Below are 72,089 nucleotides of genomic sequence, written 5' to 3' on the forward strand. Positions count from 1 at the left end.
ATTTGCATGTAAAAAGCTATACCATGTAAATTAAGACAAAAAAAATCTGGAATGACAATATTTACATCAGACAATGTAGACTTCAAAATGAAGTAACAAAAGACAAAGAAGGACATTACATAATAATAAAAGGATCAGTCCAACAAGAGGATGTAAAAATCGTAACAATCTTTGTATCCAACATAAGAGCACCTAAGTATATAAAACAAATACTAACAGACCTAAAGGAAGAAATTAACTGAACATAATCATAGTAGGGACATTAGTAGCACACTTGCATCCAGACAAAAAATAAATAAGGAAGCAGAGGTGTTGAGTGACACATTAAACCACATTAATTTAACAGATATGTACAGAATATCCTACTCCAAAGCAAAAGAATACACATTTTTCTCAAGTGCACATGGAATATTCTCCAAAATTGATCAAATATTAAGACACAAAACAAGCCTCAACAAATTTAAGAAAATTGATGATGTTGTATCAATCATCTCAGACTACAGTGGTATGAAACTAGAACTCAGTTGCAAGAAAAGAATTAAAAAATAAAACCCCACATGGGAGTTAAATAAAATGCTCCTAAGTAATCAGTGGATCAAGGAAAAGATTAAAGATGAAATTAAACAATATGTGTAGACAAATAAAACAGAAAGTCAATGGTTCAAAATATGTGGGATGCCACAAAAGCAGTTCTAAGAAGGAAGTTTATAGCAACACAGGCCTACCTCAAGAAACAAGAATAAGCTCAATTAAACAAGCTCACTGTACAACTGAAGGAACTAAAAAGATCACCAAAGCCCTAAATTAGTAGGAAGAGGGAAATAAAAATAATCAGAATGGAAATATTTAAAATATAGACAAAGAAAACAATAGAAAAAAATCAATGAAACCAAGAGCCTTTTTGATAAGATAAACAAAATAGACAAAAAGACAAAAAGCCAGACTTATCAAGACAAAAAGAGAGAGGATACAAATAAGATCAGAAACAAGAAAAGAATAGTTACAACTGACATAAAAATTCAAATAATTATTAGAGAATTCCATGGAAAATTATATACTAATAAATTAGACAATCTAGAAGAAATGGATAAATTCCTAGAAATATACAATCCTCCAAGAATGGTCCAGGAAGAAACAGAAAATCTGAACACAGTGATTAGTAATAATGAAATTGGAGGTTAATCAAAAAGTTCTCAACAAATATCTAGGACCAGATGGCTTCACAGGTGAATTATACCAAACATTTAAACATGAGATACCACTAATTCTTCTTAAAGTCTTCTAGAAAATAGAAGAGGAAGGAATACTTCCAAACTCATTCTATAAGGCCAGCATCACTCTAATACCAAAAACCAAGAGACACTACAATAAAAGAAAACTACATAACAAATATACCTTATGAACTTAGATGCAAAAATCTACAAGATATTAGCAAACCAATTTCAAAAATACATCAACAACATCTATCACAACCAAGTGGGGTTTATTCCAGGGATGCAAAGGTGGTACAATTCATAAGTCAGTCAATGTGATATACCATATTAACAAAAGGACTTAAACTGTATGACTGTCTAAATAGATGCTATAAAAGTATGTGACAAAATTGAACATCATGCTACAACTCTCAACAAAACTGGTATAGAGGGTTGAGGCAGAGCCAACGTGGTGGCGTGAGTAGGACAGTGGGAATATCCTCCCAAATACATATATATTTTTGAAAATACAACAAATACAACTAATCCTAAAAGAGAGACCAGAAGACACAGGACAACACCCAGATCACAACTACACCAGCGAGAACCCAGCGCCTGGTGAAAGGGGTAAGATACAAGCCCCGACCCGGCGGGACCAAAGCACACCTACCCCGACCTCCTGTCGGGAGATGAATAGGCAGAACGGGAGGGAGATGGAGCCCAGGACTGCTGAACACCCAGCCCCAGCCATCCGGGCCAGAGCGCAGACACAGTGCATGCGTGGGGTCCTGGATACTAGAGTAACAGGGCAGCAAGACCTCTGAGCGGGTGCCGAAGCTGATGCCCCTGTGACAAAGAAAAGCGGGGGCTTTTTGAAAGTCTTAAAAGGACAGGGACATAACAGCTAGACAGAAACAACACAGGTCTCAGTCCAGCAGCTGGAAATCACAGGGAAAACCAGGCGCACTAAACCCCTGGGCAACAGCTCTGAGACCCCTCACGGAGGTAAACAGCCAAACAGCCCCAAACCTCGTCCATTACCCCTCCGGGCGCTGCGAAAGCAGAGAAGCAGCTTAAGGCAAAACGGCCACAGAAAGGGAAATTCCTCCATTCCGGCCAGGCAAGACACAAAAACCCAGTCTACACGCAATTACCCAACACAAGCCACTAGGGGTCACAGTTGTCCCAGTAAAGAAAGGCCAGTAGCAAGTGAAAAGTTTGGCCCTCCCAGCTGACAGTCAATAGTACCTGTCAACATGAAAAGGCAAAAAAATATGATCCAGACAAGACTAACCCAGACAGCTTCGGCATCTGCTACATCTTCCACTGAGAAGGAACCTGGGGAGATAGATTTAGCCAGTCTTCCTGAAAAAGAATTCAAAACAAAAGTCATAACCATGCTGATGGACTTGCAGAGAAATACGCAAGAACTAAGGAAGGAGAATACAGAAATAAAACAAGCTCTGGAAGGACTTCAAAACAGAATGGATGAAATGCAAGAAACCACTAATGGACTAGAAAACAGAGAACAGGAATGCAGAGAAGCTGATGTAGAGAGAGATAAAAGGATATCCAGGAATGAAAGAATTTTAAGAGAGCTGAGTGACCAATCGAAAAGGAATAATATATGCATTATAGGAATACCAGAAGGAGAAGAGACAGAAGAAGGGATAGAAAGTGTCTTTGAAGGAATAATTGCTGAAAACTTCCAGAAACTAGGTGAAGATATGGCCTCTCAGACCGCAGAGGTACACAGAACTCCCATGACAAGGGATCCAAGGAGGGCAACATCAAGACACATAATAATTAAAATGGCAAAGATCAAAGACAAGGACAAAGTATTAAAGGCAGAGAGAGAGAAAAAAAAGGTTACCTTCATAGGAAAACCCATAAGGCTATCATCAGATTTCTCAACAGAAACCCTACAGGCCAGAAGAGAATGGCACGATATACTTAATGCAATGAAACAGAAGGGACTCGAACCAAGGCTACTGTATCCAGCACGAATATCATTTAAACATGAAGGAGGGATTAAACAATTCCCAGACAAGCAAAAGTTGAGAGAATTTGCCTCCCACAAACCACCTCTTCAGGGCATCCTACAGGGACTGCTCTAGATGGGAGCATTCCTAAAAAGAGCACAGAACAAAACACCCAACATATGAAGAAGGGAGGAGGAGGAATAAGAAGGGAGAGAAATAAAGAATCATCAGACCACGTTTATAATAGCTCAACAAGCGAGTTAAGTTAGATAGTAAGACAGTAAGGAAGCTAACCCTGAACTTTTGATAACCACAAACTTAAAGCCTGCAATGGCAATAAAGTCATACCTTTCAATAATCACCCTAAATGTAAATGGACTGAATGCACCAATCAAAAGACACAGAGTAATAGAATGGATAAAAAAGCAAGATCCATCCATATGATGCTTACAAGAGACTCACCTCAAACCCAAAGACATGCACAGACTTAAAGTCACGGGTTGGAAAAAGATATTTCATGCAAACAACAAAGAGAAGAAAACAGGTGTTGCAATTCTGGTATCAGACAAAACAGACTTCAAAATAAAGAAAGTAACAAAAGATAAAGAAGGACATTACATAATGATAAAGGGCTCAGTCCATCAAGAGGATATAACCATTATAAATACATATGTACCCAATACAGGAGCACCAACATACCTGAAACAAATATTAACAGAACTAAAGGAGGAAATAGAATGCAATGCATTCTTTCTAGGAGAATTCAACATACCACTCACTAGAAAGGACATATCCACCAGACAGAAAATAAGTAAGGACACAGAGGCACTGAACAACACACTAGAACAGATGGACCTAATAGACATCTACAGAACTCTACATCCAAAAGCAACAGGACACACCTTCTTCTCAAGTGCACATGGAACATTCTCCAGAATAGACCACATACTAGGCCACAAAAAAAGCCTCAGTAAATTCCAAAAGATTGAAATCCTACCAACCACCTTTTCAGACAACAAGGGCATAAAACTAGAAATGAACTGTACAAAGAAAGCAAAAAGACTCACAAACACATGGAGGCTTAACAACACGCTCCTAAATAATCAGTGGATCAATGAGCAAATCAAAATGGAGTTCCAGCAATATATGGAAATAAATGACAACAACAACACTAAGCCCCAACTTCTGTGGGACACAGCAGAAGCAGTCTTAAGAGGAAAGTATATAGTAATCCAAGCATATTTAAGAAAGGAAGAACAATCCCAAATGAATGGTCTAATGTCACAATTATCGAAATTGGAAAAAGAAGAACAAATGAGGCCTAAGGTCAGCAGAAGGAGGGACATAATAAAGATCAGAGAAGAAATAAATAAAATTGAGAAGAATAAAACAATAGAAAAAAATCAATGAAACCAAGAGCTGGTTCTTCGAGAAAATAAACAAAATAGATAAGCCTCTAGCCAGACTTATTACGAAGAAAAGAGAGTCAACACAAATCAACAGTATCAGAAACAAGAAAGGAAAAATCACGACGGACCCCACAGAAATACAAAGAATTATTAGAGACTACTATGAAAACCTATATGCTAACAAGCTGGGAAACCTAGGAGAAATGGACAACTTCCTAGAAAAATACAACCTTCCAAGACTGACCCAGAAAGAAACAGAAAATCTAAACAGACCAATTACCAGCAACGAAATTGAAGCGGTAATCAAAAAACTACCAAAGAACAAAACTCCCGGGACAGATGGATTTACCTCGGAATTTTATCAGACCTACAGGGAAGACATAATACCCATTCTCCTTAAAGTTTTCCAAAAAATAGAAGAGGAGGGAATACTCCCAAACTCATTCTATGAAGCTAACATCACCCTAAAACCAAAACCAGGTAAAGACCCCACCAAAAAAGAAAACTACAGACCAATATCCCTGATGAACGTAGATGCAAAAATACTCAACAAAATATTAGCAAACAGAATTCAAAAATACATTGAAAGGATCATACACCATGACCAAGTGGGATTCTTCCCAGGGATGCAAGGATGGTACAACATTCGAAAGTCCATCAACATCATCCACCACATCAACAAAAAGAAAGACAAAAACCACAAGATCATCTCCATAGATGCTGAAAAAGCATTTGACAAAGTTCAACATCCATTCATGATAAAAACTCTAAGCAAAATGGGAATAGACGGCAAGTACCTCAACATAATAAAGGCCATCTATGATAAACCCACAGCCAACATTATATTGAACAGCGAGAAGCTGAAAGCATTTCCTCTGAGATCGGGAACTAGACAGGGATGCCCACTCTCCCCACTGTTATTTAACATAGTACTGGAGGTCATAGCCACATCAATCAGACAAAACAAAAACATACAAGGAATCCAGATTGGTAAAGAAGAAGTTAAACTGTCACTATTTGCAGATGACATGATACTGTACATAAAAAACCCTAAAGACTCCACCCCAAAACTACTAGAACTGATATCGGAATACAGCAAAGTTGCAGGATACAAAATCAACACACAGAAATCTGTGGCTTTCCTATACACTAACAATTTACCAACAGAAAGAGAAATCAGGAAAACAACTCCATTCTCAATTGCATCAAAAACAATAAAATACCTATGAATAAACCTAACCAAAGAAGTGATATACTTATACTCTGAAAACTACAAGTCACTCTTAAGAGAAATTAAAGGGGACACTAACAGATGGAAACACATCCCATGCTCATGGCTAGGAAGAATTAATATCGTCAAAATGACCATTCTGCCCAAAGCAATATTCACATTTGATGCAATCCCTATGAAAGTAACAGCAACATTCTTCAATGAACTGAAATAAATAATTCAAAAATTCGTGTGGAACCACCAAAGACCCCGAATAGCCAAAGCAATCCTGAGTAAGAAGAATAAGTAGGGGGGATCTCACTCCCCAACTTCAAGCTCTCTTATAAAGCCATAGTAATCAAGACAATTTGGTACTGGGACAAGAACAGAGCCACAGAACAATGGAACAGACTAGACAATCCAGACATTAACCCAGACATATATGGTCAATTAATATTTGATAAAGGAGCCATGGACATACAATGGCGAAATGACAGTCTCTTCAACAGAAGGTGCTGGCAAAACTGGACAGCAACATGTAGGAGAGTGAAACTGCACCATTGTCTAACCCCATATACAAAAGTAAACTCAAAATGAATCAAATACCTGAATGTAAGTCATGAAACCATTAAACTCTTGGAAGAAACATAGGCAAAAACCTCTTAGACATAAACAAGAGTGACCTCTTTTTGAACATATCTCCCCGGGCCAGGAAAACAACAGCAAAAATGAACAAGTAGGACTATATTAAGCTGAAAAGCTTCTGTACAGCAAAATACACCATCAATAGAACAAAAAGGAACCCTACACTATGGGAGGATATATTTGAAAATGACACAGCCAATGAAGGCTTGACGTCCAGGATATACAAAGAGCTCACACGCCTCAACAACCAAAAAACAAATAACCCAATTAAAAAATGGGCAGACGAACTGAACACACGGTTCCCCAAAAAAGAAATACAGATGGCCAACAGACACATGAAAAGATGCTTCACATCGCTAATTATCAGAGAAATGCAAATTAAAACTACAATGAGGTATCACCTCACACCAGTAAGGATGGCTGCCATCCAAAAGACAAACAACAACAAATGTTGGCGAGGCTGTGGAGAAAGGGGAACCCTCCTACACTGCTGGTGGTAATGTAAATTAGTTCAACCATTGTGGAAAGCAGTATGGAGGTACATCAAAATGCTCAAAACAGCCATACCATTTGACCCAGGAATTGCACTCCTAGGAATTTACCCTAAGAGTGCAGCAATCAAGTATGAGAAAGACCAATGCACCCCTATGTTTATCGCAGCACTACTTACAATAGCCAAGAATTGGAAGCAACCTAAATGTCCATCGATAGATGAATGGATAAAGAAGAGGTGGTAAATATACACAATGGAATACTACTCAGCCATAAGAAAAGGGCAAATCCAACCATTTGCAGCAACATGGATGGAGCTGGAGGATATTATGCTCAGTGAAACAAGCCAAGCGGAGAAAGAGAAATACCAAATGATCTCACTCATCTGTGGAATATAAGAACAAAGGAAAAACTGAAGGAAGAAGACAGCAGCAGAATCACAGGACTCAAGAATGGACTAACAGGTACCAAAGGGAAAGGGACTGGGATGATGGGTGGGTAGGGAGGGATAAGCGGGGGGAGAAAAAGGGGGGTATTACAATTAGCATGCATAGGGGGGTGGGAGAAAGGGGAGGGCTGTACAACACAGAGAAGACAAGTAGTCATTCTAGAACATTTTGCTATGCTGATGGACAGTGACTGTAAAGGGGTTTATAGGGGGGACCTGGTATAGGGGTGAGCTTAGTAAACAAAGTATTCTTCATATAAGTGTAGATTAATGATAAAAAAAAAAAAAGCTGTTCCTGTGTGGTGACCTCCAATCAGTTCTACACAATGATATAAAGGGCATATAAAAGTGTAGGCAAAGGGTCTGTTTGTGTTTACACAGAGGATCAAAGCCTAATTTGGCTACCCCGAAAATGAACTAAGATATGATATGAAGAAAAACTTCCAACATCAGCACTCTCTGGAAGAGTCATACCAGAAGATGATCATCAAAAAACCCCAGCAAAGGTCCATGCACTGCTACAGCTGTAGATGCACTCATCCCACCAGTTCCTGGACTTGCCATGGGAATGAAGGAGATATCTAAGCTGGCCTGTGCATACAGTAAAACAACAAATTTGACTGGATCTATACTGTTGGAACTCAACCAAAAATTAGGAGAAGTGCAAGTTCTAGTGCTCCAAAATATTACAACTACAGACTATCTACTGTTAAAAGAACATATGGGATGTGAACAGTTCCCAGGAATGGGTTGTTTTAACTTGTCTGATTTCTCTCAGACTGTTCAAGTTCAGTTGGACAATATCCACCATATCATAGATAAGTTTTCACAAATGCCAAAGGTGCCTAACTGGTTTTCTTGGTTTCACTGGAGATGGCTGGTATTTATAGATCTGCTTTGGTTATGTAACTGTATTCCTATTATGTTAATGTGTGTGTGCAATTTAATTAGTAGTTTAAAACCTATACATGCTTAAGTTACTCTACAAAAGATATGTCAAAGAAATAATCTTCCCATGTTTTCCTCCATCTGCTACTTCTATAGCTTTTCTTCTTCCTTCCTAATTACAACCATTAAATAGAATTCGTGCCTCATATAGAATTTACCGAGTATCATAATTCCTCCAAGGGGTAAAGATACCTCAAGACAAATGCTGGGCATAGAAGCCACAGGGCATAAATAAACAAAGAAGTAAAAAGCTAACCTTTTCGAACAATATGGCTTATCTCTCACTTACCAACTTTACATTTCCCTGTATGGCCCTGGAAGATAACTGGTTAGCCAGAGACGGGTAAGATTCCTCAAGGGAAGAACAACCTAAGACAGGCACAGTCACAGGGGGGCCATCAGGTGAGAAATTGGGGCCAACAGAGGTGAGGCTTAGAACCTGACCCCCCTGTTTTGAGAGAAATCTTCTGCATCTGTGGATGTTTTATTGCCCTTGTCTAGCTTGGATTAACACATAGTCTATAGGCACATGCCTGATCATCTACATTTGCTCTCTTACAACACTAACCTAAGTTTTCTACCTTTATCTTGCATCTACCTACCACTTCAGCATTTTATTAAAAATAATAATAATAATAATAATAATAAAGGGAGAAATGTGGTATCCACATATAAATCAAGTATAAAAATCAGACGAATATTCATATTTGACCTGATTGTTTATAGTTCATAATGCGTGATCAAAACCAAAAGTTTCTGTGATGACTGCCCTTGTACTGTTCACCATGTAAGAACTTATTCACTATGTAAGAATTTGTTCACCATGTAAGAACTTGTTCGTTTTGCTTCAGAAGATTGGAGACTGATGAGAATTAGGCTTGGGGTGGATAATGATTGTGCATTGAGCATTGAGTCCCCTATACAGAATTTTATTGTTGTTAACAACCATTTGATCAATAAAAATGAAAGATGCAAAAAGAAAAAATCATCAAAAGGATCATTCATCATAAGCAAGTGGGGTTATTCCAGGGATGCAAGGATGGCACAGTACAAAAAAATCAGTCAGTGTGATACACAGATGTGTGGAAGTTGAGGTTCCTATGGCCAGGATCCTCACTGAACTTAAACCACCTGATGATGTAACTGGCCCATTGCTAGGCTACTACTTACACACCTTTAGGCAATAAGCTATTATTGCACTGTATGGAGAGTTCGGCCCAGTGCTCTGGGCGGAGGCAGAGACGCTAGTGCTCGACCTGCTGCCAGGAGAACAAGCCAGGTAATAAACCCTTTCACCCCAATGAACGTTTTGCTGTCAGTTTCTTTGGTCACGTTGAATCCATAGTGAACTTGCCTGGCTGAAACCCATTGGCAAGATAGCAGAATTAACAAAAAGGATAAAAAACATATGATCATCTCAATAGATTCTGTGGATAAAGTGAAGGTTCCTATGGCTAGAATCCTCACCTGAACCTAAACTATTTGATGATGTAACTGGCCTGGTGCTAGGCTTCTGCTTCCATACCCATAGGCAATTAGATTTATTGACTGAGTCACTATATAAAAGCTCTGCCCAATGCTCTGGGCATAGGCAGAGATGAAGGAGAATTACAGACCTGCAAACTGTTGGATGCAGACATAATTCTAGTGCTCGACCTGTTGCTGGGAGAACAAGCCAGGCAATAAACCCTTTCACCCAGAAACATTCCATTAACATTCCTCAGTCTCACTGAACCTATAGTGAACTTGCCCAGGGCTGAAACCAATTGGTAAGACAGTTGCTGAACAGCATTTGACAAAATTCAATAACCATTCGTGATAAAAACTCTCAACAAAATGGGTATATAGGGAAGGTACCTTAACATATTCAAGGTCATATACAACGAACTCACAGCTGACATCATACTCAATGGTGAAAAGATGAGAGCTTTTCCTCCCCGATCAGGGACAAGATAAGGATTGTCCGCTTTCCCCACTTTTATTCAACATAGTACTGGAGGTCTGAGCCATGGCAGTGAGACAAGATAGATAAGCATCCAAATTGATAAGGAAGAAACAAAACTGTCACTATTGGCAGATGACATGATACTGTATGTAGAAAACCCTGAACACTCCACAAAAAACTATTAGAACTAATAACTGGATTCAGCAAAGTTGCAGGATACCAAGTTAATATGCTGAAATAAGTTACATTCCTATATACTAACAATGAACTAGCAGAAGGAGAAATCAGGGAAACAGTTCCATTTAAAATTGTACCAAAAAGAATAAAATACATAGAAATAAACGTAACCAAGGAGGTGAAAGGCCTGTACTCTGACAATTGTAAGACACTGATGTGAGAAATCAAAGAAGACACAAATAAGTGAAAATCTATCCCATGCTTATCAGTAGGAAGAATTAATATTGTCAAATGGGCCATCCTGCCCAAAGCAATTTGCAGATTCAATGCAAGCCCTCTCAAGATACCAATGGCATTTTTCAATGAAGCAGAACAAATCATGCTAAAATTCATATGGAAACACAAACAACCCAGAATAGCCAAAGCAATCTTGAGAAAGAAAAACAAAGCTGTGGGGATTACTCTTCCTGACTTCAAGCTATACTACAAAGTTGCAGTAATCAAAACACTATGGTAATGGCACAAGAACTGACACATAGATCAATGGAACAGAATGGAGAGCTCAGAGATAAACCCAGGCTTATATGGTCATTTAATATGATAAAGGAGACATGAATATACAATGGGAAAAGATAATCTCTTCAATAACTGGTGTTGGGAAAACTGGATAGCTACACCTAAGAGAATGAAACTGGATTACTAACTCCATACACAAAAGTAGACCCAAAATACATTAAAGACCTTAATGTAAGATATGAAATCATAAAACTCTTAGAAGAAAACATAGGCAAAAATCACTTGAATATAAGCACAAGCAACTTTTTTTCTTATTACATCTTCCCAAGCAAGGGAAACAAAATAAAAAATGAACAAGTTGAACTACACCAAACAAAAATCTTCTGTACAGTAAAGGACACAAACAATAGAACAAAAAGGCAGCCTAGAGTATGGAAGAAGATATTCATAAAGGATTTATATGATAAAGTGTTAACATCCAAAATATATAAAGAACTAATAGGACTCAGCACCAAAAAAACAAATAACTCAATTAAAAAATGAGCAGAGGACCTGAACAGACATTTTCCCAAAGAAGAAGAAAAACAGGTACATGAAAAGATGCTCCACATCACTAATCATCAGGGAAATGCAAATGAAAACCATGATGATGTATCACCACACACCAATTAGAGTGATCACTATCCAAAAGACAAGAAATAACAAGTGTTCGTGAGGGTGTTAAGAAAAGGGAACTTTTCTACACTGCTGGTGGGAATGTAAATTGGTGGAGCCATTGTGAAAGCAGTATGGAGTTTCCTCAAAAATATTAAAAATAGAAATACCATACAACTCAGTGATTCCTCTTGTAGGACTATATCTGAAGAAAACAAAATCCATGATTCAAAAAATACATACACCCCTATGTCTGGAGAAAGGACATCACTTAAAGATGGCACAACAGGTGCAGAGGTTTTGAGCTGGCAATGGGCTTGGGTGACCAAGGAATAGCAAGACATCCACTCACAGAGAGAAAAATGGGTAGGAAACATAGTGACACATTCTGAGAGCAATGGAATGGTAAGGAAGGCTTAGGAGAGGGTTGCAATCTGCTTATATGCTCTGCAACCAAACTGCTTCTGTTTTCCTCTTCTTACCTGCTAATTTGACCCATTTCTGTTAGAACAGAAAGTCGGGGATTCTTGGGCATTTTGAAACAAATGATGACGAACCAGGGACCATTTCCCAATGGATCCTATATCTTTATAGCTTCCAATTCAGCCACAAAAGGAGCTGACTGGAACTAAGGCGTCACTGGTTCACTTGCTTGAGGTAGGAAGAGGTTGAAGACAGCTACATTAACTAGAGGTGGATAGTGTCCTTATTGTTTTGTTCATCTAAAATTCATGTTTGCTTCTTGACATAACTGCCCACACATTCTTTTTAATACAATTTTTATTTACTTTACAAGTACAGGTGAAAATTGGAAATGTAACTCCTTTTAGCATATATACATAATTTCAGGCAGAAAATGTTACATCATACAGAATTAGAGCTTAAAGTGGTAAAATTAGTCAAATCACATTTTTTTGTTTTTTCATTATTTCTGTTCTTACTTCCCATGGATTTGATTTTCTTCAATTTCCTCCTAAAAGTGTAATCTATAACAACCCTCCTTAAACAGATATTTCTTAAAGCTACCCTCCACAGGAGGAGACTGAGGCTAAATATTAGAATTATATATGATTTATTGTGGAGATGATTTCAGCCTAAATATTAGGGTTATGTATGATTTATTATGGAGATGATTCCACTTTGGGAGAAGGGATTCATAACTAAAGTTATCCAGGAGAGACTGGGAAAGTTCTTCCATGTCCTCTAAACTACAAGTAAATATTATTATTATTTTTTAAATCAGTGTCCTAACTGTAAATATTTTGAAGATAATAAATTTTTGGCCAAATAAACCTCATTTGGGTCAAGACTTTGTTATTTGATCATATACATGTAGGACTATATATATATACGTGTGTACATACATATTCTTTTTCTCAGAATAGTACTGATCTTAAGTGTAAAGAATTATCTTTTATTATGGTGAAAGAAATATGTTTGATATAAATTTTTCTTATATAAAATTGTCATTTAATTCTTCTTTTATTTAGTAGATGATGGTATCACTTGCTAATGTAAAAAATGTCATTTTTTTCTCTCAATTTTCAGCCCTCATTTATTTTTGCATTCAATCAAGTGTTTCTAGTATGTGGTAATCATTTATAAAGCTTTGTAAATTTGCCAAAAAGTTATCATTTAGACAATGGAAATTTAATAATATTAATGGTCTTTAGTAAAGGCAATTGCTTGATGACTTACATTCTAAGTTAGAATTTTAAGTCTTAAGTAGTAAGTAGGATCTCAAACTGGAAGATTAGCATCAATATCTTCAAATTATCTGACTCACTAGTTATTTGCATGTGGAAGCAGAAAATCATTACCAAGTGTTCAAGTCCCCAAGATTTATTTTAATTAGTTGTGGCAATATTACAGTTTAATGAGCTATTTTGACATAGTAGAAGTAGTGTCCTAATATTTCTCTGAATGTAAAATATTTTTGTAAAATTTGTGTAATTTTTAATTCCCCACATTCACTTTTCAGTACTCAATATAAAATAGTCAAGATTATACATCCAGGCATAGGTAGCCATAACCTCAGTTAATACTTAAATTTACATTACTGGTACATTATTCATTCATTAAGATAATTTTTATATAATAATCTTGCATAATTGCATTGTACATTATAGCTTTTAAATATGTTAATTTAGCAGTATTTACAGAAAGACAATTATCTACAAAAGTGCAAATTGATTAAAGTTACAATATTAGGAACCCTAAAATTTTCCAAATATAATTCTACAAGGTGATAAATCTTCATAACTGAGCAGAACTGCCCTTTTGTCTGTATTAAATATATCTGGCACTTCTACCCTGATAAGAATATAAGACGTGTGACTATTACTAACTTATGAATTGTACAGTGAAAATATTCCCACACATGTAGTGATACAATTATTAGAATGAAAAGGACTTCATAATTTTTTGAGTAGGAAAAGTATTCTCTTTGTAATATTTCTTTGTATCTGATGATAGAAAATATTAAAAGAAAATTCTGATAAAATGAATGCATAAATTTAATTGGAACCTCTATTGGCATAAAAATAGCATTCAGTAAAGTAGAGCTATGATTCTGAAGAAGCAAAAATATATTTTGCATTACATTTTTATCAAATCTGTACAATTTCTGGCCTCTATAAAAACTATAAGGATATAGGGGCCTATTATTGTGGGCAACTTATTTGTTAAACTTGAATAGACAAAATGTACATACTTGATACAAATTGACTTTATGTGTTATGTTATGGTAAATTTTTATAAAGAAAATGAGAAAATATTGTTGAGGATTGTTACATAAAATCATATAGAAAGCTGAGCTTGAACTGAGTTTTAAGGAACTGTAATAGACTGGTGGGCAGATCCTGTGCACAGCAAGAAATCACAATCTGTGGATCATTTTGATTTAATATTTCACCAAGTACTGACTGATCCATATGCCTGTATGAATGGTGATGGCATTTATGGAGCCCTTGCCATGACCCAGGATTTGTATTATGAACCTTAAACACTTTATTAGGAGTTAAAATGAAACTCTGTCTAGGTTTTGAGCTTCAGTGGGTGCACAGAATTATTATTCAAAATAATAAAATTAAAATAAGCAAAAAAATACAAAATAGCAACAAGAAGAAAACAGCCACGTTCGATTTTATTGCTGTAGTTCATAATTTTTATTACTTTTACTTTGTTGGTGAATAAACTGAGAGCTAAAAGGCTATTATAAGAAATTGCAAATAAAATTTGCTTTCTAAGTTTGCTTTTATTTTATCTACATCCATGGACATCATCTAGTAGCATAGGAAATCAGAATAGGAAGAATGAAAAGGAAAAATTAAAGAAGAGAGAAAATGGTGAGGAAAAATATAGATAAATTTAGAAGAAATCATTGAAAATATTCCTAACAAACAGGACCTTTGTTACTTTGACGTAAAAGAGGAAAGTAAAAAAGATGTCTTATTTAAAACATAAAGGTAGAGAAAGATTCGTTTTAAAATTTTACTTCTAATTTTTTTTACCTTGATTTTATATTTCAAAAAAAATTTGGAACCTTTTGTTTTATTCCAATCTTTATCATTATTTATGTTTTCTCCTTTAATTTATCTGAAGTTAATGATGGGAAACCAAACATCAGCGATAGAGTTCATTCTTCTTGGGTTGACAAATGACGCCAAGCTTCAGGCTGTGCTTTTCCTTTTTCTGCTGCTAACTTATGTCTTGAGCATCATGGGAAATCTGACGATCATCTTTCTGACCCTGCTGGATTATCGCCTCCAGACTCCCATGTATTTCTTCCTCCGGAATTTTTCCATTTTGGAAATATCTTTTACCACAGTCTTTGTTCCCAAAATGCTAGTCAATATTGGAACTGGAGACAAGACTATCTCCTTTGCTGGTTGTTTCACTCAGTACTTCTTTGCCATCCTTCTGGGAGCAACTGAATTTTACCTCTTAGCTGCCATGTCTTATGACCGGTATGTTGCCCTTTGCAAACCCCTACATTATACAACTATCATGAGCAGGAGACTCTGCATTCAACTTGTCCTGTGTTCCTGGTTCTCTGGTTTTTTAGTTGTCACTGTGCCACATATACTGACTCTCCAGCTGCCTTTCTGCGCGTCCAACATCATCAATCATTATTGCTGTGACTATACTGTACTGTTGCATTTGTCCTGTTCAGACACACATTTCATAGAAGTGATGGAGTTTGTCCTTGCTGTGGTTACCCTTATCTTCACACTGGTGCTAGTGATTCTTTCATACACATACATTATCAGGACAATACTAAGAATCCCCTTTGTTCAGCAAAGAAAAAAGGCTTTTTCTACATGTTCCTCTCACATGACTGTGGTCTTACTTTCTTATGGAAGCTGTATTTTTATGTACGTAAATCCCTCTGTTAAGGATGCAGCAACTTTTAATAAAGGAGTGGCTGTTTTAAATACCTCAGTTGCTCCTTTATTGAACCCTTTCATCTATACCTTAAGGAACAAGCAAGTAAAAATAGCCTTCAAAGATATGGTCAGTAAGATAACAATTTTTTCAAGAAAGTGACACTATCTGAGGTTCATTATTAAAATAAATAATAAATAAATGCAAGACCATAAATGTGTGTGATTATAATTAAGAACTATTTTCTGCATTATATCAATATTCCTATCTGAAACTGTAGTAGAACTATTTATTTAAGATGATTTTATCATAACTTTACAGTCCTGTGAGTGTGTGTTTGTCCTCTAACACTTTAGTATTATTTTTATTTACCTCACTTATAAGGAAAAGATTTAGGGGAATTATAACTGAATTTTTCTTATCTATTGCCCTATGATCTTCAAACTCTATATCTGGCAACTGAATAATTAAATATATATCTGGAAGAAAATTACATTAGCTTGTTCATACTAGCTTAAATAATATATTAGTGAATTGATATAAAGTTGGTTATTTTCAAATTATAATATTCAGATCACCATTTGTGAGAATATGAAATAAAACTATATAAGCTTTATCCATGGTGTTAATGATTTTATAGGCTTAAATAATACTCTTTCTAAATTTCATACTAAGTTTTAAATGTTCATAATTTAATATCCTTAGGGAAACTGTCCATCACAGGAAAAAACAGACATTTCCTGAACAATTCTTGTGCATATCAATTTTTCTGAAGGCATGGGCCAGATTCATGCCAAGTGTAGTTTTAGAATTTAAAGGCTGTAGATATTTCTACTCTAATCTGATCAATATAGTGATGAAGGAAACTGAGTCAGTGAACTTCAGAAAATCCTAATAACCTTAGAGTGTGTAAACAATGTCCTAATAATGTCCCGCAGAGAAATTCATGTCCTAATATATGGAACATTGAATGCTATCTTATATGGCAAAAGGGACTTTGCAGATGTGATTAAATTAAGGGACTTGAGATAAATACTTTAGTATTTATTTGAATATTATCCTAAATACTCTGGTTTGGCCTTAAATAGAATGACAGGCATCCTCATAAGGGGGACGTACAAGGATATTTGAGTACCAGCAAGAGGTTGGTGTGATCAGAGGAACAATCACAAGCCAAGGAATGCAGGTGTTTTCTAAAAAGCCCGAAAAGGCTATGGAACAGATTCTCACCTAGAGCCTTAAAAGGATCCCGCCTTTTCTGCACCTTGACCTTAGCCAAATGGAACTTATTTCAGTCTTCTGGACTCCAGAAGTTTTATTTTAATAAGAAAATTAATTTAGGTTGTTACATTTATAAGTTATATATATAAACATATGTTTAACTTTTATGTATAAGTTTGTAGCAGTTTGTTACAGCAGCAATAGTAAGCTAAGACAGGGTGGGAAGATAATGAACTAAATAGAATGGCAGATCTCAAATCACTATCCGGTAAGAAAACACCAGACACAAAGGACCCACATACTATATAATTCCATATAATATGTAATTTCCAGAAAATACAAAGTATACTCTAAAGACAGAAAGCAGATGAATGGTTTCCCAGAGTCAGGGGCAAAGGAGAAGATGGTGTGTAAAGTGGCAACAGGGAAACTATGAGGATGGTGGCAGACTTCTGCATTAGGATTGTGGTGGTGGTTTCATGGGTATGTATTATGAAAACTCATAGAATCATACATTTTAAACAGCACAATGGGGTTTGTTAAGAGATGTTGAGAATAAAGCTTACTTCAAGATATATGAAGTGAAATTTAGAAGAAGACAAGAGGGAAAAACTGGTTACTTTGCTCAGAAATGCTTGGTGATTCAGTATAAAAATAAGTACAACACACCCAAATTAAGTATGATAGTTTGTGTGACCAACAGATATACTTGTCAGATTGCTTATGTCCTCTTAGAAGGGGGTAGGCTCGTTTGTGCAGCCTATGCTCATGAACTCCCCAAGTATGGGGTGAAGATCGGCGTGACAAATCATGCTGCAGCATATTGTACTGGGCCTGCTGCTGGTCCCCGGGCTCTTAATTGGTTTTCCAAGGGCACGATTCATGAAGGCCAAGCGGAGGTGACCAGAGAAGAATACAATGGGGAAAGCATTGATGGTCAGCTTCGTGCCTTCACCTGCTTTTTGGATGCAGGGCTTGCCAGAACTACTACCAGAAATGAAGTTTTGGGGGCCCTCAAGGGAGCTGTGGATGGTGGATTATGTGTCCCTCTCAGTACCAAACAATTCCCCAGTTATGATTCAGAAAGCAAGGAATTCATTGCCGGAGTACATCAGAAGCACACCATTGGACAGAACGTTGCATATTACATGCGTCAACTAATGCAAGAAGATGAAGATGCTTACAAGAAACAGTTCTCTCAATATGTAAAGACCAACGTAACCCCAGACATGGATAGATGGGTAAGAGAGCTCACACTGCCATATGAGAGAATTCAGTCTGTGAGAGGAAACCTAAGAAGGAAGTTAAAAAGAAGAGGTGGAACCATTCCCAAATGTCTCTTGCCCAGAAGAAAGATCAGGTAGCTTAGAAGAAGGTAAGCTCTCTTAGAGCTCAGGAATGGGCTGCTGAGAGCTAATAAACCAGATCACAATTTTCTAGGAGGTTTTTTCAGATAAAAACAATAATAATCTTACTGATCAAACATCAAGAAGAAAGAAAGAAAGAGTATAGGAGAAATTTGGTATCTTCTGAAAGACTGAACATACTAAAGGAAAATGATACAGAAAATGGAGCAATGTATGCATACTTGATAGCTAAGAATTGTGCAAAAAGTACAGAAAGTTTCAAGCCAAAGATTTAAGAAATCTGTTAATCCCTGACTTAATTAAAATTTTAAAAAAGTAAATAAACCAGCAAACCAACAAACCAACCAAAAACATCTAGGAACATCACAGTATAAGAGCTGACAATCTATATCAGGTAGGACAAAATGGTCAAGTAGGGGACAGTATGGGGGAGTCCCAGGACAGCCAAGGGAGTAGCAACTGAGTCCCATCATTCACATAGAATCTGAGTTGAATTCAGGCTGGGTTGCAGGCTTTGTTGCTGCTGTTTTGTTTTGTTTTCTTTTTCTTTGTTTGTTCTCAACTTTATTGAGTTACAGGTTTTGCACAATAAAGTGCAACCACTAAAGTTTATAAGAGGAGATTTGACATATGTGTACAGATATGAAACCACTACCATTATTGAGATAATGGACTTCAAATTTCCTGTAGGCACTCTGGAAATCCACCTCTGAATACTTTGTAATGTTTCAATTTGGCTAGGCTCAACTGTTTGCTAGGATTTCCCTTTCCTGTACGCTTCCTACTAGGGCAGACCACAAGAAAGATTATCTGGGATATTTGGAGTGGAAGTGAAGCAGAGCCATTGTGTAGCTGGCACACATTGTTGCTTATTTGCTAATTTTGTGTGTAGAGGCAGCTTCAAGGCTTATGATTATTCTATTTTCACCTGGATCTTTTTTTCAGCATCTCCAACTCCAGACCCAGGTATGTATGTTTAACTCCATCAGAAAGTGCCCTGGCTTCTGTAGGATACCAATGAAACCTACTTCAGAAGCAGTAAGAACTAACACACATTTCAGTTATTCCTCATGTGATTCTGTCCAAGATAGACACAGACTTGACATGCTTCACAAAAATGAACTCAAAGTGGATCATGGACATAAATGTACACTGCAAAACTCTAAAATTTCTCAAAGATAATACAGGAGAAAACCTAGATGGCTTTGGGTATGGTGATCATCTTTTAGATACAACACCAAAGGTGTGACCCCTGAAAGAAATAATGGAGAAGCTGGACTTGACTAATTAAAATTTTCTGCTCTGCAAAAGATACTGTCAAGAGAAGACAAGAGAAGACAAGCCACAGACTGGGAGAAAATATTTACAGAAGACACAACTGATAAAGGACTGTTTCCCCAATTGTACAAAAATACATAGAACTCAACAATATGAAAGGAAATAACCCAATTTTAAAAATGGACCAAATATCTTAGCAAACTTCTTACCACAATGGCATGCAGATAACCAATAAATACATGAAAAGATGATCTATATCTTATCATCAGAGAAATGCAAATTAGAACAGCAGTGAGAAACCACTATACAACATGAGAATGGCCAAAATCTGGAACTCTGACCCCAGCAAATACTGGTGGGGATGTGGTGCAGCAAGAACCCTCTTTAATTGCTGGTGGGAATGCAAAATGATGCAGTCACTTCAGAAGGTAGTTAGGTAGTTTCTTATAGAAGTAAACATTCTCTTACCGTATGATGCAGCAATTACCCATCTTGGTATTTATCCAAAGGATTTGAAAACTTATGTCCACATATAAACCTGGATACAGATGTTTATAGCAGCTTATTCATAATTGTCCAAACTTGGAAGCAACTAACACATCTTTTAGTAGGTGAAAGGATAAATAAACAGTGGTATATCCAGACAGTGGAATATTACTCAGTGCTATAAAGAAATGAGCTTTCAAACCATGAAAAGACATGGTGGGAACTTACGTTCATGTCACCAAGTGAAAGAAGCCAATCTGAAAAGTCTACGTATTGTATGATTCCACCAATAAGACATTCTGAAGAAGGAAAAAGTATAGAGACATTAAAAAAGATCAGTGGTGCCAGGAGTTGGGAGCAAAGAGTGATAAATAGGCAGGGAACAGATTATTTTTAGAGCTTTGAAAATACTCTATGTGGTACCATAGTGATGTTTATAGATAGATGATAGATTGAAAGATAAATAGGTATAGTTAGTTAGGTAGATAGGATAGATGCAGTTAGATAGGTAGACAGTTGTTATACATTTGCCTGAACTTACAGGTGTACATCACCAAGTTAACCATAATGTAACCTATGGACTTTGAGTCATTATGATGTGTCAGTGTAGGTAACCAATTTGTAACCAATACTCCACTTTGCTGGGAAATATTGTAAATGCGGAGGCTATGCATGTCTGAGGTTTGGGGGAATATGGGAAATCTTTGTATCTTCATTTCAATTTCATTGTGAACCTAAAACTGCTCTAAAAAATAAAGTCTTAAAAAGTTTGTCCCTTTCTGGGTGAATATCCAGGAATATTTGTCCTGATGGTGTTCTCATAACTATTAAGGAAAAGCTTAATAGACAAAGAATATAAAGGGTACATTTTTTCTTGTTTTTCATTTTCTCTACCTTTTAGGGCTTATTTTCTACCTGAGGATAAGGAAAGTCTGAAAGCCACTAAGGGTGGAGAGGTACAGGTGGGGCAGAGAACATCTATTAGATAAGACCATTAGATAGGCTCATTGGGTTATGAGTAAAGAAAATCTAATCTGAAATTCCAAAGAATATTAGCTTTTATATTCTTTTATGAATATAAAATTATATTAGCTATGGTTGGTTACAGGAAATCAAAATAAATGATTGGTGTTCATATCTTTCAGTTCTTTTGTTGGCTCTATTTTTTCCTTTTTTATACTCTCTTTAGGTGAGATAAACATGTTCTATTTAATGGGTTTTTTGAAAGACCCAAGTTTATTTTTTCATAACTCTAACTAAGACATAAATGAGTTTTCTCTAATATTTACAAAAATCTATTGAATTGAGCTTTACTGAACTGACTTTGGCCTCATGCCGAACACTGATTGAGTGCTTGTCTGTAGAGAGAAAGTGGTCATTTGGGAAGCCTGTGATAGAAGTGGCACCTTGGACTAATCAGGGAGTACAAGGCATTAACTGGCTGTTGTTTATGGACCCAGATATGGTTCATAAAAGTCACTCTATCAAAAATAAATACATAAATAAAATGATAGAGATAAAGATAGAGGTGAGAGAGAGAGAGATTGAATATCCTAGGCATACCACAACAATTATCTACTTTAAGGTAATTTGACTAGATACCAGGCCATATGGTAAAACCATAGGAAGCATCCTCCAAGCACATAACGCTCTATTACAGAGCTTTCTAGATTTTTAAATGGCATGTTACCTATGTACAATGACAAGACACTACAGTAAATTACAATTCCAGCCAGATGTAGCCAGCTTGAGAGTTCCTTGTTGCACTTTCCCATGCAGCCCCCAAACTGAAACCATTACTATCCTGGCATATCTGTAAACCACTCTTTACTGTAAATTTGTTGGGGAGAGCTGATACTGGATAGAACTTAGCTTTTGGAATCTAGCAGAAATGAATCTGAATTCTCTCTTGCTAACTAGCCTTATGACTCTTGTTAATTTACTGCAACTCTTAGAAGTTTATTTTTTTACAAGATAAAATCAGAATAATTTATGTTTTTAAAAAAAATCTGGTTAGTATACATAGACACCTGAGATGATTATCACCTCAAAATAGTAGTTCTTATTAATGATTCAAATAATATTAAATAATATTTTCCAGCCTAACTCATTACAGCAGGCTGTCTTTACAGATTTGGAAGGGAAGTCTTCTTCATAAATACAAGTGTTTGTAAATACTACCCCTGTGTAATTGTCCCTAGTATCACATGCAATAGTTTTAGAAACTGGGGTGTCCAGGGTTTAGAATTTTGTGGTACTGATTCCAATAAATGCAATGTCAAGGAGGAAGACTTTGCATAGAATTAATATAATTTTGCTTGTCCCTTTTCTCTTATAGTCAGAAATTACTGTCTTTGTTACTACTATAATATTTGAAAATGTAAGAAAGGAGCATGGATAACTTAATCAAATCTGTCAAATGTAAATTAGGACATAGTTGAAGAAAATTATGTAAATTGGAACATTAACCACGTTAAACACCTTCTGTCTTGTTTTTCCTAAGCTAATTTTTAAATAATATTTATTATATAAATTCATAAATGCACACTATAGAGAAAATAATGAATACCCATGAACTCACCTTTCTGCTTCAACTATTGTAAATTATGTTATTTTTATTTTTTATCTCTCTCCCTAATATTTTTGGAGCACATTTAAAAAATGAACAACAAATACCATATTTTTTTCATTGCTATTCATCAGGGAAATGCAAATCAAAACCACAATGATATATCACCTCACACCAATTATAATGGCCACTATCCAAATGGCAAGAAATAATAAATGCTGATGAGAATGCAGAGAAATGGGACCCTCCTACACTGTTGGTGGGAATGTAAATTGGTGCAACTGCTGTGGAAAGAAGTATGGAGGTTCCTCAAAAAACTAAAAGTAGAAATACTGTTTGATCCAGTAATTCCACTTGTTTGAATTTATTCAAAGAAAACAAAATCCCTGATTTGAAAAGATAAATGCACCCCTATGTTTATCATCACACTATTTGTAATATCCAGGATATGGAAGCAACCTAAGTGTCCATCAGTAGGTGATGGATAAAGAAGATGTGGTACATATACACAATGGACTATTATACAGTCATAAATAAAGAAATCCTGCCATTTGCAACAACATGGAGGGATCTAGAGGGTATTATGTTCAGTGAAATAAGCCAGATGGAGAAAGACAAATACCACATGATTTCACTTATTTGTGGACTATAAAAACAAAGCAAAACAGAAGGCACGTAACAACATTAGACTCATAGACACTGGGAAGTGACTAGTGGTTAGCAGAGTAGAGAGGCTGGGCCGAGAGGGAGGGAAGGGTGAGGGGGATAAAGGGGCACAGTAATTCACAATCACAATATAAATTGTTCACAGAGATGGTAGTACAGCATGGAGAATATAGTCAGTGATTCTGTAACATCTTTCTATGTTTATGGATAGCAACCACACTAAAGGGGGTGAGGATTTAATAATATGGTAAGTGTTGAACTACTGTGTTGTACATTTGAAGCCAACATAAGATTGTGCATCAATGATGCCTCAATAAAAAAGTCATATCATTTCGGTCCCTAAACACTCCATTATTTAATTCTAACAAATGAGGAATTTAAAAACATGAGTCCAATGACATCATTACACTACATATTTTTAAATTACTCAACTCCTTAAAAAATGTCACTTTGCAGTTTATTTAGATAAGCTAGTATCAATTTGAAGTTTTGTAATTGTAATTTCTTTTAAATCTAGAATAATGTCCCCTATTATCTTTTTTCCTTTGTTTTTGGCTTGTTGAAGTAGTCGGGTTTTTTCATAAAAAATATACACATTCTCAACTGGATAGCTTGGATCCTTATAGTGTTCTACATGCTCACCTACACCCTGTATTTCCTATATGATGACAGTTGCATATAGACTCTGATTTTTAAATAAACATAGAACTTCAATTTTTCCACAAGCTCTTTTAAACCAAACTTTTCTTACCTATGATCACACTTTTGTTACTAGCAGTTGGTATGATTAAATAAACTGATTTGATTTTCTGGTTTCTGTTATGACTATTTTTTATTCATAGTTAGATTATGTGTGCTTGTAAAGGACTTATGTGGTCTCATTTGTTGTTGTTTTCCTAATAAGATATGTTAAATATATCTAATAATATAAATGGTTTGTAATTAACATTTCCCTTTCATCCAGTAATTATTTTATTCTCTTAAAGCACCCTTAAACACTTCTCAAAATAAAGTAAGTGGTTATTACTATGTTATAGATAGAGAACCTAGTTCCAAGATGAATAAGGAAGAGCTGGTTAAGTGTCAATGTGATCTCTTTATGGTCTGTTTTATTCTTAAAGTTACCTAGATTTAGCATACACACGATTCAATATTTATTTAGTTATATAGAATGAACTATAACATAAACGTAACATACCATATATTTTTTAATTATATAAGCATAGAGGTTGTTTTTCAATTCTCAACAAAAATAACTTTTTAATCTCAGTGTCCCACTTTCGAATATCTTCATTTAAAACAATAAGAGCATGTGTATCAAGACATGAAAAGCCATGGAAAACAAAATGCCAAAGAAGCCACATTATATATTTATTATGAACTTATTAAGATTTTACAGAAAGTCAAATATAAGAACAAAATGTACTGCACATATATAGAAATAGTTAACAGTCCCCATGAACAGATATATAAAATTGATTAACCTTTCAAATGTTTGCCACATTTAAATGAAAAAATAGGAAAGGAAGGGGTCAAACTTGGAATGCTTATAATAAAGCAAAAAAAATAATGCTTCGTTATTCTGAAAGGGAAGGTATTACTGAGAAACAACAACTGATGTAAATATTACACTACAGAAAGAAGTGAAAGGACAAATATTATATATCAGGTAGTGCAACTGGAAAATTAGAACACAATCCAAGCACTTCTTTTGCAATTTTCCTCAATAATTAATTTCCCTCATATACTTCATTATGATTCTACTTGCGTAAAGACAGAACTCTTTGTAACAAGTTCTTAAACGCTTGCTTCACCTGCTGGTTCCTCAGAGTATAAATAAAAGGGTTCAGAAGTGGGGCAACAGAGGTATTGAGAACTGCAACTCCCTTCATTAAGGATATCCCCTGTTTGACCGAGGGTTTCATGTACATAAAGATGCAGCTGCCGTATGAGAGGGAGATGACAATCATGTGAGAGGAACAAGTGGAAAAAGCCTTTTTTCTCTGGTTGGCAGAAGGAATTTTTATAATTGTCAGAGCAATATATGTGTATGATAGGATTACCAATACCAAAGTGACCAGGAGAGTAACCAAGGCTAAGACGAAACTCATCATTTCCAGCAATTGTGTGTCTGTGCAGGATATTTTCAGGAGAGGAGCCGTATCACAGTAGAAATGATCGATGATGTTGGAGTCACAGAAATCCAGGTTTAAGCCTAAAATGAGTCCTGGAAAAATAATGAGGAAACCAGCGATCCAAGAGCTAAGGACCAGCTGGATACAGATTTTGGTGCTCATGATGTTGGTATAGTGCAGGGGCTTACAGATGGCAACATAACGGTCATAGGACATGACAGCCAGGAGGTAAAATTCAGATGCACCAAGAAGGAAGGCGAAAAATAGCTGAGCTGCACAGCAGTTATAGGAAATGGTTTTGTCCCCGGTTGCCATGGTAACAAGCAATTTGGGGATGCAGACTGTTGTATAAGAAATTTCTAAGAGTGAAAAATTTCGAAGAAAAAAATACATAGGTGTTTTGAGGTGAGAATCCAGTAAAGTGAGGGTAATAATAGTCAAGTTGCCTGAGATGCTTAGCAAGTAAGTGAAAAGCAGGAAGATAAATAGCACAATCTTCAATTCTGGGTCCTCTGTCAATCCTACTAAGATAAACACTGTCACTGTTGTATGATTTTTCATTGTTGCCTCTTGATCTTCTGCTCTGGTAAGAAATATTGAGAAAAAAGTTATGTCAAGGCACCAATGGTGACATAGGAAGATAACAATGTCAAAACATTAGTAATTGCTGTTGATCATACATACAAATTTAAAAAATGATTAGTGTAAGATAAACTCTAGCAAAAGCTGTTATTTTGCTTTTGAGAAAAGGCAAATATTTTCTACAAATCAAGTGAAATAAAAGAGTATCTTATGAATCATCTTTACACTCTAGTTATATTTATGGTAATGAGGTGAAAAGATGAACATGCATGTGAAAAACTGATTTCCTCTTTTGTCATTATGTAAGAGCTAAAATATCACATTACACTCAGTCTGATGACCACTAGGAAATGATTGTGCATATAAGAGAAGCAAGATGACATATAAATGCACATGATGGTTGAACTTAGAAATCCAGTTTAGACTTAAGGTAAATACTGGAAGTAATTCAATATAATAATGACCATTACTCTTCAGTTGTTTGGCTTTTTGCTACATCTACTCAGTTAATCAACACTGTCTCAGTCCTTCCTGATTTTTTATTTCTATGGTTCCTATTTCCACCTCTTCAATTCTTCTGTCACCCTTCACTTTTACCATTTCCAGTTCTGATACTAGATTTATCTGATTGCGTAGTAAAATCTGACTTAGAATTAAACACATTAAAATCTGCTTCTTCTGGTTATGATTCTGAAAACAGGAAGAGAATAATAAAATGAAATAAAAACTAAAGTGAATAAGGGTTCAGAGAGAGGGGGAACTGAAATGGGGAAGAAGAAGAGGAGGAAGACAAAAACAGTAGAAAAGAGAGAAGTAAGGGAAGGTGATAAAGAGAAAATCCTACCATTAAGATTGTATTTTTCTTCAGGTGAGACAATGATTCTATTTCACTCTTGGCTTCTTAGCTGCTGTACAGATTGTGATTTACACAGGAGAACAGAGGGAAACTTCAGTAAATTTTACTCTGATGATCAGTCACTGGGCAAGTGTTCAGACACATGCAAGTAATATTTGACTGACCTAAAACAATACAGTAAATCAAAAGCCAAGCTAATTTAAATGAACTTGACTTTGTGGTTGAGAATTTTATAAGCTCCCTTTAAGCTAAATGTCATGAAAGCTCGTAGGTATAAACATTTCATCCCTTGAGGGCATGTTTCTTTGATGGTTTCATTATCAGTTAGGCTTCTTCGATGACTTCCTTGTAGCAAGCACTTACTGAGCAATTTATATAGGTCCATGGAGAATGCATTGTTGTACACTGAGGAATCTAAGAAGTATAAGAAAATGCTTCTGACTACTGCAGTTTACCAATGTATAGAGGAGACAGGATACCTGACTGAATATAGCTGTGTATAGTGTGCCATAAACTTAGGAGTAAATGAAGCTCATTTTTACTGTGTGTCATTGGAGAGTAGGAGACAAGATTTCTTTGGGGCTTGAGGCAGTTGGAGGAGATTTATCAGAAAGGCTGGTAAAAGGGAGGATGGAACCTCAGCTAGGCATTGGAGACAGACTGGGAAGTAGAATAAGGCATTTTAGGTAGTATAATCAGTGTGAACAAAGATATATGAGAGTGAAAACTAATGAATTAATAAAAATTTATCAGAGAGAATACAAAAATAAAAGTTTTCTCTAGGGAATATTTAAAGCTCTGGAGATTCTGGCAATTAGTGCCAAAGTATAATAACATCTTCCTGGTATTTAGACACATTCTTCCAAACCTAAGGGATGATTTCTGAAGAAACTAATTATGTTATAATGGCCACAGTCACTTGGGTCAACAACAGACCTGTCATCCTTGCAAGTCAGACTTTTACCAAATCAGACCTACTTTTCCTTCTGTTCCCAGCTCCCTGCTTGTATAACTGGGACAGTGTGTTACAATATGTATAACAAGCCTATTACTTTTATGGGTATTTACATTAAAAACTGAAAGTTTCCCCCCCCTTCAAAACCGTGAGTAAATATTTAAAAATGGTGAGTTTTAGAAATCAGTTTCAGATTTTTCCATAATTAAAATCAAATCAGAATAATTTAAGTCTGTTAACATAAATGAAATACCCTTAGAGTTTTAAAGACATTTTAACAATATATGGATTTATAAATCAGTCTTCAAAATACACTAAGATCTATAAATTGTTACCCTTGAAGATATTTAAACCCAGTTACCCAGCATTCCTGAAAAACCCACAGCTAACATTATACTTAGTAGTGAAATCTAAAAGCCTTCCTCCAAATATCAGGAGAAAACAAAGATGTCCATTTATTTTAACTGTTATTCATCATTGTTATTCATCAGAACTTACAGTTCTGTCCAGAAAATCAGGCATAATAAATAAATAAATAAATAAATAAATAAATAAATAAATAAATAACATTTGAATTGGAAAGGACTTTCAATTCAATATAGAAAAATGGAATAGAATTTAAAGTTCTGAAATAACTCCATACATCTCTGGTTAATTAATTTTCAAATAGGGTACCAAGACCATTCAATGGGGAAGATGAAACTTCATTAGTCAGAATGAAAACACAAATTAAAACCACAGTGAATTACACTACAGCTCCTCTTAGAATGGCTAATAGAAAAATGTGGATGTGAAGAAATTGGAAACCTCATATATTGTTGGTTGAAATTTAATATGGTGCAGCCACTATGGAAACAGTTTGGCAGTTCCACTAAAAAAATTAAAAATAAAATTAGCATATGACCCAGTAACTCCATTCCTACATATTTACCCAAAGAACTGAAAACAGATACACAAATATTTGTACACTATTATTCATAGCAGCACTATTCACTATTCACAATAGCCAAAAGGTGGAAACATCTCAAATGCCCATCAACAAATGAATTGATAAACAAGATGTGATTTGAATGTGTAATGGAATATATTGTCCCACCAGAGAAAATGAAGAATTAATGCTTCAATATGGATGAACCTCAGTATCATTATGCTAAATGAAAGAAGCTAGGCAAAAGAGGTCACATATTAAGTGATTCTGTTATATGAAATATTCAAATAAGTAAATCCACAGATAGAAAACAGTTTGGAAAGGAAATGGGAATGACTGCTAAATGGATACAGAGCCTTTTTTGGGCTTGATCAAATGTTTTGGAACTTAATATACACAATGATTGCAAACATGGTGAAATATACTAAATGGCACAGAATTGCACACTTTAAAATGGTTAATCAAAAAAATATGTATTATCATAAAAATGTAGTAAAAATGTAAGGAAAAAGTATTAGAAAATTATAGTTAATGCAAATTTTGTTTTTTTTCTAGATTTTATGATTTTAATAGCTTTATTAAATATGATTTATGATTTTCCTCATTCTAAACAAAATTCATGTTTTCCCTAATTCTGTATTCAAAAATTTGCATTCATAATTTTGTAACTGTTTCCTTAAAAGAGGGCTCTATAATATGAGGAAACTTAAATATCCTCAACCTGCATTCATACTCGGAAGCAGGAGAAAGTTAAAATTAATCTGCATGTTTCTATATAAGAAACAAGCATTTCAGTGCAAAAGTTGTATAATCAGGCCTAGAAAGAAACTAGTTCTGATACAGTGGGAAGACAAGGACTTGCACTGTTGAGGAAAAAGGAAATGAAAGAGAGAATTTTCCTAACGTATATGAACTTGTTGAGAATTTAAGAGCATTTCTGTAGGCTGCCTGGAGATAAATACTGAAAAGATACAGAGCTATGCAATTAATTTAATGAAGAAACTAAGCCCAGTGGAAGCAAACATTGTTAAATGAACAGAATGTAGGCCAAGATGTGGGTCAGATGGAAAAAAAAATTACACTGTCAAAATAATGTAAATCAAAATTAAAATGATAATAAAAATTATTATGAAAAATATAAAAAAGGAAAAGAAATATGTGTAGAAGATCCAGGAGATATAAAAAAATCAAATGCTTAACTTCTACATTACATTACCAATAACTAATCTACAATTGAAAATATTATTTTAAAAAAGAGTAATGTGTGTTACAAGGGAAATAAACCCTATAACTTAATATACACTGGAAGTCTTGGGACTATGAGTTATGGTGGATGAAGGCTGGAGCAGGAAGTTACTAATTTACATTAAGAGAATTCTAAGATTTTTGATTTTTGAACTTTGTGTATGTACATCTTTAATGAAAACAAAATAATAAATGTACAAAAAACGACAACAACAAAACACCATTTTGTAGGACTTGAGAGCCAAAACTGTATATTTATGTCCATGGTATGTAACTTACTTCACAAAAATGTTTTATTAAGAGATTTACTTGAGTGTGAGAAGTCGGCATGGAAGTAGACTCACAAGAACAATAAACTCTCTTACAGAAAAATCAATTTTTGAGTGCAAAGAATGTCTCAAAATAATTTACAATACACTGATTTTTATCAAAAGTTATAAATATTCATGAAGTTAACAACTATTATTGTATGATTATATAGTGTCAGGATATGAACCAACTTTTTTTAGTAACAGTTACCCACTTAATCACTACAACCTTCAACATTACTAGAAAGAAAATAGTTCTTCTGTTGCTAGATCATGACAAACATTAAAAAATGAAGTGTATTTTAACAGAATTCTATAGAAAAATCTCAAAAATTCCCTTATGTTTACAATGAAGGGGATGTTTTGTATCAGAAGATACATAACAGAATTATTCAAGTATGTCTGGTAAGTGAGCCACATATCCAAAATAACAGTAGCAATGAGAATCATAAAAGGGCCTGACAGTACTGTTTGGTACACTAAAAAGATTGATAAAGTTTTCTTTTTCTTTTTAAAACCATTTAAACCTAAAAGTAAAACAAGTGATATTACATTACTTTGTATAAAACATAAAAATATTTCTAATGGTAGATGTTATGATGGACAAATATTTAAATACATGATGGCATGTTTCATTTTTCACTCACAGCACCAAGTAGATGCAAATACAGAAGAAATAGTGAAGTTGACTAATTATATTCAGTTTAAGCAATGGAGCATGGGAAAAGTTTCAATGGGCCACTTTGGAAAATAATCACAGTTCAACACATTCGATGTGAATATGTTCTTTTGACTTGTATCTATAGTCTTCCATCTGCTCATTAATTTAAAATGTGAAATTTTTATTTGTGAGGACTATTCTAAGAGAATAGTTTTAGAGTTAAAAAAATAAATCAGTGGCACAATGGAAAGGCAACCTATAAGAAAGGATTTGCATGATGAGATTTATATTTTCTCCTGTCTGAATGACACAAAACTCTAGCTCTAATCTTTGAGAATAGAACTACCAGTCACCAGAGTTAAAAAATGGAGAGAAAAATAATTATTGAGATACAAATTCTTATCTTATTTTAAAACTGATTTTTAAAATGTATTTTTTAGTTGTCATATCACTGATAATACAAATTTATATTGGTTTCAAATACACAACACAGTGATTTCACACTTACCCATATTATTAAATCCTCCCCCCACTAGTGCAATTACTATCTGTCAACATAGGAAGATGTTACAGAGTAACCGGCTATATTTTCCATGCTGTAATACTATCCCTGCGACCAACTTACATTATGATAGAGAATTTTTGTGCCTCTTTATCCCCCTCACCCTCCCCAACCACCCATCCCAACTTCTTCCCCATGGTAACCACTAGTCACTTCTCAGTGTCTGTAAGACTACAGCTGCTTTGTTCATTCTGTTTTGCTTTGATTCTATAGTCCACAAATATGTGACATCATATGGCATTTGTTTTTCTCCATCTGGCTTATTTCACTAAGCATAATACACTCTAGATCCATCCATGTTGTTGCTAATGGCAGGATTTCATTTTTTATGGCTGAATAATATCCCATTGTGTATACGTACCACCTTTTCCTTATCCATTCATCTATTGAGGGATGCTTAGGTTGCTTCCATATCTTGGTTATTGTAAATAATGTAGTGATAAACATAGGGGTGCATATATCTTTTTAAATCAGGGATTTTATTTTCTTTCAGTAAATTTCTAGAAGTAGAATTACTAGGTCAATGGTATTCCTACTTTAATTTTTTGAGGAAACTCCCTTCTGTTTTCTGCAGCAGTTGCACCAATTTACATTCCCACCAACAGTGTAGAAGGGTCCCCTTGACTCCACATTGTTGCCAACATTTGTTATTTCTTGTCATTTAGATAGTGGCCATTCTAACTGGTGTGAGGTCGTATCTCATTGTGGTTTTGACTTGCATTTCCCTGATGATTAGCGACGTGGAGGATCTTTTCATGTGCCTATTAGCTATTCATATTTCTTCTTTGGAGCAGCATCTGTTCAATATCTGCTGAATAATAATCTTGTGGGTAGAGGATTCTTGGTAGGAGGTCCTTCCTTTTGCTTCAGTACATTAAATATTTCATGCCACTTCCATCTGGCCTGTAACATTTCTGCCGAGAACTGCTAATAGTCTGATAGGGTTTCTCTTATAAGTAATCTTTTTCTCTCTGGCTGCTTTCAATACTCTCCTTATCCTTAATGTTTTCTTTTTCTTTTTTAAATTTTTTATTAAGGTACAATTGATATACACTCTTATGAAGGTTTCCTATGAAAAAACAATGTGGTTGCTATATTTACCCATATTATCAATCAAGTCCCCACCCATACTCCAATGCAGTCACTGTCCATCAGTGCAGCAAGATGCCACAGATCCACTATGTGCCTTCTCTGTGCTACACTGTTCTCCCTCTGGTCCCCCACACCATGTGCACTAAACACAATACCCCTCAATCCCCTTCTCCCTCCCTCCCCACCCCTCCCCTTTGGTAACCACTAGTTCATTCTTGGAGTCTCTAAGTCTGCTGTCATTATGTTCCTTCAGTTTTGCTTCACTGTTATACTCCACAAATGAGGGAAATTGTTTGGCATTTGTCTTTCTCCACCTGGCTTATTTCACTGAGCATAATGTCCTCCAGCTCCATCCATGTTGTTACAAATTGTAGAATTTGTTTCTTTCTTACAGCTGAATAATATTCCATTGTGTATATGTACCACATCTTCTTTATCCATTCATCTACTGATGGACACTTAGGTTGCTTCCATATCTTGGCTATTGTAAAAAGTGCTGCGATAAACATAGGGGTGTATATGTCTTTTTGAATCTGAGATTCTTTGGGTAAATTCCAAGGAGGGGGATTCCAGGGTCAAATGGTATTTCTATTTTTAGTTTTTTGAGGAACCTCCATATTGCTTTCCACAATGGGTGAACTAGCTTATATTCCAACCAGCAGTGTAGGAGGTTTCCCTTTTCTCCGCATCCTTGTCAGCATTTGTTGTTCTTAGTCTTTTTAATGCTGGCCATCCTTACTGGTGTGAGGTGATATCTCATTGTAGTTTTAATTTGCATTTTCCTGATGATTAGTGGTGTGGAGCATCTTTTCATGTGCCTGTTGGTCATCTGAATTTCTTCTCTGGAGAACTGTCTCTTCATATCCTCTGCCCATTTGTTAATTGGGTTATTTGCTTTTTGGGTGTTGAGGCATGTAAATTCTATATATATTTTGGATGTTAACCCCTTGTCGGATATGTCATTTACAAATATATTCTCCCATACTGTAAGATGCCTTTTTGTTCTACTGATGGTGTCCTTTGCTGTACAGAAACTTTATAGCTTGATGTAGTCCCATGAGTTCATTTTTGATTTTGTTTCCCTTGCTCGAGGAGATGCTTTCAGGAAGAATTTGCCCATGCTTATATTCAGGAGATGTTTGCCTATGTTGTCTTCTAAGAGTTTTATGGTTTCATGACTTACATTCAAGTTTTTAATCCATTTCAAGTTTACTTTTGTATATGGGGTTAAACAATTATCCAGTGTCGTTCTCCTGGATGTAGCTGTGCAGTTTTGCCAACACCAGCTGTCGAAGAGGCTGTCATTCCCCATTGTATGTCCATGGCTCCTTTATCATATATTAATTGACCACATGTGGTTGGGTTTATATCAGTGCTCTCTAGTCTGTTCCATTGGTCTGTGGCTCTGTTCTTGTGCCAGTACCAAATTGTCTTGATTACTGTGGCTTTGTAGTAGAGCTTGAAGTTGGGGAGCATAATGCCTCCAGCTTTATTCTTCTTTCTCAGGAATGCCTTGGCTATTTGAGGTCTTTTTGTTCCATATGAATTTTAGGACTATTTTCTCTAGTTCATTGAAGAATGCTGTTGGTATTTTGATAGGAATTGCATTGAACCTATAGATTGCTTTAGGCAGAATGGCCATTTTGACAATATTAATTCTTCCCAGCCATGAGCATGGGATGTGTGTCCATTTATTGGTATCTTCTTTAATTTTTCTCATGAGTGTCTTGTACTTTTCAGAGCATAGGTGTTTCACTTCCTTGGTTAGGTTTATTCCTAGGTATTTTATTCTTTTTGATGCAATTGTGAATGGAATTATTTTCCTGATTTCTCTCTCTGCTAGTTCATCATTAGTGTACAGGAATGCAACAGATTTCTGTGTATTAATTTTGTATCCTGCAACTTTTCTGAATTCAGACATTAGTTCTAATAGTTTTGGAGTGGATTCTTTAGGGTTTTTTATGTACAATATCATGTCATCTGCAAACAGGGACAGTTTAACTTCTTCCTTGCCAATCTGGATGCCTTTTATTTCTTTGTGTTGTCTGATTGCCTTGGCTAGGACCTCCAGTAGTATGTTGAATAGAAGTGGGAAAAGTGGGATTCTTGCCTTGTTCCCTATCTTAAAGGAAAAGCTTTCAGCTTCTCGCTGTTAAGTACAATATTGGCTGTGGTTTTGTCATATATGGCCTTTATTACATTGAGGAACTTGCCCTCTATACACATTTTGTTGATAGTTTTTATTATGAATGGATGTTGAATTTTGTTAAATGCTTTTCCAGCATCTGTGGAGATGATCGTGTGGGTTTTGTTCTTCTTTTTGTTGATGTGGTGGATGATGTTGATGGATTTTCAAATGTTGTACCATCCTTGCATCCCTGGAATAAATCCTACTTGATTGTGATGGATGATCTTTCTGGTGTATTTTTGAATTCAGCTTGGGAATATTTTTTTAAGTATTTTTGCATCTATGTTCATCTGGGATATTGGTCTGTAATTTTCTTTTTTTGTAGTGTCTTTGCCTGGTTTTCATATTAGAGTAATGCTGGCCTCACAGAATGGGTTTGGAAGTATTCCCTCCTCTTCTATTTTTTAGAAAACTTTAAGAACAATAGGTATTAGGTCTTCACTAAATGTTTGATAAAATTCAGTGGTGAAGCCATCTGGTACAGGCATTTTGTTCTTAGGTAGGTTTTTGATTACCAGTTCAATTTTGTTGCTGGTAATTGGTGTGTTCAGATTCTCTGTTTCTTCCTTGGTCAGCCTTGGAAGGTTGTACAAATTTGTTCATTTCTTCTAGGTTATCCAATTTATTAGCATATAATTTTTCATTGTATTCTCTAATAATTCTTTGTATTCCTGTGGTGTCTGTAGTGATTTTTTTCTTTCTCATTTCTGATTCTGTTAATGTGTGTAGACTCTTTTTTTCTTGATAAGTTTGGCTAGGGGTTTATCTATTTTATTTATTTTCTTGAAGAACCAGCTCTTGCTTTCATTGATTCTTTCTATTGCTTTATTCTTCTTGATTTTATTTATTTTTGCTCTAATCTTTATTATGTCCCTCCTTCTACTGACTTTGGGCCTCATTTGTTCTTCTTTTTCTAGTTTCATTAATTGTGAGTTTAGACTGCTTATATGGGATTGTTCTTCTTTCCTGAGGTAGGCCTGTTTTGCAATATACTTTCCTCTTAACACAGCCTTGGCTGTTTCCCACAGATTTTGCAGTGTTGAATTATTGCTGTCATTTGTCTCCATATATTACTTGACCTCTGTGTTTATTTGATTATTGATCCATTGGTTATTCAGGGGCATGTTTTGAAGCCTCCATGTGTTTGTGGGATTTCTCATTTTCTTTGTGTAATTTATTTGTAGTTTCATATCTTTGTGGTCTGAGAAACTGGTTGGTACAATTTCAATCTTTTTTTATTTACTGAGGCTCTTTTTGTGGCCTAGTGTATGATCTATTCTTGAAAATGTTCCATGTGCACTTGAGAAGAATGTGTCTTCTGCTGCTTTTGGGTGTAGAGTTCTGTAGAAGTCTATTAGGTCCATCTGTTCTAGTGTGTTGTTCAGTGCGTCTGTGTCCTTACTTATTTTCTGTCTGGTTGATCTGTTCTTCAGAGTGAGTGGAGTGTTGAAGTCTCCTAGAATGAATGCATTGCATTCTATTTCCCCTTTTAATTCAGTTAGTATTTGCTTCACATATGTAGGTGCTCCTGTGTTGGGAGCATAGATATTTATAATGGTTATATCTTCTTGTTAGATTGACCCCTTTATCATTATGTAATGTCCTTCTTTTTCTCTTGTGACTTTCTTTGTTTCGAAGTCTATTTTGTCTGGTACAAGTACTGCAACTCCTGCTTTTTTGTCTCTATTAGTTGCATGAAATATCTTTTTCCATCCCTTCACTTTTAGTCTGTGTATGTCTTTGGATTTAAAGTGTGTCTCTTGTATGCAGCATATAGATGGGTCTTATTTTTCATCCATTTAGTGACTCTATTTCCTTTGATTGGTGCATTCAGTCCATTTACATTTAGAGTGATTATACATAGGTATGTACTTATTGCCATTGCAGACTTTAGATTCATGGTTACCAAAGGTTCAAAGTTAACTTCCTTACTATCTAAGAGTATAATTTAACTCACTTAATATGCTATTACAAACACAATCTGAAGTTTCTTTTCTTTCTCTCTTCCTTTTTTTTCCTCTTCCATTCTTTGTATATTAGGTATCATATTCTGTACTCTTTGTCTACCCCTTTATTGACTTAGGGGATAGTTAATTTAATTTTGCATTTGCTTAGTAATTAGCTGTACTACTTTCTTTACTGTGGTTTTATTTCCTCTGGTGACAACTATTAAACCTTAGGAAAACTTCCATCTATTACTGTCATTCCAAAATAGACTGTAGAGATGGTTTGTGGGAAGTAAATTCTATCAGCTTTTGCTTTTCTGAAAATTGTTTAATCACTCCTTCAAATTTAGATGATAATCTTGTCAGATAAAGTAACCTTGGTTCCAGGCCTTTCTACTTCATTTCATTAAATATATCATGCCCCTCCCTGCTGGTCTGTAAGGTTTCTGCTGAGAAGTCTGATAAAAGCCTGGTGGGCTTTCCTTTGTATGTGATTTTACTTCTCTCTCTGGCTGCTTTCAATAGTCTGTCCTTATCCTTGATCTTTGCCATTTTAATTACTATATATCTTGGTGTTGACTTCCTTGGGTCCCTTATGTTGGGAGATCTGTGGCTCTCCATGGCCTGAGAGACTATCTCCTTCCCCAGATTGGGGAAGTTTTCATCAATTACCTCCTCAAAGACACTTTCTATCCCTTTCTCTCTTCTTCTTCTGGTACCCCTATAATGTGAATATTGTCCTGTTTGGATTGGTCACAGATTTCTCTCAATATTCTTTCATTCTTAGAGATCGTTTTTTCTCTCTGTGCCTCAGCTTCTTTCTATTCCTCTTCTCTAGTTTCTATGTTATTTATCATCTCCTCCACCATATCCAATCTGCTTTTAATTCCCTCTATTGTGCTCTTCAATGATTGGATCTCCAACCAGAATTCATTCCTGAGATCTTGAATATCTTTCCGTACCTCAGTTAGCATGTTAATGATTTTTATTTTGATCTCCCTTTCAGAAAGAGTCATGTGGTCCATGTCATCTTTCTCAGGAGTTGTATTAATTTTACTCCGAACCAGGTTCCTTTGGCATTTCATATTTGTATATGGGCCCTCTAGTGCCCAGAAGCTCTACTCTCTGGAGCTGCTCAGCTCCTGAAGCAATGTCAGGGGTCACAGGGGAGTGGTATTGGTGCCTTGGGGGAGGAAAGAGCTGTTTCCTGCTTCCTGGCAGCTATACCTGTCTCCACTGCCTGAACCAGTGGGCTGAGCACCCCAGCATATGCCTCTATGCCTTGTGTTTGCAGTTGCTGTAGACAGATCTTCCGTCTGGCTGGCCTAACGCCAGGGTAGGGTTTCTTGGTTTGTGAGCCAGGTTGGGCTGGCCAGGAGAAAGGCATAGTAGGCTACCTACCACAGAGGGGGTCCCTGCAGCTGTGTAGCCAGCCAGGGAGCTGGAGCACCTGGAAATTTGAAAGCTCCCAACCTTCTGGGCAGAGTGCACCCAGACAATTTTGTCTACCTGTCCTTTCTCTTGAGCAGTAAGATCTGTGCAATCCTTAACCCTTTAGCAGCCCTCCTGCCAAGGGCTTCCTTTTTAGGAAGTCTCTCAGACCACCCACCCTTACTTTGTCCCAGAGCAGCCAGATATGGTTCCCTGCTTTCCACAAGTGGCAGGAATCTCAGTTTCTCCAGGAATTCTGCTGTGTTAGCTTTCCAATCCCACAATCACGAGAGTATCATGAAAGCACCATGAAATGTAGGTTTGTGTTCCCAGAGCAGATCTCCAGCATTAGGTATTCAGCAGTCCCAGGCCTCCACTCCCTCCCCATCCCGTTTCTCTTCCTCCAGCTGGTTAGCTGGGGTGGGGGAAGGGCTTTGATCCTAACAGGCCACAGCTTTGGTACGTTACCCTGTTCCGTGAGGTCTGCTCTTTTCTCCAGGTGTATGCACTGTGGCACAGTCCTCCTGCCTGGTGCTCTTTCAGGATTAGTTGTGTTAGTTATATTTTCACATTACATGTGGTTTTAGGAGGAAGCCTCTGTCTCACCTCTCATGCCATCATCTTTGATCCTTTCCTCCTTATCCTTAATGTTTTTCATTTTAATTATTTTGTGTCTTGGTGTTTTCTTCCTGGGGTTCCTTTTATTAGGTACTCTTTGTACTTTGATGACTTGAGTGGCTATTTTCTTCCCCAGATTGGGGAAGTTTTCAACAGTTATTTCCTCAAAAAGACATTCTATCTCTTTGTTTCTCTCTTCTCCTTCTGATACCCCTATTATGTGAATATTGTTTCATTTGGATTAGCCACACAGCTCTCTTAGCATTCTTTCATTCCTAGAAATTCTTTTTTCTCTCTGTTTCTCACCTTTGTTGTTTTCTAGTTCTCTAATTTCCATCTCATCTCATTAATTGTCTCCTCTACTTGCAGTAGTCTATTATTCATTTCTTCCATTTTACATTATATTCTCCAGTTCTGAGTGGCTCTATTGCAGTTCTTGTATCTCTTATTGATGTCCTCCCTGAGATCTTCAATAATTTTCTACTGATCAGTGAGCATATTTATAACTTTTACTTTGAAATCTTTATCAAGAAGTTTGGTTATCTCTGTTTCATTTAACACTCTTTCTGGTGTCTTATTCTGTAATTTTGTTTGGGACAAATTCCTCTGCCTCTTCATTTTATCATGGTTTCTGTGTTTCTTCCTTTGTATCTGATGGATCTGCTATACTTCCTGGTGTAGAAAGAAATGACTGTATGAAGAAGGCATCTTGTGGTGCCTAGAAGCTTAGGACTCTTTCCTCTCCAATTCTTGGTTCTCCTTTGCTATGGAGCCCCAGTTGCTGTTTGTAGGCAATGGGTGGAGCTGCCTTTCTGTCTGCTGGCAGTGGTCTTACTTTTAGACAAGCAGTTTGCCTCTGTGATCAGAGCAGGGCCATTGTGGGTGGAGCCACCCTCTGCCTGTGCTGCAGTGATAGCGGAGCTATAGGGTTAATGGGATGGGCAGGGCAGTTGTGTGAGTCTAGCACAGGGTAGGGCACAGTGAGGTGTGGAGTGGCAGGGTGCACTGCAGCAGTAAGTCACACGGGGACCCCTCAGTAGTGTGAAATGCACAGCAGTGGGATTGGATGCCCCCAGGGAGGAAAATGTTCTCAGAGCTGCCTCCCACAGGAGCCTCCCTAATTGGGCCAAGACAAGGCTGAGAAAGCTAGGAGAGCCTCCCTTTGTCTGGCATAAACATCTGACACTGCTACTGGTCTGAGTGGGCTGCTGCTCCAATGTGCATGGAGCTGCCTCAGGCCTGCACTGCCAGTGAGGGGGATGGAGAACCTGGGGCTCCCTACAGTGCCCAACCTGTTGGGCTGAGGGAGGGCTAGGGAGATATGTCTACCTGCACTTCCTCCTTTGGAGGGAGCTCTGTCTAACCCTCACCCTTCTGGCACTCCTCCCACTGCTGACAAGTCCCTCAAACTGCTACCTCTGCTGTGGCTCTCAGAAGGACTGGTGGAGCATGCCTGTCCTCTACAAGTGGTTGGAGTCTCAGCTCCCAGAATGTTTCAACTGTATCTGGTATTCAGCCTTGCTAATTGACAGAACCCAATGCAATATGTCTTTGTGCTCTCAGAGCAGATCTCCAGAGCCAGCTGTGTAGAGTTCCTGGGCACCTATCCCCTCCCCACTCTGCTCCTCTTCCTCACTCAAGTGGGCTGGGGTGGGGAAGGGCTTTGATTCTGCTCAATTTCAGCTCTGCCACTTTACCCTTTTCTGGGTGGTCTTTTCTTCTTTACCAGGTGTAGGTGGTCTGTTCTGCAGTCTTCAGGTCATTTTCAGCGTTAGTTGTATTTGCTGTAGTTGCTTCCTCTGTATGCGTGTGGGAGGAGGTTTCCTCCTTGCTTTCCTGTTCTGCTCTTTTTTTCTCAAATTCTTTATTGCTTAGACCTACACCTCACGATCGTTTACAATCCCAGATACAAGTATCTACAGAATAAACTTAGAGCTTTTGCTATAAGTTACAGCCACCTCTTATATCCTCTGAACATCACCATTTCAAGATTCAATCCAGATGCTTTCCAGATGCCAAATAATTGAGTCCTTGTGCCTGAGGGCATTTCCAAAATTGGGCTACAGTTAGTAGCACAGTAGGGGTTTAGGATTAATACTCCCTAGGACCAACTCTCAATCAACAATTCATGAGAACAGGTGACACCCAGACCAGAAGGCAATAAACATTATGATTTTTTTTAAAGTCAGGGAAAAATCTGTATTTATAACATATACATATATATATATATATATGTCTTATACAACATATTTATAATGATATGTTTATAGAAATATATTTAAACAACATTTACAACATATATATTTCTATATATGCTACCCCTGAAATTTAACCTGCAGTCACACCCATTCTTTTGCTCCTGTGCCCTGCCAGGCATGGTGGTTCTCATCTCTCCTGTGAAGATAATTTCCACTTCTGTGTTCTGCATCTTATCCCCTTCTGCTCCCTGAGAGCGCTCTCTTTTAGCATCCTCAGTTACCTTCTTTCCTTGTTGGTTTCATCCCAATAGCACTCAAACATACTCTGTCCTCTGCTGCCTTAAAGAAATGCTCTCTGACCTCTTGTCCTTCTATGTCCTCCCAGGTCTTTTTCTGTTTAGTAGTTGAGCTTCTTGAAATCACTCACTGCTTATTCATTGTTTCCACATTCTCACCTTCTGTTCACTTTCTAATTCACTGCAGTAAAGTTTTCACTCCTGACATTGCTTTTACCAAAGCTACCAGTGACTTACATGTTTGTGACCAAGGGGCCAATTTTCAGTCTTAATATAGTTAATCTCTCTATAACACATGATTTGGTTTTATATTATTTCTCCCACATGATTAACTTTTAGTGGCATTTTATTTTTCCTGGCACAATGATGGGCTATTATTGTCTGTCTTCACCTGCCTGCATAAATTTTCCATCTTGAAGCCCCATCCAAATAACTTAGTTGTACTTCTATTAGGATTTGAGTCTATGGTAATAATATTAAGATAATATCAAAGGTTTTTCCCTTATGGAAGTGTGGTTCTTCATTATTCAAGGGATTAAAAATAATATCATTAGCTGATATATATTGGAGTCTATAAGGTAAATTATATTCAAACCAATACAGTGAGAGTAAGAAGAGTAAATGTTATGCAGGGAGAAGTTCCTCTAAAACTTAATTCAGATGAAAAAAGCAAAAAAGAAAAAAAAGGAGAATAAGAGCAAAAGAATAATCTTATTTTGTATAAAGAATGAGGATACCTCACTGGATTTACGAATTAGATAAATATTTTGATAGTTAAATAGTTAGAGTGTGTTATACTGTATACCACTCAGAAGTATTTATTGACAGTTGATTTTTAAAAGCAGCATAATTATTAAGATATGTAGAGAGCAGAGTAATTAAGGGAGCATACTCAACTTAAGAACTTAAATTCTAACAGTCTACATTTGATACTACAAATGCATTAACCATTCCCTATTAAAGTGGTGTGAAACATGCTTACCAAATCCTGTTACCCTTGGAGAAGGAAAATTGAATAGTGTCCAGGACAGAACATAGGAGGTGCTCTGTAACTTTTTTGATTGAATATTGCTGATTGAATGAATTATAAACAATTTAATAGTTCCCTGTTGCTTAAGCACATTGAAAAATGTGAAACAGATCCAACTGTTTCCTTGTTGTTATCTTACAAACATTTTCATGACAATATATATTCATAACGGGATCATAAAACCTTAGGAGACCTCTCTGTACAGTGGTGTAAGTTTCATCTACTATGGCTGGTTTAGACCGTTCGTCTGAGGGCGTTCCTTTGTGTTATCCTTAGAAAGGCTTCCTTTACTTCCTTGTTCCTCAAGGTGTAGATGATGGGATTGAGAGCAGGTGTGACCACCGTGTACATGAGTGCAGTTGCTTTGTCTGTTTCTGGAGTGTGTGCACTCTTAGGCTGGAGATAAGTGAACAAGGCAGTGCCATAGAACAGAGAAACCACCAGGATGTGAGAAGAACAAGTGGAGAGAGCTTTGCGTCTGCCAGCTGCTGAAGGGATTCTCAAGATGGTCGCCAGAATTCGAATGTAGGAGCACAGAATGAGCAAGCAGGGACTCATAATGAAGAGCACAGAGACAGAAAACATCACAATCTCATTGTGGGAGGTATCAACACAAGCCAGTTTCACTACAGGCATGATGTCGCAAAAAAAGTGCTGGATCTTTCCTGCTCCGCAGAAGGGCAGAGTGAAGATCCAGGTGGTCTGGGCTGACTCCACCACCACTCCGGTGGTCCAGGATGCTGCAGCCAGTTTCCAACACACACTAGGGCCCATCAGGAGAGTATAATGCAGTGGGTAGCAGATAGCTACAAAGCGGTCATAAGCCATGGCTGCCAGCAGGCAGCATTCTGTCAGTCCCAAGATAGTAAATACATACATCTGAGCTGCACACCCTCCCACACTTATGGTCTTGGTCTCCACCAACAGGTGCACCAGCATCTGAGGCACCACACTGGTGATATAGCACATCTCCAGAAGGGAGAGGTTAACCAGGAAGAAATACATAGGGGTGTGCAGGGAAGGGGTGATCCGGATCAGGGAGATGATGGTGAGGTTTCCTCCCACAGTAAACAAGTAAATGATTAGGAACACAGTGAAGAGCACAGGCTGTAACTCAGCTAGAGAGGAAAAAGCCACAAATGTGAATTTGGTGCAGAGAGACTGGTTTCCACTTATTACAGGCTCAGAGACAGACATCTGTGGAGACAGCAGAGGGGGCAGGTAAGGCCTCAGGGAATCCCTGCACCTGCAGAGGTGTCAATCAGACCTCAGAGAAGAAGCTTTCCTAGCGTCAGTGGTCTGACTGACCACCTAGACATTCATATTCCTTTTGCTAAATCTTTGTAAATAACTGTCCATTTAAATTGGGTCCAAAATTACTTCCTGATTTTGATTTCTAGATCTTAAACGATTTTCACAGAAATTTAGGGAAAACAATAGCTTTAAGTTACATAATCTATATTTTAATTTTAATGTTATCAGTATCCTAATCACATACACAGGCTTTTATGTATGCAGTATATGAATGTGTTCTAATTGTAAAGGAGTCACATAAAACCTAAGTTTATAAAGTGTAATATAAAGGTGCTATATTCAGGCCTTTTGGATTTACAACCTTCCTTAATGCCATACTTGGGGGTTTGGAAGGGAGTCTATTTCCAGCCAGTTATTCATTTTTATATATATTTTTACTCTTTTAGATTTCAAAAGCGTATGCTAAAGAGTAGACGGCTAAAATCAATGGAAACCAAAACTAGCAGAATCTCCTTTCCACAACATGAGTGTAATTTTGTAGGATATTTTGAAAAGGAGAACATACCTAGAACCACAGGCGAATTTTCTTGTTTGCTGGTCTTCTAGACTTCCTTCGATTTCAAACTATAACATTTTTGTTCTGACTAGAGTCCATAGGGATTACATCCATTGCAGAGCTTAATTACATTTGTCTCAAGAGGAATTTCGTCAGACAAAACAAAGAACTTTTAATGGAAATTTAGTTTTCAAAGTTTGAATACATTTTCCAGAGATAATCTTTTGCTGTTTGTTACACTACTTAGGTTCCAATGCAGGAAACTAAAGTTTCCAATAGATTTCCATCATGCAATTGAAATAATTACTGAACTTTATGGATGTTCGCCAGTATGACAGTGACTGTTCAGGTCTTTGGGATATCCAATAAGAACAATGAAGAACTCAAAATAGGCTCCATAAACCCCACACATGGCATTCACTTTATTCATTACCTAAAACTAACAACATAAATGAATATGCCTAATCAGAATTTCAAATTTGCAATGGAACTAATTAAAATAATTTATGAAAAATATGAAAAATGTTTTTTTTGCACTATCCTAAAGAAGGGAAAAACTTGTTAATTTTCAAAGATCCCTATTTCTTCAAAGAGAACACATGCTACTTTTTATTATATTTTATTTTTCAGCTTTATTGTTATAATTGATGAATAAACTTGTTTGTTTCTAGTGCATATAATGTGATGATTAGATAAGCTTATTCATTGTGAAATAATTACCATCAGGTTAATGAACATCACCTCCCATAGTTATCTTTCTTTTTGTAATGAGGGTGCTTAGTGTCTACTCTTAACAAATTGCAGTGTTGTTAACTACAGTCACCCACAGTGTACATTAGGTCCTCAAAACTCATTGATCTTATAACTGAAAGTTTTTAGCCTTCCTTTGATCAGCATCTCCCCATTTCTCTCACATCTCAGATCATTCTACTACCTGTTTCTAATGAGTTGAACATTTTTAAAAAGATCCCTCATGTAGCTGAGATCATATAGTATTGCTCTTTTTGTTTCTGGCTTATTTCACTTAAGATAATGTCCTCTAGGTCCATCTATATTGTGTCAAATGGCCATATTTCTTTCTTTTTTTATGGTTGAATAACATTTCTTTTTGACTTTGGTTTTGGTAATGATTTTTTGGATGTGACAACAAATGCAAAAAGAAATGTGACTGCATTAAACAAAATAGTTTCTACACAGCAAAGGAAAGACCAGGAAGAGCACAGACCAAATTGAAATTATTTATGAGAAAACAGAAGTTAAGAAATGAAAGAAACTGTCAGAAATAACAGGTTGGAGAACTTCGGCCATAAATGAAAGAGAAAATGGTGATACCTAGAGAAAAAGAAAGGACAGGACAAGATTATGTGTTATATGATACTCTGTTTTTGGATGGAGAACCATGAGCTTGTGTAATAGTGACATGAAAGAGTCATCGAAGATAATGCTTCCCCTCCCCCAATTTGGAAATAGCATAACAGCACCTTTTCTTAAATTTTTCAATAAGGTGTTAATTTAAAAAACTGTGAACATCTCAGGGCAGAACAATTGCAAACAAACATTTATCATAGTAAGGTCTGTGCTTGTAGTACTTAAAATATTTTATTTGGGATAAGAATTCACTATAATGTCATTCGAAAACCTTTTTTGTGCATGAGAGCTTTGATACACCCATCACTTGCATCAGAATTAAGATAATCTTTGTAACAATAATAACACATGGCTAATAACAGTGCTGATATTTTTAGTGTTTGCCATCTGCTAGATGTGTTTGACAATTTATACATATTACCTCATTTAATTTTTATGACCTCTTTGAAAGAGCTATTGGTAACCCATCTTAGGCACCAGGAAACTTAAAAACAGAGCTGTTGAGTAATTATAAGTATTATATAGTTAAGTATTATAGGTACAAAGATGTGGAGTTGGGATTTGTACCCAACATGTATAATATTTTTCATTTCCCTTTATTGTTCTCTGCTCTCTCCTCTGTATAAATTTTGGTGAAATAGGTAATAGAAATTATATAAATAAACATTGTGAGTCTTAGAAAAAAATGGAAATGAAAGACATAAGAGAGAAAAGAGTCCCCAATCATTCTGTTTATTCTCATCTTCAAAAATATTATTCTGAGGAATGTAAAGATAATCATTTTCCACTTTCTGCTTTTCAGTACTGAGAGTCCAGAGCAATCCTTAGGGATAAAAACATAATATAATTATAGATGTAATACAGAAGTCCTTCCTTAAAGTTCAGTGATTTTAAGATGCTTAAAAGTCATACACATTCATATTTATAGAAGCATGTTTATTAGTAAAAAATACTAATCACCAAGCAAATACATAAACCAGCTTTTAAATACATATAACCAAAACCAAAGATTCCAGTTATCTTCGTAAATAAATAATTGACCCACTACTTTGATTTCCTCACCTAATTCTTTTCAGACATTTAGTATGTTGGACCCAATCAACTGTGCTATTGCCATCAGAAGGACGCATACCAATCCTATAATACATGATATTCTGTCACATGCCAATGGATGGAACAGAAACTATTTGAATGGCTGAAATGGAAAGTACTGAAAATCAAATGTTGGTGAGGATGTGAAAAAATAGGAATTCTCATAAATTTGTAACCAGTGTGCAGAATACTTTATTTCTTAAAAGTTTAAACATAGTTTGGCACTTTCACCCAGAAAGTCCACTCTTAGGTGTTTATTCAAGAGGAATGAAAAGAAACACAATATTTATAATTTTACAAGAGACATGTGCAAGAATGTTTATAAAAGCTGTAGGCATCACAGTCTAAGCTGGAAACAACCACAACATTCATCGACAAGGGAACAGGTTAACAGATTTGTGTATATTCATACAATACTGCTAAAAATGGAGTGAATAACTGATCACTTAACCTTGTGGACGAACATTTATTTGAGTGAAAGAAATCAGATACAAAATACCAAATCTTATATGATTCAAGCTACTGGAATTCCTGAAGTACCCAAAACTACAGTGATAGAAATCAGAAAGTAGTTACCTTAAGGGGATGGGAATTGACTAGAAAAGCCAGGAGGAGAGTCTATGGAATAATTTAATATGCTTATTTTTTGTTTTGCATGGTTTTATAAAATTGTCAACAACCATTGAAGGAGAATCTGAATTCTGTATATTATATTATTTAAAGATTATCTGTTATCTATCATATATGGTTATATATATATATATATCCATTGATAGATACATAGGAAAAAATAAAAATATTTAGAATTATAAATATACTGTCATCTGCAAATAGCATCCATTTTATTCTCCATTCTAACCTTTTTATCTTTCAGTGCTTTTTCTCTTACTTTACTGTATTGCACAAAATGTGTTTCATTGTCATAACCAAAATCTCATGATTGCCTTAGATTTTTTTATGGTGATACACTTTATTAGATTAAGAAAGCTGCATTTTGTAGTAATCAGCCTTCAAGATAGCCCCCAGTAATCCCCATCTCCCTGTGCTCATGTTTTTTGTGTAGCCCCTTATATTGCAGAAATGGCAATGTGTGACCTACAAGTTTATGCAATAAAATATATTAGTAACTATTGGAAGAGATGAATATGTTAATTAGCTTGAATGTGACCATTATTTCCCAATGCATATAAACTGTACTTCTTAAATATATAAAATTCTTAGTTGTCAAATATACCTCAATTAAAAAAAAACTCTTGTTAAAAAAAGTAAACATTACATTTAAGAAAAGGCCATGGGTGTATCATCGTGTTCTATTGAATGTCTGCTCTTGGAGAGGCCAACTGACATGCCATGAGGACCTGAGGCAGCGCTGTGAAACTGAAGCTTCTTGCCAGCAGTCAGAACCAACTTAACAGCAATGTGAGGGGGCCATCTGGAAGCAGACCCTCCAGCCCCAGCCTAGTCTTCAGGTAGCTACTGTCTTGGCTGACATTTTTTTCCCCCAGCTTTATTGAGATATGATTTAATATGACATTGTGTAAGGTTAAGCTGCATAACATGACTTGATACATGTACGTATGTTTCACTAGGATTATTATAACAGGGTTAATTAACACCTCCAGCACTCACATAATTACTCTTTTTGGGTGCATGTGGTGAGAACACTCGAGATCTACTCTGGTGGCTACCTTTAAGTATATAATTGTATCATTAACTATAGTCACCACCTTGTACCTTAGATCCCCAGAACTTATTCATCTTATAACTGAAAGTTCCTACCTTTTTGACTATTTCCCAATTACCTCCACTTCCCAACCCCTGGCATCCACCATTCTATTCTCTGTTTCTATGAGTTCGGGTTTTTTAGTTCCATATGCAAGTGAGATCATATGTTGACTACATTAAAGGCTCTGAGACAAAATCTGCCAGATAAACCATCCCTCAATTATAAAACCATGGAAGTTGTTAGGTAATCAATGTTCATTATTATTTTAAGTATAAAATTAATTTGTGACATAACAGTAGAAAATTAATATACCTTCAGTAGGTTTGTTTGCTGACAGTTTTTCTAAATGATGGCTGTGAAATATAATCAAACTCTTATGTGTGCACATAAAGAAACAGTAATGTGTTTTCCTATGTTTAATCTCCTAAAATGCTAAATTACATTGGCTGGTTTTCTAATATCAGATTTAGTCATTACATATTATCATTGTTATGCATTTCTGAATAATTATCCCTAATATCTAATTGTTGATCTTTATATTAATGTTAAAGAATAAAATTGTAGTACAAAATTTAGTACAGAATTTATTGGTTTAGGTTCTTAGCAGTGACCCAGCTTCATAAAATAATTTTGGAATACTAACATCTCTTCTATTATCTACACACGAAAATAGTTTTCTTTTTCAAGTTTCTGAAATACTTGATTTTTTTGTGAGCGTGAAGAGGTCCATAATTGCTTGGTACAATTTTCTCGTAAGTACGTCTGGGTCTACATTTTATTGTGAGATGGCTACTGACTCATTTTTAAAAACTGTTGTTTAGCTAATCCAGTTATCTATTTCTTCTTGAGTAAGCTTTAGCAAGTTATATGTTTTTTTCTCATTGATTTAACATTTTATTTGTTTACGTTGTTACACTTATTTAACTCTCATTCCTTTTTTATTTGAAACACCTGAAGGGAGATATCTTTTATTTATTATTTATTTTGGTTATTAGTCACTTTATTTTCTTAGGCTCTCTTGTTGGAGTATTACCAATTTTTAATTCATTTCAGAAAATCAGTACTGACTCTACTGATACTCTCCTGTGTACATACATTTTGTTTCATTTATTTCTCATGTTTTCTTTATAATTTATTTCCTTCCATAACCATTGGGTTTAATTTATGTTTTCTTAATTCTTAGGATGGATAGTTAAGTCATTATTTTGTTATTACTAAAAATAAGTATATTAATTTCACTTTAAATAGAAATTTCATGAATTCCAGATCATAGTTAGAGACTTGTTTATTTATTTATTTATTTTATAGACAGGTTTAAAATAGAAAGAAGATTTGAAGATTTAAAAATAAATGATTTTAAGTTATTATAGTATTGTTATTGTGCTTACTTGGAAAATAAGGATTAAGGCATTTTCCTCTAATTTGTGCAAATGTAGCACATAGCTTCTCTTTTTTTTTCCAGAAGGGAGTAAAATAAGCAAGTGATGTAGTTTCCTGTCAAGCTATTTGTTACATCTCACTCTCATGCATAGGTTGACTTTAAATTCCTGGCGCGTTTTTGAGGTTTTTTGCTCCACAAAGATTTCACTAGAATTTTTTGGAATTATTCCCTCTACTAATTTGTAACTGTTTTAAATTTATATTTATTTTGATTTGGTTCTACAACAAATATAATGAAATAAAGAGAGTGATTTCCACAGTTTTTAGCTAATTATAAACACTTCCAAGGTAATGTTATATCTCTGCCTACTAAATTAAAATAGGCTTATATATTCCAAGGAGAAAACTTTCCAAGGATTAAAAAAAAAATTGCTTACTTGTTTATAGCACTAGCCGTGTTAGAGGTACTGCTTCCATGGAACAATGTATGAATCTTGGTACTGTTTACAATGTTCCCATAGTAAAAAAAGCCCACTAGCCAAACTATTCAAGGTTTAAGACAAAAATAAACCCAACCCAATTGTCAGCTTACCTTGATGTGTATAAACATTTTAAAAAGATCATTATTAGGAAAATATATGTTTAAAATAATGTTTAAAAAATAATTAAAAAGTGAAATTTAAAAATCATGTGACTTTCAAGATCATGGTACAAATTACTTTTATCAATAATGGACCAAAGCCTATCCTACAGAAAAAACAAAAGTCTTACAGGGAAAATGAAAACATGTTCCTTACATAGTCTTGGCATAAAAATAGTTGTAATCCCAAGGTACTTGACCAGTGAGAATGTCGATAGAACCACCACACAGTATCTATTGTTGGAAAGTACATTTGAATGTAGTCATTATGACTTAAAGAAAATATAGACAGTTCCATGGAATTCTTTACTGTTCTGTATGAGAGAAAAACAGTTGTTTAATTAACAGTAGTCTTTTCTAATGTCCCAGAGATCATATCCCCAGTCAGTCACACTTTTAAATATTATTATAAAATACATCAAACATTAAGTGCCAATGTAAAGCAGGTTAGTCTGCCTAAGGCATTCGCTTAATTCTGAAGATCTGAGGTAACAAATTTAAAGATCAGTTAACAATTCTCATAAAATTAGTTATATTTTTAAAAAATCATTCAAATTCTAATTAAATAATAAATATGGGGTTTTATTTGGTAAGAAATATCCAGATATTTCTTTGTGTTTTATTTTATTTCTCAGTTAAAAAAAATGCGCTTTATCTTGAATCTGTTTTAACAAAATCATTTTAAGATAATTGTGGGACCTTGTTTATTTAGGGAAAAAGGAATGACTTTATGTTTTATTAAAAGAAAACAAAAAATACAGGGTCCCTGTTCTAGCTAGAAAGCTATAGAATGCTAAGGAAAAGAATATTAAGAAAACAATAGTTGTATATTTAAGAAATGCTGTGGATTATAACATACAAAGCATTTTTCATTCAGATCCTGGAGTCATTAGCTTTCTAATGTTTACTAATTTAAATAGTGGGTTGTTAGAAGTGCTTTTCCAATTTAGTGAAATTTGATGATCTCAGCTTCAGGTTGTCCTCTAAATACTGATGATGTAATTGCATAGACCCATAATCATTTTTATGAGAAAACATATTTGTGAGAAAGCTGGATAGAATGGGAATTAAGGTCTATTTCCTCAGAAAATTTTGAAGTTGGTTTGCTTGATGGAAACTGAAAAATCTCTTTGGCCTTATTAGGACAGAGCCAGTAAATTAATGGACTTAAGTACATGTCATAAATTATCAAAATGCCATGCAAGAAGCAAAACGGTACATTGTCTAAAGCTATGCAATAATCATGGGAACTCAACCACAGTCTGCAAATATCTTAAAAGCACATCAGTATAAATCTACGGTGTGTTTCCACATGTGACCACGCTGTTTGTAGAAGATGGACAGTCTGCTGAGAGTTTAGCTGCAGTGCTCCACCATGTTGCTGACCAGGTCCCTGTTTGGTGAGGCCAAGTAGCCAGTAGCAAGGAGCAAGTGGCAGCAGCCTCGAACTCCCGTACTCTAGATAACAGACCTCAGAGTCCCAAGCAAAAGTAAGTTTTTGGTGTGAATCCACCAACTGCCCTTGTGATAAACAGTCTTCCCTGGCCCCTAGGGCCTTCCCCTTTAGCCCTCCTTAGATAAACCCCCCAGGAAGCATACCAAAACCCTGCTCATTTTGGTTTGAATTGACCAATCTGACCATAGCAGGGAACCCCAAAGTTCTCCCCCCTCAGACCCTAATAAAGCCATGTGCCCAAGTCCTGCCCTGCTCTTTCTGCCAGCACCCTGCCTTGTCTTCCCCAGGTGGCCCCCTGGAGAGTGCTGTGCACCTCCTCCAGGGCTTGTGAGTAATGACCTCCCTATCCCACTGTCCCTTGTGGTCTTCAGGTGAACCATGGCTCACCATCCTATACCCTATACCCTGGGCTCTACTTACTCAATGTTTTTTAGAAAAGTCACAGCACAGTGGGAAGCAGCACTATTTTGGTGGATAGGAATTGAGATGAGGGCTGGAAGGAGGATTTATTTATTGCAAATCGTATTTGTTCAGAAGTTTGTGATTTTATGCCCAATTCAAATGATAAGAATGTACATATGTGCAAAATAAGAAACAAAAGCCCAGTGAGGTCAAATTCTGGTTCAAGAGACAATATAAAAAAAAAATCACATAAATTAGCACTGTGAAGACTACTGAAATACAACAAAAATTATGAATATATGCTGTTTGTTTACTTATGTTTATTAACTGTCTCTCATATGCATATATATGTGTATGTGTATGTATATGCATATGTAAATGTGTATAAGTATATATACAGTAGATGAAGGCGTAAAATTCAGTACAGTTGAAGTATTTACTGAGATAAATGATTAGAAAAGTCAAAATAGCCCATAATATACTTTTTGCACCAAGGGTTTACTTTTAAAAATTAGCAGATGATTATATTTTAATTAATATCTGTCTGAACTCTTTCTACTTAATCCTAAAAAATAGCACGTCTCTGATGAAGAGCTTTAGGCCATGACCACTAAAGAGAGAAAAACTGTTTCGAGGTGATGTGTTAAGTAACCAGTAGGATTCATGCAAAATATGTACTTTCCCTTGATTTGTTCTATTGTAAACATTCTGCTTCAGATAAATAGAATATTAGAACAGTAGAACAGAGACACATTTATGGATTTTGTTGGCATTTTTGTGATTATATGTACATTTAAAGAATATCCTTTGACACATCTACTCTGATTCTCAGTGAGAAGCTAGTCAAAGATATGACTTGTGAAAAATCACACCAGAGTCACTGAATTTATTTTTCTTGGTTTTAAAAATAATCCTGAGACACAGGGTTCCCCCTTTGTTTTGCTCCTGGCTATCTATACAGTCACTTTTTTGAGCAACTTCCTTATTGTCACAGTCACCAGTGTGGATCCTGTTCTTCAAACACCCGTGTACTTCTTTCTCTGAAACCTACCACTCCTTGAAGTCTGTTTCACGTTGGTCATGGTGCCAAAGATGCTGGTAGATCTAGTGGTCGCCAGGGAAATCATCTCATTTGTAGTCTGCGGTACCCAGATGTACTTCTTTTTTGGCAGTTCTCAATGTTTCCTCCTCTCTAATGGCTTATGATTGCTTTGCGGCCATCTGTAACCCTCTCCACTCACTATTCAGCATAATGAATGGTCCCTGTGTGTGTTGGTGGCCCGAGGCTTTAGGGTGTCTGGTGTTCCTGTGTCTATGCTACAGACGGATTGGATGAAGCCCTTCCTTTCTGTGGATGAAACTACTTTTTTGTGGTGGTCCTCCAGTGTTGAAACTAGTTACTCAGGATACAGCCATGAATGAAATATAAGCATTTGCCTCCACACTCCTATTTATTATCTTTCCCTTTTCTCTCGTTTTGGTCTCCTACACCTGCATTATCAAAACCACCCTGAGGAAGCCCTCTGCTGCTGGCTGACAGAAGGCATTCTCTGCTTGTTTATCACCCCTCATTGTGGTATCCCTTCTCCATGGAACAGCAAGTTTGACCTACTAATGGCCCAGATCCAACCTGTCACCAGAGAGTAAGAGGCTAGTGTCATTGTCCTGCACTGTCATTACTGCTATGTTGAATGCCATCATCTACAGTCTAAGGAAAAATGATGTGAAAGGGGCAGTCAAGAGGACAATTACTTGGAAGTTCTTGCAGAAGTTAGCTGCTTCCTGAGTCCTACTGTGTAGATTATTTCCAAAGTAGGGGCAGCCAAATCCAGGAACCAAAGCTGAAAGGGGTAGATTTGCTCTTATTTTCCTTGTCCCTCACTGTGATGGGTGGAATTCTTGTATCAGTCAGAGTCCCAGGAAGAGACATATGGTACTCTCAAACTTGAATAATTGAGAGAATTATGACTCAGATTTACAGATCATTTTGGATTTACAAATATGTTTACAAATTGGAGGTAATTGTCACACAACTCATATGATGGAAATCCCTTATCTGTGGGGACCTGAAGGAGCAAGAAGAGTACTAACTGGAACCAGGAGAATGCCACAAGTAGAAGAAAAAGCCGCAACAGGATCTCTGTTTTTCAGCAGAGGAAGGCAGCCATCTCATCTTTATTCTGCTCTGACTCTCAGATCTCTTGGTGCCTGCTCTTGATCAAATAAAATCTGAGACAGAGGGCAAGAATGTCTGTTGATGCAGTAAATAAAAAAGGCCAGCCTTCTGGGGCACAGATCAGGATGGGTAAATTTATGAAGGTAAATGAAGATATCCGCCATAAACCATTACCTATTCTGTAGCTTAAGTTATGCAATGATCAATCATATCATGTGCTTTAAGTATCCTTTTAAAAGATTTATTGAAAGGTGGAGATTTGTAGTTGCCAAGAATTCATGGTGCAAATCCTTTGTAAGAGTTGCTGGTTTAAATGAGGTTATTTAGTAAAATTACCTTAGTATTCATATTTGGTGATATGATTCTGTACTTCTTTGATCATTGGATGAATCAACTTTTATTTTTTATTAATCAGCTATTAGTTGTTAGAATTTAAACAACAAACGTTCACTTGACACTATAGTAAAAACAGAGAGTGATGATAATAATAGGCAACACAATTCACAATTTATCTAGGCACTGCTTTTAACAAATGCCCCGGCAACAACTAAGTGATAGATCCTATTATACATTTATTTTTCATACAGGGCAAATTTGGATCAGAAGTTAAATATCTTGATAAGGCAAAGAGTTATTGAGAGGTGGCCACAAGAATTCAAATCCAGGCCTGTTTGTATTTGAAATCCAATATATTAACCTCTTAAAAATCTCTAGCTACATTTTCATTACTGTAAAACACCAACTGAACATGGGTATTTGTTTTTTAAGGGGTTAAATTTCCTTAAAACAACAGAGAAGAAAAAATGAGTTTGTGTCAAATTCAATTTTTGAAAATCTTTTATTTCCACTAGCATAGAGATATACTGGCTTTGAATATGCCTCATATATAATGGTCTCTGTTGCTCTATGTCATCATTAGCCAATGTTTTTCTTAAACACAGATTTTCTTTATGCAGTAACCACCCTCCATCAGTCTCTGTCAATTTTCAGGAAAATTAAGAAATCATCACAAATTTTCAACTTGTGACTCCAAGAGGTTTGTTTTAATTGAGGGTAATGAGAGTTTAGGGTAAGAAATATCAGTTCTTTTAATTCAGTTCCTCCTCTGATGGCATTTTGATTTTTTAAGCCTAATTTTTAATTGTGATTCCAAGAGGTTTGTTTTAATTGAGGGTAATGAGAGTTTAGGGTAAGAAATATCAGTTCTTTTAATTCATTTCCTCCTCTGATGGCATTTTGATTTTTTAACCCTAATTCAAATATTTTTAGATTAATATGTTATGGTTGGTGACCATCTGGTAAGACTCTATTGCAAAGCTCTTCTACTAGTTGTATGTCACTCATGAGTAGGTTGTGAGATTTTAAAATCAATTTAATAATGTATGTGTGTGTTTAATAAACTAGCATAATAAAACCTGAATTATAATAAAATAAACAATATCTGAAAAGAGCTATGGGAGCTCTTTGTACATAGTAAATACTATCTTAGTGTTTGATAGTATTATTGTTAGAATAACAGAAAATATGGAGTAGATCCTGCATGTTAATGGGTGTGTTTTATTTATGCATATATTATGTTAAGATTAAAATGTAAAATTAATTTCTTCCCATAAGATGCAAGCAGAACTGTTCACAAATCATATGCCTATTGCATATACTGTGTGATTTATATCCACGGCATTGTGCAGGAATTTATAATTACTGTGTTTCAAATACTTTTATTAAGATTCATGTAAGTCACAGAGCCACAAGGTCTTCATGCAGTCTTGTTAAAAGGAAACTTTTCAGTCTCAGTTTACAAGTTGATTTTCACACCAAAGTCCTATTTACCTCCATTCTTATCACGTGACACAGAAAGTCCACCTTTCAACAACATTACAAGCATGACACAGCACGGAAAAGCTGTCAGAGGAAACAACAATCATCAAAGCCTGAGAGACATGTTGGCATTATCAGGTACAGAATTTGAAATAACTATGATTGTTGTGTTAAGGCTCTAACTGAAAAAGTAGGAATTGTTCAAGAACAGAGAGATAATATGAATGGAGAGATGGAAACTCTAAGAATGAAAAGTAATGCTAGATAACATTAGCATTATAGATAGATAATCATCCTACAAGAGATAAAGAGCGCCACTCACGGGCCCATCATCAGTCAGCAGGACGTGGCTCATGAGAAAACTAGAGCCCCTGCCCGTAGGTCAGAAAATACTTTTCAAAGAGAAACCTTGAAATGCAAAGACAAAAAATGAAAAAAAGAAAAAAAACTAGACAATATTACAAAGACAGGAAAGGCAGCTTTCAGAATAGAAACAGAATGGCATACAGAACATGAAATGCTACGTGTATCTGGAGAATTAGTTATGGTGCAGCTTTTTCTGACAGGCTGAATTCTCCACCTTATATTGTCACTTTTTATTATAGGCAAAATAATCCTTTCTTTTTCTGTTTCCAAATCCTTATTTATGCATGTAGGATTTGAAAATGTTAGTGTGGGGAATGGAAACCACTTATTAGGGAAATTTATGTTGAATTCTCTGGAGACAGTTAAAAGTAGTCTTTAAAAAATATATATATATGTGTGTGTGTGTGTGTGTGTGTGTGTGTGTGTGTATTTAAAAATATTTAATGCCTGGGGAAAACTCCTATATACAATATAAATTTTGATCCTTTGGGAATTGTGTTCTTGGATCTCATATTCTCCTGACAATTCTTCCTCACCTTTAGATATTTTCCATCAGGGCACAGAGAACATTAACACTCCATAGGATCAAGTGTTGATTTGTAACAGTATGGATAATACTTAAAAAGGTATTCAAAACATAAATAAGTAAAATGGTAGTAATGGAGAAATTTAAAATAATAGTCTAAAAATCTGAAAAAGGACTAAAACCTTTACAAAGATACCACTTATACACAGGAAAAGACAGTCACAGATTGTGGGTCAGAGTGGAATTCAGAGGACTGAACACCAGGATGCTCTGTTCAACATGATGCTAAAGAGTTAAACACGGAAGCAGGGACAATTTTCTCTGAAAAGAATCTGTGTATATATCTTCTTAAAAAAAAGGTATTTGAGTTTCAAAGTGTTTTTGGCAGACTGCTTTAGGACTCAAAAAAGTGAAAAGAATTGGTATGTCTAAAATGTAAAGACCATATTTCTTGTTAGATATGTTTTATCCACTTTTTCTAATTTATCATTGCATTATAACATTATTTTCTCTAGCCTTTTAAGTTTTAATTTAGGGAAAATGCTGAAAGAGGATGAATGGAATACAATGGTAATTTAATATTGAAAAACTGTTCCTTTTTAACATTTATCTGATAGTCACAATGTGCAACACAACTAAACATGGTTGCATTCACAGGCCTGCCTTCTACAGTTTACCACTGTGGAGGGACTTTGTTAATTTTTTTACAGTGTATTTTGAGGGTAGCTGGTGTATGTAATTGTTGAAGTTAGACAATGAAATAATTTGATATGTTAGAATTCTGATTTAGGTGTTTTAGGGATATGCATTCCTACAATACTTTGTACACTATAATATGTCCTGTGCATATTATACACTGTGTGTGTGTGTGTATATACATATATATATATACATATATATATATGTATATATATATATATGTAGTATATGTAAATACATACAGAAATACACTATAATCTGGCCTATAACTATATTACAAAATATTGCCACGGGAGTAATTTGTGTAGATAAAGGAAATTTTATAATAGACTGCTTCACAATTATGTGAGTATAAAGAGAATGTTCAGGAAAAATAACAGCCATTTCTTTTCACCCACACTGTCTACATTATTAACATGACTTTGACCACAGATCTTATTTTTTTAGTTTTAGAATCCTCCTGTAAACTCCTCTTCATAACTTTGATTTGTCCTCATATAGTTTTTATTTATGTATGCTTTTTAAATAATAATGTATGTTTTAAGGTTGGAAATAATTATCTTGTTATTGTCAAGACAGGAAACGTTGTCTTCTGTAGTTTCTATCACAAAACTTTATTATCTGTGTTTGGTGATGAAGATACTGGAAGGAAATTTCTTGAGACATTATTAATCGTTTTTTAAAGAAGTACATTATAATGAGTTCTATAATTATATGTAGAAAATTTTGCATTTTTAAGAGGACAACTTGTAAAAACATACTCGTTCAAATTCAGTCCTGATCTCCAATGTGCCGGCTGTGCAAACCTGAGCAATGTGATCGTGTCACTTAATGTGAGCAGGGTGTTGAGAGCAGTTATCTATGTTGATATTGTTTAACCATGTGTTAGCCAAACATTTGAATATCCTTATAATAGGGAAACATATCCCTCCTAAAATTTGTGTTACCACTATTTTGAGATTTACTGTGTTTGAAATTCACCAAATACTCAGCTCCTCATCTCTTTTAGTCCAGGCTGATCTCAAAATAGTCCATCTTTCTGTCTGTATTTGAGACAAAGAATAAAATTATAAGTACAAAGAATAGAATTACATGAGGAGAAATTTCATGGTAACATTTTCTCTTTATTATTGTTTTTACTGATTTCTTTACTACTAAGTTACATATTTTTAATTTTTAAAAATTATCCTTAAACTTACTATTCTACATCTAAAAAACTCCCCTTTCCTCTGTAGTTTTTCATAAAACTTGGACATTATCTTTCTCTTCATTTTACTTCTCATACCTCATACAATTTCCTGAACCTGTATTTATATATTTATTTATGCTCCTATATTCCTTACTCCTATTTTTCATTTTTTAATAACCTGTAGAGGAAAACTGCTCTTTCTTGCTACATACAACCAACTGTTCCTGCTGAATTTGTATCAGGGTAAAATGTGTAAAGAGGGATGATAAGAGAAACTGCAGGATAGAAATACTAATAGAGACAGAAAATAAAATTATGTCCAATGCTCCACATGCACTGATCTCATTAGCCATGAAAGTGACACAGAAACTTATTTGAGTTGTGTCAGTTGAGTAAAATGGCAATGGTGTACTAGTCCTGTATACTGATGGTGGCTAGGTTTGTATGTGTAAGGGTATGTGTGTGTTAAATGTTACACATGGGGTGACATACTTGTAATGACAGGTATCATTTTGCTTCCAGTATGCAAGCTCCTCATAGTGAACAGAAAATGACATCCATCCCAAACTCTTGCATAAAATAGAGAAAAAAGTTTCATTCCATATTTTAGAAGTCCCTCTAACTTCCCTCCAATTTATTTGACAAAACGCAATAAACATTTACTGTCATAACATAGGTAATCCTCTGGTAGAATTGCAAAATAAAGATTGAACTCTGTCCAGATACTCTGGAAAGGAAAATTGTTGTTCTTCCTGCATGACCATCTTTAGAACGTGAATGAGCCTTGTGTTCCTCTAGCTGAAACATGACCTTCACCATTAGTTATCACTGTTACTTTCTCACTGGGATGCTCACTTTCTTGTTCTTCTTTTTCCATTTAGACCTGGGCAAATAGAGGACAGTAATGGGGAACCACACAAGAGTGACAGTGTTCATCCTAGCAGGTCTGACTGATGATCCACAGCTGAACGCAGTGTTGTTTACCTTCCTGCTGCTCACCTACCTTCTCAGCATCACTGGCAATCTGATCATCATCACACTCACCCTGCTGGATACTCACCTCAAGACCCCCATGTACTTCTTCCTTCGGAATTTTTCCTTCTTAGAAATTTCCTTCACAACTACATGCATCCCTAAATTGCTGGTGATGATGGCAACTGGGGACAAAACCATTTCCTATAACAGTTGTGCAGCTCAAGTGTTTTTTGTCTTCCTTCTCGGAGCATCTGAATTTTACCTGCTGGCAGCCATGTCCTATGACCGCTATGTTGCCGTCTGTAAGCCCCTGCATTACACAGCCATCATGAGCACTAAAATCTGCACACAGCTTGTCTCCTGTTCTTGGCTTGCCGGGTTCTTTACCATCTTTCCACCTCTCCTCTTAGGCCTAAACCTTGATTTCTGTGACTCCCACACTGTTGATCATTTCTACTGTGACACAACTCCCCTCCTGCAGACTCCTGCTCAGACACGCAGCTGTTCTAGACAATGGGATTCGTTTCAGCTTTGGTGACCCTTGTGGTCACGTTAGTATTGGTGATAATATCATATATGTATATTGATTTAACAATTCTAAAAATCCCTTCAGCTAATCAGAGGAAAAAGCTTTTTCAACATGTTCTTCTCACATGATTGTGATCTCCCTTTCTTATGGCAGCTGCATCTTCATGTATGTTAAACCATCAGTGAAACAAAGAGTATCTTTTTCTAAGTGGATTGCGGTGCTCAGTACCTCTGTTGCACCACTTCTGAACCCTTTCATCTGCACCTTACGGAACCAACTGATGAAACAAAGGTGAAACAAGCCTCCGTGAATATGACACACCGGGTTGTTTCTCTCTCAAAAAAATGAGTGTACTATTGCATTATATATAAAGGAAATGAAAAAAGGATCCCAAATAGTAAAAGTAATACAATAATGCAAATAATATAAATAATCCCTAGTAATACCAGTGTATCCAATAGTACCTTCCAAGACATAGTTTCCTCCTTTTTCCCTTTGATTTCTATAATATTCTTCATAATTCTTTATTCATAAAAATCTTTGTTCCACAAAAATGAAATTCCTCTGTATTTTTCTTTAGATTTTTGTTGTCATAGTAGTTCCTTTTCCTGTGTATATCTGAAAGAAATTGAGCTAAAGTTTTCAATGTCTTTTGTCTTCGATTTCTACTTATTCAAGAGTATAAAATATTAATTTTAACTATATTTTATGTAGCACACAATTCAAAGGTCATCAAATTATTAAGTAATTTTTATTTTAGTTACTTTTAATCAGTTAATTAAAATTTAAATAAATTTTTAATTACTTAATAATTACTTATTAATTAATTAAAAGAAAATGTAAACAGAGATTATCCATCTGTGTAATTGTTTATGTTTGAAAATATTTGTTAAAAATTTGATTGTTCTGTCGAGTATATTTCATAGAAACTAGATATTTAGAAGAAAATTTGTTTGAAAAATACTGTCTAAAAGAGCAGCATAAAACATAAAAAGGAAGAAAACCACATATAAAATATAATTGGCTGAACAATTTTACATGTTTCTATACAATTTGTAGGATGTCCTGGATTTTAAAAGATATTTGGGTCAGAAACATGATTTCAGGAATAATGGTTATCTAAACAATTGATTATTACATTTTATTCATGATAATTCTGGTCTAATTTGTTTTCAGAAAGCAGATATAGTGATCATGAGTATTGTCTAACTTTTAGAAATTTTAAGAGCACAGAATTAAAGTGAACAAATTATCTATCTATATAATATATATATATTATATTATTATATTACATAAGGCTATCTCAGTATTCCGACTACTTTGCTTTTGTTCATGTGCCAGTTAGGGTAAGATTGCTTATAACATACTACTTAAGTTAAGCCATTAATTTATCATTAGCTCTTCCAAAAACACTTATCTGTATACTCTAAAATGCTAATTACCTATTAGTTATTTATCATAGAGGACGTTCTGTAACTCTTAATAAGGGCCTAGTGTTTCTAAATTAAGACATCCCCATTGCTGCTGCTTCCCACCGGCTGGCAGGTTGAAGTTACATCATCCGTCTTCTCTTTATTTCAGTTTGTCTGTGACGAATCACCTGATACTGTATCTATTAGATCAGCTACTGTTGGTCTGAATCCTGAATCCACAGATACTTTACTACTGCTGTTCTTTGTTTTTGGTTTTGCTTTTTAAATTGAATATTTTTTGAAAGATATTTAAACAAGTATTGGATCTTTAATAAATTTTTAAATACAGGAACAGCATATTACTTGAGAGAACTTCCACAGAAATATTGGAGTTCTTCCCTGAAATGCTTTCAGCTTTTCTGCTCTAGTGAGGCAGGCGACACAACAAATGGGATAATAAGATAGGAGATACTTTGTTGACCACCTACTAAATAGAGGCACTGCTATGCATTTTATATAAATCATATAATTCTGGAAATAAAATTGTATATCATAATTATTACTAGCATTATATATAAGAACAAAAGATAGCTCAGTAAGGATAAGGTCATTTTGTGAGAAACAAAGCTATAATGATTAGTGAAAGCTTAGTCAGGAAGACTTAGTTTTCATTTTTTCAATTGAAGACCTTAAAGTTTTTTAAACATTTATATTAAATCTCTTCACACTTCCTGAGTTGTCTAGGAGGGGACATTGATCTTCTTTACATATCCAGAGCTCTGAATGAAGACAAGTGTATTAATAGTATCACTTTGCCTTGCTTGCAGTCATCCTTACCTTGAACTGCCACTCTTGTGCTTTCAAATACCTTCCTGTCTCAAAATTGATAAGCTGTCCTGAGTCCTCTAAGTCCCCAAGTCCAATATCACCATGCTTAAGAACATTGTCTATCTTTTCAAGGAAGAGTTAGTTACTCGATTCTGAGTAACTTCACCCTTAATACAACTTTTGCAAGTAACCCTAGTTACTCGATTTTGAGTAACTTCACCCTTAATACAACTTTTGCAAGTAACCCATTGGCACCTATCCCACATAAGTAATTCTAGCTTGCCAATTGATTTGCTCATAAGATTAACTTTTTGAATTAATTTTTCCAAAATAAATTCTGACAGATACATACTTCTATGTCTGAATATGGACAGAGACTTTCTTTTGCTCTTTCATCAAATGAATATCTACCTATGATAAAATAAAGATAAAGTCTTCCTAAATAAAAGCCTATGACTGAGAGACCCTAATTTATTATTCAGAAGAAATCTAGGCAATCATCCTTGCTTTGTCTCAAGACACATAGCTCCAATTTTGGTCAATTTAACAATAATATAAAATCCCTTATCTTACAAATACATTAAAAATTTTTTTTACTTCATTTTGATATCTCATTATGATACTATTTACTGAAAGCTGAAGTAGACTTCCCACTGTGACCAAAATACTTGAAATATTTTATTTCTAATAAGTGTCTCCTTGCTTTATTTGTAATTTGAATTTAGAAAGCATCAGCTTTGTCTACATTTAGCTATTATTACCTCTATATTTTTTTCATCTCACATTTTCTCCTGAACCCTCTTTTGTTTGGTCTATAATTTACCAATTCATTTACTCTGGTTTTTCAAACTCCACCTTTTCAAATTCATTGGTTGTTTTATTGTCATTGGCAGGAATTTAAGTAATATTTAGTGTAGTTGACCACTACCTTTTATTCATATAGTTTATTTGCCCTGGTTAGATGACACATTATTATGTGGGTTTTTCTGAATGTATTGGCTGTTCTTTCTTATTTCTTTGCTGGCTTCTCTTGTGACTCATTGCTTGATATGATAATCCCCAAAATTCTAAGACTCCATCTGAACCCCTTCTTTATAATCCTTATAGTCAAGTCACTTACCTGAATGATAGAGCACTTCTGATTCCAAATTGTGTGTGTGTTCGTGTCTGTGTGTGTATGTGTGTTTATGTAAAGTGGCTAAAAACATTTCAGAATTGTTGACAAATTTGAAAGAGTAGATTGAAGAAGCTCAGAGAATACAAAGAGAAAAAATATATATAATTAGGAATATGAATCTACAAACTTATGAAAAACCAAGACAAAAAGAAACTTGAAGGCAATCAAGGGAAACTACATGTTCCCTACATAATAACAGGAATAACAATTAGACCTGACTTCTGTTCAGAAGCACTGCAAACAGAAAGACGAGTGATGACCTACAATTGTACATACAAAAATGAGAGTGAAATGAACATTTTCTTAGATAAACTAAAACAGCAGGAATATATTGCTAGCAAACCTACCTTACAAGAGATGTTAAAGGATTTCCTTCCAGGAAAATCAAAATGATATGTCAAAAAACTGAGTTTCTTCAAAGAATAGAGAGTTTCAAAAATGGAGCAAAGGAGGATAAAATAGAATGTATTTTATCATTTACATTGCTCTACAATTTAAGAGACTGAAACAATGATGGTAATAATGTTTTGAATATTTCGTGAAATGAAGTTAATGGCAAAAATACAAAAGAGATGAGAGGGATGTTTTAAGAATACGTGATCATAACTTGCTTACACTTCGAGGGAGGTGGTATAGAGGTAGACATAGATCATTTTGAAATGCATGTTCTAAACCAGTGGGAAAATGACAAAAGGTTTCAAAAGTACTCAAATATTTGTAAGTTAGAAAATACTCTTTTAAATAATCTATTAAGGAAGAAGTCTACAGGAAAATTGCAGAAATTTGACATGAATGAACAGTAATCAAATAAGTGTGGGAGAAGGAACTAATCTTCCTTATGGAAGAATCCAAATACAGGTAGGTAGATAAATAGACAGACAGACAGTTATTCCTTCCAGGAAGAGAAGCTTATTAATCCTTCTCCCCTCCTTTGATGTGGGCTATTTAGTGATTAGTTGCCAAGAAAATATTATAGACAGGAGAAAAATAGCATTTTTTTTTTAAACTGGAAAACTATACCTTAAACAAGTTGTCAAGAAAAATATTAACAGTGATAAGTCATGGTGATGTCATTTACCCTCTGATATGATGGGATGATAAGCATTTAGTCATTCTTATATTCTTTACCTAAATACAGAACACTAATCTATTACTTAATAAAAAAAGAGAGAAATCCAAATTGAGGAACACTTTTAAAATTGCTTGACAAGTGTGGGTAAAATTGTGATATTTCCAGAATCTCTTTTGGCCTTAGTGCATCTACATATCAAGAGGTGTTTCCAAGGGGTGGAGAGAAGTAGTCCATCCAGACAGAGATAGGTGATTACAATGGGAAGTGAGGGCATATCTGGACCCAAGAGGTTGGGTGGGGTCCCTTTTGGTAGCTTGGTCGTGAGAGATATGGGCAAGCAGAAGTGGACAACTGCTTGTAAGCAGTACATGGGTTTCTCCCACTTTATTTCTCCATTTGACTGATTTTGGTTTCAAAGATAATTTGCTCCCAGCTGGAAAAATATTTTCCCCCAAGAGTTACAACTGGTGATAGCCGACAGGATCTCTGAACCCAAAATTTGTCTTCATATGTGAGATGCTTGGGTGGGCTTCCCCTAGAGAACATAGGGAGGTATCAGAAATGCCCAAGTGGATGGTGGTGAAGCCCCAGTGGCTTCTGCAGTGGGGGTGATGACTCACCCTTACCTCTGGCAGCGTTGGAGGGTGCAGCTTCACCTGGGAACACCCTATCCATGGGGCTTCCTCCTGGGGAATCCCCAGTGGGAAATTGGTCTATGGTAAAGCACATCCTAGGTGTGTGGTCTCTTCCCCAGAACTGGGGAAGGGTGAAAACACTGGAAGCTATGGAATGAACCCTCCGTGACGTAGAAGACTGCTTAGAGGCCCTGAGTGGCCATGTAGAAGCTGGGATTGTGGGATATTTGTTTCTTGAGATAGTAGAAAGCCTTACTGAGGAGAGAGGCACACTCTGGCCTCACCTGGGTATGCTGGGCGATTACCTATGGGATGCCCTTAAGAAAGAAAGACAGTTACTGAGAACAGGTCATGCTCCTGGAAGATGTGTTAGAGTGAGGAAGGAGGCGGCAAGATGATTTGTGTTACAGGAAGCAATGGGGGAGGGGAAGGAGCAGGGCCCTAAGTCCTCCATGTGGTAGAGGAGATGTCAGAGGAGGATGAGGGGGAGGAGCTGAGGGCAGGACGGCTGCCGAGACCACCTCCAGGGGCACCAGCCTCTCCACACAAAAGGCTCTGACCAAGGTAGTAACCACCTGTCCCATTGTGGGGTCGGTGTGAGCCTGGGCCCAAGGGCCATGGAGTGGCATGGCACAGATACCTGCACTGGCCAAATGGGGTGCATACTTACAGCAGTATAGTGCCCTCTCCAATGGCACCTTAAATGGACAACTCCAACACTTATTGGGGCCAGTGACGTATACTAGTGGAAAACAGGAGGAACTTGCTTTTGAGCCATTGGTAGCTGAGACTCCTTATTAGGAGGGAAAAGCCACATACCTGAAGATGCTTGGTACACAGATGGCTCCAGTCATGGGCAGCCCCCAAAGTTTAGAGCTATGTCTTTCCATCCTAAGACTGAGACAATATGGACGAAAGATGAAGAAAGAAGAGCAGTCAAGGGGCTGAGCTGTGGTCAGTATGGCTCATGATCACCCAGGAGCCCTCCCCTATAGTTGTCTGCACTGACAGCTGGGACGTCTATCAGGGCTTAACCCTGTGGTTACCAACACGGTACCATGCCAACTGGATGGTTGGTCACTGGCCCCCTTGGGGGCAAGAGTGTGGCAAGACCTATGGGCCTCTGGTCAAACTGAGACAGTTACCATATGTCATGTGACTGGCCATTTGCCTTTGTCATCCCCAGGGAATGATGAAGCAGACACACTGGCCCAGGAACATTGACTTGAAGGAAAGCCTGCCTCTGACGTAGCTGGATGGTAACATCGGCATCCCTTTTTTGTGCCGGGTCATGAGAGGTACTGGTGAGCAGAAGTGGATGACTGACTGTAAGCAATAAATGGGTGTATCCCACTTTATTTCTCCCCTTGACTGATTTCAGTTTCAAAGGTAATTTTCCCCAGGCTTGTAAAATATTTTCCCACCAGAGTTACAACAAATCTCCTCCAAACTGACAAGTAAATGAACAAGAAAGGACTGAAAAGCAATCAAAGTCCAGATGACAATAAGGATACTGCATGAGTAAATGCTGTGTAGTACCCTGGATTGTAATAAAAAAAGGAAATTAGTGAGAACACTATTGAAAGAGAAATAAATTTAGGTCTCTAGTTAATAGTAATGTACCAATGCTTCTTTTTCAGTATATCTTTTATCTTGACAATAGTATACTGATAATACAATATATGTACAGTTCCTGTGTAGATTTTTCCCAGATAAAAGAGTTGAAAAACAAGCTGCCCTCTAAAACATCAACACAAACTGCTTGTGTCATTAGTGCAAAAAAATCAGTGAGGACTTGAGAGGCCAGGGCCTAGGAGAGCAGGGTACTGACTAAGTGGATGCCCCCTATTCTGTAACTTTCTCTTAGAGCCTCTTGCTCTTTTGTATGCAGTATGTAGAACATGTCCCAGCAGGAAATGGTGGGCCGCTGCTTTCCCCTCTCACATGGGGCTGGGGAGAAACAATCTGAATTCTATAAATGCATCTGTCAGTGCAAACAAGACCTTTCTTACAGACAATAAAAACCTCTATAAAAGGGAATTAATGACTCAAGAGCCTGGCATTTTGCAATATTACTTCCGTAAACTTGTTTGATAAATCCTTAGTGGCAAGCAATGGAAGACTGAGGCCACCAGTACAGAGTAACATCTGACTGATGGAGAAGCTGAGAATCGAAGAGGAAACTCCTGCAGTCTCCTAACCTCTGTCTGGGGAGGGGAAATCCCGCGGCAAAATACCTAGCTGAAACCGAAATCAGTCAGTCAAAGGAAGAAATAAAGTTTAAAACCCATTTATTGCTTATAAACAGCCATCCGGTGTCTCTCTCTCTCTCTCTCCTCTTGTGGCAAAAGTGAGCGAATACTCCCCTCAACCTCTCAAGTCCAGACAAGCCCTTCCTCGCCCAGGTAATTACACATTGATAGGGAGATGAACTACTCTCCACCCCTTGGAAATGCCTGTTGATATGGAGATGTGCTAAAGCCAGGCGAGGGATTCTGGAAATAATTGCGATTTTATCCACACTGATGAAGAATTTTAGAATCTAAGAGGAAACTCCTGCAGTCTTCTAGTCTCTGTAGACAAAAGCTTGAAGCTATGATTTGCCAAAGTGGAAGAGCATGGGTAAGTGCCTAGGCCTTTAGTAGATAGAGCCACTGACATCTTATACCCTAACAATATGCACAATTAATTCATCATCTCACATCATTTCACATGTTTTGGTCAAGGTTGTCTGCTTCTACCTGTGTGCCAGGATAAATTATTTTAAATGATTAGTACTGATGTTCTCAAGAAACTACCCAATATTTGGAAGTAGAGAACAGGAGTTCTTGAGCTGTAAAATTAGTTAGAAATATTCAGAATTATTTTACAAAATATATATGAACATATGTTCTTTACTGTGTGACACAGTAAAGAAATTAAACAAATATGAAATATAAGTCCTAGGAATCAGGTTTTGATAATAACAAAGATTTGGTAGGATATGAATAAAACAAATATCCCAAAGGTTTAACAACAACAAAAAATATTTTTATCTTATTTAAATGGTCAGTTTGTTATGTTGAAACTCTTCCATGAAGTCGTCGTGTTTATGAACTGGTGTGGCCTGAAATGGGTCCAGAACCTGGGTGTGTTTTTTCTTATTGATTCCCCATCCGTAGGGTGATTGCTCATACTCATGGCTCCCAGGGGCTTGTCACCTGTCTTCATTGCAAGAATGCGAGGGTAAAGAAGGAAAGGAGAGCAAGCCTGACCAATCAAGTAATAATTCCTGGAAGCTGCATGTTATCTCTGTTTACATTTTTGAACAGAACTTAGTAACATGGCTACAATAAGTTGCAAGGAAGGCAACTATAGATGTAGGTAAATAGTCTCTTAATATAGAAGTGGAGAATGCTTTGGAATTATGAAATCTTTAAGATCCACTAGCTAATATCACAAATACTATTTGGAGGAAAAACAGCTTTCAGAATAGGAATGGAATGGCATACAGGACCAGAGATGCTAGGTGTATCTGGAGAATTAATCATGATGCATTTAGCCAGAGGTACAATTTTTTCAATGACAGGATAAATTCTCCAATTTATTTTGCTACTCTTTATTATGAATTAAAATATTTTTATTTTGCTTCCAAAGCCTTATTTCTAAACATGGGATTGCAAAACATCAGTGTGTGGGAAGGTAAGCATATATTAAGGAAATCTATATTGAATTCTCTGGAGAGAGTTTAAATTAGTGTTTTCTTTGTCAGTGGTTATTTTAAAAAATATTTAGTGCCTGGGGAGAGCCCTGGTACACATATAAACTTTTGATCCTATGGGAATGGTGTTCTTGCATCTCATATCTTGCTGAGAATTCTTCATAGTCTTTAGATGTTTTCCTTCAGAGCACAGATAGCACAATTACTCCATGGGATTAGTGTTGGTTAATTTATACGGCACTGTGAATAATACTTAGAAAACTATTTAAAACATGACTAAGTGAACCGTAGTGATGGGGAAATTTAATACACTAGTCTAAAATCTGAAAAAAATCAACAACAAAACCTTTACAAAGCTGCCACTTATAACAAGAAAAACAGTCACAGAGGGTGGTTAGCGTGAGTTCCACCAGAGAGGAGTGGAATGCCAGTGCGTTCTGTATGGCAGGATGATGAAGTAGCTAAATGTGGAAGCAGAAGTTAAATTTTGTCTGAAAAAAGATATCAGTGCATAGTACATCTTCTTAAAAATGGTGTTTGAGCTTTTAAGTGTTTTTGGCAGACTGCTTTAGGACTCAAGAAGATGAAAAGAATTGGTATATTTAAAATTTAAAGTCCATATTTCCTGTCAGATATGTTTTACCCCATTGTTTTTCTCCTTTTATCTTTACCTCATTAATGTTATTTTCTCTAACCTTTAAATTTTAATTTAGGGAAAATGGTGAAAGAAGACAAATGGAATACAATGTAATTTAGTATTGAAAAACGGTTCTTTTTAATTTATCTGATAGTCCCAATATGCAACACAACTAAATGTATCGTATGGACAGGCCTGCCTCCTAATGCTTTGCTTATGTGACTTTTGTTAATTTTTTACAGTGTGTTTTGGTAGTAGTTGGTGTGTTTGACATAGAACAATTCTAATTAAGTGCCTTAGATATCTGCATTCCTGCAGTATCGCCATGGGTGTGATTTGTGTAAATGAGGGAAGATGTATAATAATTGCTTCACAGATATGTGAATGTAAAAGGAGTGTGAACGTAAAGGGAAAAATGACAGTCATTTCTTTTCACCCAAACTGTGTACACGATTAACATAACTTTGAGAGAAGGTCTCATTTTTTGTACATTAGTATCTTTCTATAAACTCCTCTAGATGTTATAGGTAAAAACTTTTGCTTTACCTTATATGTTTATTTTAATTTAGGTATGTGCCTTTTCTAAATTACTGCATGATTTAGAGGTTGGAAACAATTACCTTGATATTGTCAAGACAGAAAACATTGTGTTATCTAGGGTCCATCACTAAACTTTAATCTTTTTCTGTGTTTGATGATGAAGATACCAAGGAATACAATTTTTTTTAGAGATATTATTAATCCTTTTTTTAAAGAAACACACTAAAATCTGCCCTACAATTATTTACACAAAATATACTCTTGAAAGGACAACTTGGAAAACACACTCTTTCAAACTAATCCTGAACTTCAATTCACTAGCTGTGCAAACCTCAACAACACAACTGTCTCAGTAGGTACCTGGCATTGAGAACAGTATTCTATAATGAACATTTTAAGTATGTGTTGGCCAAACATCTGAATATCCTATCATAGGGAAAAGATTGTGTCACCCCAAAAATTTGTGTCAACACTATTCTGATATTATGTGTTTAATAGTTACCAAACACTCATTCTTCATCTCTTTTAGGCCATGCTTAATACAAAGAACAAAATAAAATGAACACAAAGAAAAGAAATAGGTGGAGAGAAATATCATTGGTAAATATTTTCTTCTTATAAATATTTACTTACAAATTTTTAACTTACTAAGTTAGAGATTTACTTACTAATTTACATATTTTTAATTTTTCAAAATTTTACTCACTCATTAATATATTTTTAATATTCTTTTGAAGTTTTTATCAGACTCACTCTTCTATCTCTAAAAAACCCTTCTTACTTCTTTAGGTTTCCATAAGTTTTGATTTTATCTTACTCTTCTTTTACCTCTCACACCTCATACAATGTCCTGAACACATAGTTTTATATTTCTATCTGCTTCTATATCCTTCCTCTCATTTTTCACTTCATTTTAACTGGTATATTCTCATCTTCACAACATGCATTAGAAAACTGAAATTACCATTGTGCTTACTGATATACTCAGGGTACAAGGTAGGTAGGGTAGTTAGTGATCATAACAGAGATAAGTGAAATGTGTGTGTATGTGTGTGGTTGGTTGGGTGGGTGAGGTGAATGCAAACATGGGCTGAAATACTTGTAATAACAGGTATAGATTTTCTCCTAGTATGCAAATTTCTTATATTAAACAGAAATAGCTCTATCCCAAACTCTTACATAAATCCAAGAGAGAAGAAAATTTCATTCTATGTTTTAGAAATCCCTTTAACTTCCCTATAATTTATTCAAATAAAAATGCTGAAAATTTACTGCCACGATATAGGTTATTCCATGTTGCAAACTAAAGATTG

At 35.8% G+C, this 72,089-nt stretch overlaps 3 protein-coding genes and 3 pseudogenes across 3 annotated transcripts; 4 read left to right on the forward strand and 2 right to left on the reverse strand.

The window, feature by feature from the left end:
- Positions 1-15,225: 15,225 nt before the first annotated feature.
- On the forward strand, positions 15,226-16,167 carry LOC118926486 (olfactory receptor 6C4-like). The gene has a single exon (XM_036913405.2). The coding sequence runs from the start codon at positions 15,226-15,228 to the stop codon at positions 16,165-16,167; it is 942 nt and encodes a 313-aa protein (XP_036769300.2).
- Positions 16,168-17,469: 1,302 nt separating this feature from the next.
- Positions 17,470-18,702, forward strand: LOC130679282 (60S ribosomal protein L5-like; annotated as a pseudogene).
- Positions 18,703-25,352: 6,650 nt separating this feature from the next.
- LOC130679036 (olfactory receptor 6C76-like) lies at positions 25,353-26,303 on the reverse strand. The gene has a single exon (XM_057486745.1). It carries the CDS (start codon positions 26,286-26,288, stop codon positions 25,353-25,355), a length of 936 nt encoding a protein of 311 aa, XP_057342728.1. The 5' UTR covers positions 26,289-26,303.
- A 16,554-nt stretch (positions 26,304-42,857) lies between these two features.
- LOC130679283 (olfactory receptor 10C1-like) lies at positions 42,858-43,820 on the reverse strand. Its single transcript, XM_057487901.1, has one exon. The coding sequence runs from the start codon at positions 43,818-43,820 to the stop codon at positions 42,858-42,860; it is 963 nt and encodes a 320-aa protein (XP_057343884.1).
- Positions 43,821-53,553: 9,733 nt separating this feature from the next.
- Positions 53,554-54,283, forward strand: LOC118926493 (olfactory receptor 10A7-like; annotated as a pseudogene).
- A 5,892-nt stretch (positions 54,284-60,175) lies between these two features.
- LOC118926489 (olfactory receptor 6C74-like) lies at positions 60,176-61,123 on the forward strand (annotated as a pseudogene).
- Positions 61,124-72,089: the final 10,966 nt, after the last annotated feature.

This window comes from Manis pentadactyla, chromosome 10, assembly GCF_030020395.1.
Source record: "Manis pentadactyla isolate mManPen7 chromosome 10, mManPen7.hap1, whole genome shotgun sequence".
Lineage (NCBI taxonomy): Eukaryota > Metazoa > Chordata > Mammalia > Pholidota > Manidae > Manis > Manis pentadactyla.

Coding starts and splice junctions, on each gene's coding strand:
- LOC118926486 (XM_036913405.2), top strand. CDS start 15,226: ATGATGGGAAACCAAACATCAGCGATAGAGTTCATTCTTCTTGGGTTG.
- LOC130679036 (XM_057486745.1), bottom strand. CDS start 26,288: ATGAAAAATCATACAACAGTGACAGTGTTTATCTTAGTAGGATTGACA.
- LOC130679283 (XM_057487901.1), bottom strand. CDS start 43,820: ATGTCTGTCTCTGAGCCTGTAATAAGTGGAAACCAGTCTCTCTGCACC.